The 72,089-nt window shown below is 47.5% G+C and overlaps 1 protein-coding gene across 6 annotated transcripts; it reads left to right on the forward strand.

Annotated features, from left to right (window-relative positions):
- The first annotated feature begins 11,738 nt into the window (after positions 1–11,738).
- On the forward strand, positions 11,739–57,666 carry LOC132390290 (NACHT, LRR and PYD domains-containing protein 3-like). 6 transcript variants are annotated; one of them, XM_059962904.1, is made up of 13 exons: positions 11,739–11,828; positions 22,229–22,456; positions 26,621–26,785; positions 28,163–28,259; positions 31,186–31,352; positions 35,386–35,557; positions 35,665–35,730; positions 47,591–49,328; positions 55,752–55,838; positions 55,994–56,164; positions 56,320–56,490; positions 56,646–56,813; positions 56,976–57,666. In XM_059962904.1, the coding sequence occupies exons 4-13, from the start codon at positions 28,250–28,252 to the stop codon at positions 57,061–57,063; spliced, it is 2,838 nt and encodes a 945-aa protein (XP_059818887.1). In that variant the 5' UTR covers positions 11,739–11,828; positions 22,229–22,456; positions 26,621–26,785; positions 28,163–28,249; the 3' UTR covers positions 57,064–57,666. The 6 variants fall into 6 exon arrangements, with proteins under 6 accessions (XP_059818887.1, XP_059818886.1, XP_059818892.1 ...); XM_059962905.1 differs by having other exon boundaries at positions 11,768–11,828; positions 22,232–22,456; XM_059962902.1 differs by lacking the exon at positions 11,739–11,828 and adding an exon at positions 20,696–20,779.
- The last annotated feature ends 14,423 nt before the right edge of the window (positions 57,667–72,089 follow it).

The raw sequence follows: 72,089 nt of genomic DNA on the forward strand, positions 1-72,089 counted from the left end.
TCCCAACACAACATGGAGGATGCATGACCACCAATCTGGAGATTGTGAACATGCACAAAGAGATCGTTACATCTGCGGTTAAATGGGAGGGACAAATGGGATCACGTGACCGGTGGGGTCTAAAACCCCAGGCAGAGTCTCCAGCTTCCCAGCACTCTGTGGAAATAAACAAACTTGCCCATCACATCTCCTCTCACCTTAAATGTGTCAGACATTTCAAACCCCAGGTAAAACATAACGTCTGTCCACTCTACCTATTCCTCTCATAATCGTATAAACGTCCATCCAGTCTCACCCCAGCCTGCGCCGCTCTGGAGAAAACAACACAAGTTTGTCCAGCCTCTCGTTATAGCTCATGCCCTCTAATCCAGGCAGTGTCCTGGTAAACCTCTTCTGCGCCCTCCAAAGCCCTGACATCCTTCCGAGAATGGGGGAGACCAGAACTGTATGAAACACTCCAGATGAGGGCTAACAAGTTTTACAAAGCTGCAACACAACTTCATGACTTTTGAACTCAGTGCTTCAACTAATAAAGACAACCACGCCATTTGCCTTCTTAACCACCCGATCAATCTGTGCTGTCTCTTTCAGGGAGCGATGAACTTGGAGTCTAAGATCCCTCGGATCATCGACACTGTTCAGGGTTTTGCATTTAACACTGTACTGTCTCATACATTCAGGGGTGCAGTGTTACCAGAGCTCACCGGAGAGCCGCTCCGACACCTCTGAGAAACAGTCAAAATAAACAAGCACGGAATTTAACAGCCGCCGCATATTAAATAGAGGGAATGTTACCAAAGGGGGGGTGTTGGCTGGTGGGGAAAAATGCCACTAATAACATTAGGATATTTGATCGTTTTTTGTGAAATCCTGGAGCTGTGACTCTTTTTTATTTAGGTATTGGTCAAATTCCTTCTCGCTCGACCCGTTGTCCTAGGAAGCTGGGAAATACCTGCACATAAGTGCGAGCATTTTTCCGCTCTTTCCAAAGGGTACCACTGGATTCCAGGAAGGAGCTATATTAAGCAAGGAATGAACATAGAAACCCAAGTTTAAAAGTCGAAAACAATGAAAGAAAAATTCACTGCTTCCTGATTTTGATCAAATACACAAGCTAATCATCCAAAATCCTCTTCTACACCAGGATAAATTTAGTTTTGTTTTACAAGCTAAATGGAAAAAAAGCATTTCTGGGCTATAAGCTAATTTTACGTCATTTCAACTATCATTAATAGCAGATCAACCCCTTTGCCTCGCTCCACCAACTGTAGCTGATGGGAAAAATACTCTTTTTCTCTTCGTGTTGATAGGAAAAAGAGTAATTTAGTGAGGCAATGAACGAGATGAAATGCATTTCCAAAACTCCCAAATGGTTGCTGTGCTCCCCTGTTAACATTTGTCACTTGCAAACTACGATATTTTCTATTTGTATAAATGCGATAATATTTCATGTAAAGATTCAAGCTTCTTTAACTTTTTATATATTTAAAGACTAAACAGAATCTGTAAAGGTCGAACCATGTAACACCCGACGTGTGAGAATATTGTGAGCATCGACACTCACAGGTACACTTCCCGACCAACCATTTCTGCGAGAGAAACGGTATGAGGCAGAATCGCCAACCTACCACTTTTGAGACGAATATTCAGCAATATTCCTGGCCTTAGAAACAGTTCATCAGACATTCTTTTTTCATACTTGATTACTTGGTTCCAATTTAGGTGGCTAAAAGTGTAAAAAAAAATGAATTGCTTTATTTCTGTTATTTTTATACCTCTGAGGAACACTGCTAAGCGCTGCGGGCCCTGCCGTCTGCTCTGACTCAGTCGTATTAGTGAGGCTACATCTGTGGTGGTCTGTGGATTACTCGCTAATCCTAAAGTAAATTTTTCTCACTAACAACCCTTTGGCTTCTAAGCAAACAAAGTTATTTTACTTGCTTGATAATTATATTTTATGATAATCAGTTAAGTGCAACTGCATAATACTTTATCATATTATTAAATTAAGTATTATGTTTAATTGTACCACTTATACACTGAAATGTAGTGACAGGCTGTAATCTTGTTAATGTGTTAGCTATCACTATATTTCTGTGGAGCTCTGGAATTCACATATTTCTTTCATCTTGGTTTACTGCTTGACATTACAAGACATTACTGCTTGACATGTCACACCCAATTTGGGTACCTGCTCATTACACGAATGGGGCAAGGAAGTTGCCCAGTACATGAAATGAACAGGTAGACAAATTGGGTGTCTCACACGAGTGGTGATTGATAACTTCGTGTCCTAAGGTGGAACGAGTCAATTTTACAAAACCGAGCAATTTTCAATTATCTGAAACAGAAATACCGCAAAAGTTATTAATTTCAAACTTTATGCATAATCGCTCAAAGAGTTGAACCACGTGCAGGTACCGAGAGTAGTATAACTTTCAGCCTTCTAACTTAGGCCACGAACTTATCAACCACACCACGCCCCCCCCCCCCCGTACAGCTCCGGCACCTAAAAAATTGCCACTGCACCGCTGCTCCAGCCGTACGGCAGAGCTCGGGCCCGGCCCTTTCCCTATGCAACCGGCCCACATTTGCACAATTTCGGGATCAATCCGGACTCACCCCCGCTCGTATCGGAGATCTGCAAACAGCTGCAGAGAGCACTGCGCGTGCGTATAGCAGGCGTTTCTCCGCAGCGCCACCCGTGGCCGGAGGGCCGCACAGCGCCACCTGGGGCCAGAGGTCCAAACAGCGCCGCCAATCTCTGGAGGTCCACGCAGCGCCACTAGTGGCTGGAGGCGAGAGTGACAACGGAGAGGTAAATCACAAACACCACAAAGTCTGCAGATGCTGGACATTCAGAGCAACACAAACAAAATGCTGGCGGAACTCAGCAGGCCGGGCAGCCTCTATCGAAAAGAGTTTCAGTTGAACCCTCCTTCAGGACTGAGATGGGATGGGAGAAATATCTGAATAAAATCAGGGCGGGTGAGGAAATGTCTCGCTGGAAGGTGATAAGTGAAGCCAGTTTGGTGGGAAAGCTCAAGAGCAGAAGAAAATAGAGTCTAATAGGAGAGGGGAGTGGAGAACAGGAGAAAGATATGGAGCAGTGGACCCAGAGAGAAGTGACACGCAGGTGAGAGGACGTGAAAAGTCAGAGAGGAAGAGAGGGAGTGGGAGGGAGGGGTGTGAGGGAAATTTGTTCACCGGAAGGAGAAATCGATTTTCATGCCATCAGGTTGTGGGGGTGGGGGTGGGGTACATAGACGGAATATGAGGTGCTGATCCTGGACCCTGAAGGTAGCCTCATCTTGGCACAAGATGGGTTGACACGTCGGAACGAGTATGGGAATCGGAATGAAAATGTTTGGACACCGGGAACTCCCGCTCGGAGCGGATAGTTCAAAGCTTAATTTATTATAAAGCAGGTATCCATAAACAACTCTTAGTTTTTTTGTTCTTCTCCGGAGAACCACGAAACAAAGAAAGAGCATGAAAGTCGCTCAGGGAGAAAAATCAAACTCCCACCCCACCCCCCGCATAAAACAGAACGTCACCCTGATCATCAACTCCCAAACCCACCCCTCCAGACAAAACGGAACTATAATATTGATGCCCCCCCCCCAAAAAATAAAAAAAACAACCCTACCCCGCACAACTGCGGAGGAGCCGGTGTCACGAGTGCAGAGGCGGCCGCATCGGGAGCAGCGGACACAACGGGCGACCCCGGAAGATTCACAGGTGAAGTGTCGCCTCACCTGGAAGGATGTTTGGACATCGGAGAGAGTTCGGCCGTCCGGCCCTTTCACTGTGACACCCCGAACTCCACATCAAATCCGTCCAAACGAATCCGGGTGAACTTTAATGACCAATAAATATAATTCCTCTCAGCGATCAGCTGTCTGAGTGATCCCCAGACTCTGAGAGGAAGGGGTATCTATGGTCCACACTGTCAGGGTGTTGAGTTTACCAGGAGACAAAGACTGCAGGGACGAGAGGTTTTCTGTTGATTAATACACTGTGTGTGGACCCGCTGGCAATTCTGGTGTTGTGACCCGAATCGAGACAAACACCACGCTGCCCACTCCACCAACAACACGGCACAGCCGAACACATAACAGGGGACTTTACATCTCACAACACTGGATCCAGTGATGAAACCCGTCATTAATGTTGTTGTCCCACTGAAAAGTCCATTAAGGTGCTTTTAAATGCCAGCGCTCTCCCACAGATGACGTCACACAGCTCCTCCCCCCATGCGCCTGACGTCACACATGGGCTCCCCACGCCGGGATCTGCCCTCACGTGCGCGGTGTCTTACGTCACCCACGCGCTGCTGTGCTCGAGCTTTATCGGTGGAACGGCTGGGCTAATAATCACGTGACCAGCCCCTCCCGCACCGCTGTCAACAGAGGATTCAGGAGCTGCGCTATTCCCATTGGTGCGAAGCGATGTCAGTCACCGGTTACAACCAGTCGCGGAGGCGGACAGGCCGAGTGGGCGTTACCCCGCTGAGTCTCCCGCTCATCAGGGCGGAGAAAACCTCAAAGTAAATGTCCTCTTTCTGATTTATTTCCATTTCCCTCCGAGGGAAGTCGGGGCGTTTGTGAAGCGTCTCCCGCGGCCCGAGTCTGATGTATGGCTGAGAGGTAGGGGGAGACCGCTCGGCCCGTCGGTTCGATGCCGGTTCCCCGGGGAGGGAGGGAGAGGGGGATTTTATCGACAGGATGAAGATGGTGAGATGGGGCGGACAGGATGTTTGTCCCGGTGGGGACAGGAGGGGCTCATCTGTGGAAATGTCTGAGCCCACGGTGGTGTCGAGCAGAGGGATTCACCACATTGGGGGGCAAACACCGGCAGACTGTTGCCCTGCAAGCGGGGCCAGTGATCTGGGCAAAATGACAATTATATGGGCTTTGCTGAGATTGTACCTGGAATACGGTGTAAAATCCCGCTCCCCATACTAACACGGGTTACACAGACCAAAGAACAAACTGCCGGAGGAACTCAGTGGGTCGGGCAGCATCTGCGGAGGGAAATGGACCGTCAACATTTCGGGCCGAGACCCTCCCTCTGGACTGAGGGTGGACGGGAAATAGTCAGAGAAAAGAGGTGAGGGGTGGGGATGGGGCAAGAGCTGGGGAGTGAGAGATGGATCCAGGTGAGGGGGGAGGTGGGAAGGGGCAAATAGTGACAGGGGTGGGAGGGGAGTGGTTGGGCAACACGGGGCTTCAGAAGGTTAACAAAGAGGTGAGAGAGTATTTGTTGTAGAGAGTGCGATGAAGATTCACCAGACTGATCCCTGGGGTGGTGGGGTCATCAGATGAAGAAAGATCAAATGTGATAACCCTTTCATTTAGAGAATCGGGGACTGAGAGGTGAACACATTGAAATTCACAAAATCATTACCGGCTGAACCAGGGATCCCAGACTCTGGAAAAAGGAGTGGATTGTCCGGGACTGAGATGAGGGGAATTGCCTCCACTCCGAGGGTGTTGAATGTCTGTAAATCCCCACCACAGAGGGCGGTGAAGACTCAGTGATCGTCCCCACGTAAAACAGAGGCCGGCAGATGGGTGGAGACCGAAGCGATCGAGGAAATGAGGATTGGGCAGAAACACGTGGCTGAGAGGGGAGAGCAGCTGCCATCTTGTTGATAGTTAGAGGGTCCGAATGGCCACCTCCTGCTGTTTCTCACTTGATGTTTCAGTGTTCCTGTCCAGTGAGGCAGGAGGAATGTGAGTAGGAATTAGTGTTTATAAACATAGACTGATTTACATGAAACCTGCACAATTCTGTTTTGGATCTAAAATGTTCGTCGGACCGGCATGGGATTCGAACCCGTAACAGTGACCCAGGGAGGTGGGGGGATGGGACGGGAATATACGGAGGGGAAATGTTAAACATGTACCCGGTGTAAATATGGGATAATGTGGGAGATGCGGTGGGGAGGTCGGGCAGCGTGTGAGGGGCGAGGAGTGGAGTCACCGGGTCACGTGGGAGACCCTCCACCCGTCACGTGATCCCGTTTTACCGCGGATCCGCAGCGTCTGCAGCACACACAAAATGCCGGCGGAACACAGCAGGCCAGGCAGCATCTACAGGGAGAAGCTCTGTCGACGTTTCGGGCCGAGACCCTTCGTCAGGACGTCCACCAGCATTTTGTGTGTGTTGTTCTCCAGCTTTTTACCTCTTTCCCCAATCAGACCTTCCCTTCTCCAGACAAAACACACACACAACACTGGTGGGATGCAGCAGGCCAGGCAGCATCCACAGGGAGAAGCTCTGTCGATGTTTCGGGCCGAGACCCTTCGTCAGGTCTGACTGAAAGGAAATATAGTAAGAGATTTGAAAGTAGATTGGGGAGGGGAAAATGCGAAATGATAGGAGAAGACCGGAGGGGGTGGGATGAAGCTGAGAGCTGAAAAGGTGATTGGCAAAAGGGATACAGAGCTGGAGAAGGGAAAGGATCATAGGACGGGAGGCCTAGGGAGAAAGAAAGAGGGAGGGGGCACCAGAGGGAGATGGAGAACAGGTAGAGTGACTGGCAGAAAGAGAGAAAAAAAGGAGGGTGGAAAAAAACTAAATATATCAGGGATGGGGTAAGAAGGGGAGGAGGGTCATTAACTGAAGTTAGAGAATTCAATGTTCATGCCATCAGGTTGGAGGCTACCCAGCCGGTATATGTTATTGTTCCTGCAACCTGAGTGTGGCTTCATCTTGACAGTAGAGGAGGCCATGGGTAGACATATCAGAATGGGAATGGGACGTGGAATTAAAATGTGTGGCTTCTGGGAGATCCTGCTTTCCTTGGCAGATCGAGCGCAGGTGTTCAGCGAAACGGTCTCCCAGTCTGCGTCGGGTCTCACCAAAGGCCACACCGGGAGCACCAGACGCAGTATACCACACCAGCCGACGCACAGGTGAAGTGTCGCCTCACCTGGAAGGACTTTCTGGGGCCCTGAATGGTGGTGAGGAAGGAAGTGTAAGGGCAGGTGTACCACTTGTTCTGCTTACAAGGATAAGTGCCAGGAGGGAGATCGGTGGGGAGGGATGGGGGGGGCAAGGGAGTCGCATAGGGAGCGATCCCTGCGGAATGCAGAAAGGGAATGTGGAGGGAAAGTTGTGCTTCGTAGTGGGATCCCGTCGGAGGTGGCGGAAGTTACGGAGAATTATACGTTGGACCCGGAGTCTGGTGGGGTGGTAGGTGAGGACAAGGGGAACCCTATCCCGAGTCGGGTGGTGGGCAGATGTGCGGGAAATGGGAGAGATGCGTTTCAGAGCAGAGGTGATGACAGACAGACAGACATACTTTATTGACCCCGAGGGAAACTGGGTTTCGTTACAGAAGCACCACCAAGAATAGTGAAGAAATATTGCAATATAAAACCATAAATAATTAAATAATAATAAGTTAATCATGCCAAGTGGAAATAAGTCCAGGGCCCGCCTATTGGCTCAGGGGTCTGACACTCCGAGGGAGGAGTTGTAAAGTTTGATGGCCACGGGCAGGAATGACTTCCTATGATGCTCAGTGTTACATCTCGGTGGAATGAGTCCCTGGCTGAATGTACTCCTGTGCCTAACCAGTACACTATGGAGTGGATGGGAGTCATTGTCCAAGATGGCATGCAACTTGGACAGCATCCTCTTTTCCAACACCACCGTCAGAGCCCCTTTGTTTTAAAAAGGAAGACATCTCCTTCGTCCTGGAATGAAAAGCCTCATCCTGAGAGCAGATGTGGCAGAGACGGAGGAATTGCGAGAAGGGGATAGCATTGTTGCAAGAGACAGGGTGGAAAGAATAATAGTCCAGGTAGCTGTGAGAGTCTGTAGGCTTATAGTCGATATCAGTAGATAGGCCATCTCCAGAGATGGAAACAGACAGATCAAGAAAGGGCAGGGAGGTGTCGGAAATGAACCAGGTAAATTTAAGGGCAGGGTGAAAGTTGGAGGCAAAGTTAATGAAGTCGACGAGCTCAGCATGCGTGCAGGAGGCAGACCCAATGCAGTCGCCGATGTAGCGAAGGAAAAGAGGGGGATGGATACACGTATAGACTTGGAACATGGACTGTTCCACATAGCCAACAAAAAGGCAGGCATAACTGGGACCCATGTGGGTGCCCATGGCTACACCCTTGGTTTGGAGGAAGTGGGAGGAGACAAAGGAGTAATGATTGAGAGTAAGAACTAATTCCGCTAGACGGAGGAGAGTGGTTGTAGAGGGGAATTGGTTAGGTCTGGAATCCAAAAAGAAGCGGAGCTTTGAGGCCTTCCTGGTCGGGGGTTGAGGTATAGAGGGTCTGGATGTCCATGGAGAAAATAAGGCGGTGGGGGCGAGGGAACTTTAAATCATTGAAGAAGTTCAAAGCGTGAGAAGTGTGACGAACATTAGGGATTGAACAAGACAGTGTCAAGGTTTGCAGAAACGAGTTCGGTGGGGCAGGAGCAATCTGAGACACTGGGTCTACCTGTCCGAGGCCCCGCCCACTCACCTGGTGACGAACATTAGGGATTGAACAAGACAGTGTCAAGGTTTGCAGAAACGAGTTCGGTGGGGCAGGAGCGATCTGAGACACTGGGCCTACCTGTCCGAGGCCCCGCCCACTCACCTGGTGACGGACATTAGGGATTGAACAAGACAGTGTCAAGGTTTGCAGAAACGAGTTCGGTGGGGCAGGAGCGATCTGAGACAATGGGTCTACCTGTCCGAGGCCCCGCCCACTCACCTGGTGACGAACATTAGGGATTGAACAAGACAGTGTCAAGGTTTGCAGAAACGAGTTCGGTGGGGCAGGAGCGATCTGAGACAATGGGTCTACCTGTCCGAGGCCCCGCCCACTCACCTGGTGACGGACATTAGGGATTGAACAAGACAGTGTCAAGGTTTGCAGAAACGAGTTCGGTGGGGCAGGAGCGATCTGAGACACTGGGCCTACCTGTCCGAAGCCCCGCCCACTCACCTGGTGACGAACATTAGGGATTGAACAAGACAGTGTCGAGTTTTGCAGAAACGAGTTCGGTGGGGCAGGAGCGATCTGAGACACTGGGTCCACCTGTCCGAGGCCCCGCCCACTCACCTGGTGACGGACATTAGGGATTGAACAAGACAGTGTCGAGGTTTGCAGAAACGAGTTCGGTGGGGCAGGAGCGATCTGAGACAATGGGTCCACCTGTCCGAGGCCCCGCCCACTCACCTGGTGACGAACATTAGGGATTGAACAAGACAGTGTCAAGGTTTGCAGAAACGAGCTCGGTGGGGCAGGAGCGATCTAAGACACTGGGTCTACCTGTCCGAGGCCCCGCCCACTCACCTGGTGACGAACATTAGGGATTGAACAAGACAGTGTCAAGGTTTGCAGAAACGAGTTCGGTGGGGCAGGAGCGATCTGAGACAATGGGTCCACCTGTCCGAGGCCCCGCCCACTCACCTGGTGACGGACATTAGGGATTGAACAAGACAGTGTCGAGGTTTGCAGAAACGAGTTCGGTGGGGCAGGAGCGATCTGAGACAATGGGTCCACCTGTCCAAGGCCCCGCCCACTCACCTGGTGACGGACATTCGGGATTGAACAAGACAGTGACGAGGTTTGCAGAACCGAGTTCGGTGGGGCAGGAGCGATCTGAGACAATGGGTCTACCTGTCCGAGGCCCCGCCTACTCACCTGGTGACGGACATTCGGGATTGAACAAGACAGTGTCGAGGTTTGCAGAAACGAGTTCGGTGGGGCAGGAGCGATCTGAGACAGTGGGTCTACCTGTCCGAGGCCCCGCCCACTCACCTGGTGACGGACATTAGGGATTGAACAAGACAGTGTCGAGGTTTGCAGAAACGAGTTCGGTGGGGCAGGAGCGATCTGAGACAATGGGTCCACCTGTCCGAGGCCCCGCCCACTCACCTGGTGACGGACATTCGGGATTGAACAAGACAGTGTCGAGGTTTGCAGAAACGAGTTCGGTGGGGCAGGAGCGATCTGAGACACTGGGTCTACCTGTCCGAGGCCCCGCCCACTCACCTGGTGACGAACATTTGGGATTGAATAAGACAGTGTCAAGGTTTGCAGAAACGAGCTCGGTGGGGCAGGAGCGAACTGAGACAATGGGTCCACCTGTCCGAGGCCACGCCCACTCACCTGGTGACGGACATTCGGGATTGAACAAGACAGTGTCAAGGTTTGCAGAAACGAGTTCGGTGGGGCAGGAGCGATCTGAGACACTGGGTCTACCTGTCCGAGGCCCCGCCCACTCACCTGGTGACGAACATTAGGGATTGAACAAGACAGTGTCGAGGTTTGCAGAAACGAGTTCGGTGGGGCAGGAGCGATCTGAGACACTGGGTCTACCTGTCCGAGGCCCCGCCCACTCACCTGGTGACGAACATTAGGGATTGAACAAGACAGTGTCGAGGTTTGCAGAACCGAGTTCGGTGGGGCAGGAGCGATCTGAGACAATGGGTCTACCTGTCCGAGGCCCCGCCTACTCACCTGGTGACGGACATTCGGGATTGAACAAGACAGTGTCGAGGTTTGCAGAAACGAGTTCGGTGGGGCAGGAGAGATCTGAGACACTGGGTCTACCTGTCCGAGGCCCCGCCCACTCACCTGGTGACGGACATTAGGGATTGAACAAGACAGTGTCAAGGTTTGCAGAAACGAGTTCGGTGGGGCAGGAGAGATCTGAGACACTGGGTCTACCTGTCCGAGGCCCCGCCCACTCACCTGGTGACGAACATTAGGGATTGAACAAGACAGTGTCGAGGTTTGCAGAAACGAGTTCGGTGGGGCAGGAGCGATCTGAGACACTGGGTCTACCTGTCCGAGGCCCCGCCCACTCACCTGGTGACGGACATTAGGGATTGAACAAGACAGTGTCGAGGTTTGCAGAAACGAGTTCGGTGGGGCAGGAGCGATCTGAGACAATGGGTCCACCTGTCCGAGGCCCCGCCCACTCACCTGGTGACGGACATTCGGGATTGAACAAGACAGTGTCGAGGTTTGCAGAAACGAGTTCGGTGGGGCAGGAGCGATCTGAGACACTGGGTCTACCTGTCCGAGGCCCCGCCCACTCACCTGGTGACGAACATTTGGGATTGAATAAGACAGTGTCAAGGTTTGCAGAAACGAGCTCGGTGGGGCAGGAGCGATCTGAGACAATGGGTCCACCTGTCCGAGGCCACGCCCACTCACCTGGTGACGGACATTCGGGATTGAACAAGACAGTGTCAAGGTTTGCAGAAACGAGTTCGGTGGGGCAGGAGCGATCTGAGACACTGGGTCTACCTGTCCGAGGCCCCGCCCACTCACCTGGTGACGAACATTAGGGATTGAACAAGACAGTGTCGAGGTTTGCAGAAACGAGTTCGGTGGGGCAGGAGCGATCTGAGACACTGGGTCTACCTGTCCGAGGCCCCGCCCACTCACCTGGTGACGAACATTAGGGATTGAACAAGACAGTGTCGAGGTTTGCAGAAACGAGTTCGGTGGGGCAGGAGCGATCTGAGACACTGGGTCTACCTGTCCGAGGCCCCGCCCACTCACCTGGTGTCGGACATTAGGGATTGAACAAGTCAGTGTCGAGGTTTGCAGAAACGAGTTCGGTGGGGCAGGAGCGATCTGAGACACTGGGTCTACCTGTCCGAGGCCCCGCCCACTCACCTGGTGACGTGCTGACGACATCGCGCATGCTCAGTACGGAAGGGTGGTGTTGTTTTTCGTTCTTTGTTGAAGCGGGCAGGCGGTGGATCGGGAGGGGTCCTCACCCTCGCCCCTTGGGGCAGGGAGCCGGGGACGGATTATTCTCTGCGGGGCGACACCAAGAATTTCCTTTCGGTGAGTATTGAAGCAGGTCCGGAGCGGGGACGTCTGACGTTAGGCCGAGAAACCCATTAACTTTCCCGGATTCAAACAGGAGAACTGGAGAGCAAAAGGTGGGGGTGGGGAGGGAGAGAGAAACACAAGGTGATCGGTGAAGCCTGAAGGGGCAGGGGATGAACTTGCCCAAACTGGCGGGCTCGCCTCGCTTCCTTCACAGAATCTGCCGGGGTCGGACCTTCTCACCGAACCGTCTGAGATGAGCCGCCGCTCAGCCCGTTGTCCTGGTCCTGTTAGCCGGATGAAGTAAAACATGTTTCTATCTTGTTACTGACAGAGAATTGTACAATTTGTGTTCCGTGTGTTATCTGAATGTACTTGCCTGTGATGCTGCCACAAGTCAGTGTTTCTCTGTCCCTGTACCTTCCCGTACTTGTGACTTGGCAATAAATTCAACAGGACCTGAGAAATCTCAGTGAGATTTGATTAGTGATGATCATCTTGGCAGCTCGGTAGGTCGAATGTATGAGACGGTACACTGTTAAATGCAAAACCCTGAACAGTGTCGATGATCAGAGGGATCTTAGACTCCAAGTTCATCGCTCCCTGAAAGAGACTGCACAGATTGATCGGGTGGTTAAGAAGGCAAATGGCGTGGTTGTCTTTATTAGTTGAAGCACTGAGTTCAAAAGTCGGGAAGTTGTGTTGCAGCTTTGTAAAACTAGTTAATCCATATCGGGAGTGTTTCATACAGTTCTGGTCGCACCCATTCTCGGAAGGATGTCAGGGCTTTGGAGAAGACGCAGAACAGGTTTACCAGGACACTGCCTGGATTAGAGGGCATGAGCTATAACGAGAGGCTGGACAAACTTGTGTTGTTTTCTCCAGAGCGGCGCAGGCCGGGGTGAGACTGGACGGACGTTTATAAGATTACGAGAGGGACAGTGGATAGACGATATATTTTTGAAATTTCTAAGATAAGAGGCCATGCATTTGAGGTGAGAGGAGGTAGGTTAATGGAGATATTGTGGCGACCCACTTCCTGGTGCACTCGAACCGGCTCACAAAGAGCCAGCTACAATATGAGGGGCGTGTATGTTGTTCCTCACCGAGTCTGCTGGGTCGGTCACTGGAATTTGCTCCCTGGGGAGACCCTCCGCTCTGACGTAGTAATCACCCTGCGCATGCTCACAGCCGCCGCCCCTCCCCCCCCCCCCCCCCCCCGGCTGGATGGTGGTTTTCCTACCCGTTCGTTGTTGAAACCGATCGGGTCTGTCGGGTCTGCGCCCCCTCACCCCGGGGGAAATATCAGATTCCCGTCGGTGAGTACTGAGGCCAGTGTCGAGTCGGCAGCTCTGATGTTGGGCAGTGAATCCCGGTAACTTCCCGAACTGTCGGCCATTTACTCATTTTCCAACTCTCTGGGCCCCTCTAAGACGGACACACTTCACTGATCTCTCCCTGCGAACCAACAACACCAAATTAAAATGGCGAATCAGCCTCAGGGCAAAGGGGCGCCTATTTAAAACAGAGATTCGGAGACATTTCTGTGGCCAGAGTGTGGAATTAGCAGAGGGAGCTGTGGGGGTATTTACTAGGTTCTTGAGTGGTTCCGATGAGAAGGCCGTGGAGTGGGGCTGAGGAGGGGTAAAAAGGTCAGCTAGACTCGATGGGCCAAACGGCCTAATTATTCTCCTCTGTCCTATGGAGCCGGTTTGTTGTCGGGGAGACGCGCCCACCGGTCACGGTATCCTGTTTTCCGCTCTTATTCTGCCGCAGATCTGCAGGCTGCGGCTTTTTCCCGAGGCCCCCCCCCCCCCCCCCCCCCCGGCTGTCGATGTGAGAATCGCATCGCGCATGCTCACAGTCTGCCGCTCGAATGCAGTGATTTTTGGCTGGCGGAGTCCAGTGACCGTTTTGTGCTGACGTGGATTTGTTGGAGAAATCTAATATTGGCCAATGAGTCCCGTTAACTTCCCGAACTGTCGACTTCGCCTCGCTTCCTGGAACTTCTCAAAAACGTTTTCACTTCAGGTGAGCCGCTTTTAAGCCTGGTGATATGTATCTTCTCCCTAATGGGGGTGGGTGAGAAAAGGGAATGCCCAGGCTGTGCGGATCTTTGATTTTACCGAGCGAGGGAGCGGGAAGTCCAGAAGGAATTCACGTAGGGAAGACTGGTTTCTGAGATGAGCTGATCTGTGTCCGTAACTCTGCAGTTCCTTGCAGCCATGGGCGAAGCAGTCGCCGTACCAATGCGTGGAGTGTCCGGATGGGAAACTTTTATGATGCATTGATAAAATTTGCTGATGGGCAAAGCGTAAACTCCAAAGTTTTTATGGTTTGTTCTAGCTTTGTTATTTTCAGATCTTTTATACAGTAGTATTGTGGTGAGCATTCGGTCCATAACGACAGATGAGGCAGCTCGTTAAACTCAATAACAGTTTTATCGTGATAAACACAAAATAGACCGGCCAGCACGACCCAACCAGTCTCATACAGACGGGAGGTGACCATCACACACCCCGGTTACAGTTAGTGTGACCCAGAAATACACAAGCAAGTAACTGTATAATCCAAGCTAAAAGGTAACAATAAATGAACTGGAACATCATAATCCCATAAAGGCATTTTAACACAAGAACAATAAACAGTGCTGCTCATTAGAAATGTAGGGGGCGGGCTGTTGACCAACCTCTCCTCCTGAGGACCATCAGTGATCGTCCTTGATCCATTCTCCCAGCTGATTCCATCTGCTCATTCCCCGCCCATCTTGTTCAACCTCGGTCCAGCCTGTATCCCACCACCTCAATGATATATATCAACCATCTTGTTCAACCTCTGTCCAGTCTGTATCCCACCACCTCAATGATATATATTAACCATCTTGTTCAACCTCTGTCCAGTCTGTTTCCCACCACCTCAATGATATACAACAACCATCTTATTCAACCTCTGTCCAGTCTGTATCCTACCACCTCAATGATGTATCTCAACATCTTGTTCAATGGAGAATGGAAGGATATGGACATTGTTCTGGCAGATGGGATTAGTTTAGTTGGCCATTTCATTCATTGAATAGACTGAGCACTGTGCTGTACTGTTCTATGTTCTGTGTCTCTTGTCGAGAGGTTTTGGGGTAATGGAGGCAAAAGGAGTGAGTGGGAACAACAGGTCACTGGAGTCCAGTTTGGGAAATGTGAGATCACCCACTTCTGTAGGAGAAACTGAAATCCTGAGTGTGTTAAAATGGAGAGTTTAAGTGCAGTGGGTAGAGAGGAAGGTGAAAGGTACATTGTATTTATTGTAAGAGTTATTGGGTGTAAGAGTGAAATGACATTAACAATTACTTGCGTTTGCTTGAGATTGTACCTGGAATATGGTGTAAAATCCCGCTCCCCACACTGACATGGGTTATATAGACCTGCTGTTGAAGAAAGGCTTAAAAAAATAAACCAGCAAACTATAGACCAGTGCTTCTGACATCAGTATCAGAAGCACTGCATATATAAGTATTTGTAAAGACAAGACTTACTTGGAACAGTCAGCATGACTTTGTTTAACCATATAACATATAACCATATAACAATCACAGCACAGAAACAGGCCATCTCGGCCCTCCTAGTCCGTGCCGAGCTCTTAATCTCACCTAGTCCCACCTACCCGCACTCAGCCCATAACCCTCCACTCCTTTCCTGTCCATATACCTATCCAATTTTACCTTAAATGACACAACTGAACTGGCCTCTACTTCTACAGGAAGCTCATTCCACACAGCTATCACTCTCTGAGTAAATAAATACCCCCTCGTGTTTCCCTTAAACTTCTGCCCCCTAACTCTCAAATCATGTCCTCTCGTTTGAATCTCCCCTACTCTCAATGGAAACAGCCTATTCACGTAAACTCTATCTATCCCTCTCAAAATTTTAAATACCTCGATCAAATCCCCCCCTCAACCTTCTATGCTCCAATGAATAGAGACCTAACTTGTTCAACCTTTCTCTGTAACTTAAGTGCTGAAACCCAGGTAACATCCTAGTAAATCGTCTCTGCACTCTCTCTAATTTATTGATATCTTTCCTATAATTCCGTGACCAGAACTGTACACAATATTCCAAATTTGGCCTTACCAATGCCTTGTACAATTTTAACATTACTCCTGGCAACACACACACAATTTTTTTTTTGATGAGGTTATGGGGTATGTTACCAGGAAAGTAGATAAAGGCAATGAAGCGAATGTTGTTTACATGGTCTTTTGCAAGCATTTAACAATCCCGCGTGGGAGGTTGGTCAAGAAAATTCATTTGCATCACGTTCAACATAAGGAAGTAAATTGGAGTAGACAATGGCATTTTGGGAGAAGGTGGACTGCGATGGTAGATGATTGTCTCCATTAGAAGGTGGACTGCGATGGTAGATGATTGTCTCCATTAATCGTAGGGTCCGTTGCTGTTTGTCATCTATATCAATGATTGGGATGGTAATGTTTTTAACTTGATAAGCACATTTACATGTGACACCAAGATTAGGGGTGTAGTTGACAGAGAGGCAAATTATCTATCATAGGTTACAGGGATCTGGAACAGCTGGAAATACTGACCTGAAAATGGCAGATGGAATTTAATGCAGGCAAGTGCGAAGTGTTGTGCTATGGTAGGTCTTACACAGTAAACAGTAGAGCACAAACGTTGCGGTGGAACAAAAGGATCTGGGAATAGAGGTCCATAATTCATTGAAAGTAGTGCCACAGGTAGATAGGGTGGGTAATAAATGCTTTTGACATAGTGATCTTCATCAATTAAATTATTGACGACAGGGGATGGGATGTTATTTTGAAGTTGTATATGACATCGGTGAGTCCGAATTTAGAGTATTGTGTGTAGTTTTGGTCACCTACCTACAGGATAGGTTTGGACTTTAATCCTTGAAATGCTAAAAATTGAGAGGAGATTTGATAGAGCAGTGCAACATGAAGATGGGTATAGATAGGGAAATGCAAGCAGGTCTTTTCCACTGAAGTTGGGTGGAACGACAACCAGAGATCATGCATCATGGGTGAAAGATGAGAAGTTTTAGTGGGACATGAGTGGATAAGTCTTCAATCAGAGGGTCAAGATCATGTGGAACGAGCTGCCAACAGAAGTGGTACATGCGAGCACGATTTCAGAACCGATGGGAAATCCGCCAGGACCCTGGTGAAGTCGTTGTCGGACAGTGTGATGGAGTCGAGGTGAGGGGCTGGCAACTGGGCTGCACCCAGGGAGAACGTCTGAAAGGTCTCGGAGTGGACCAGTCTCTGACTCGGCAGGTCAACCAGCAGGCTGTGAGCCCGCAAAAAATCCGCTCCCAGAAGTGGTTGGACTACGGCGGCCAGTGTGAAGTCCCACGTGAACCGCTGGAGCCGAACTGCAGCTGCATCGTAAGGGTGCCGTAGGTCCTAACTGTGCTGCCGTTCATGGCCCTCGGGGGGGACCTGGTGCCCTGCTGCGGGTGTCGTAACTTGTCGGAGGTAAGACGCTGATCTCGGCACCGGTGTCGACCAAAAAACGGCGTCCCGACCTCCTGTCCCACACATACTGAAGACTATCCTGATGGCCAGCTGCCGTAGGCATCAGCAGCGGCTGGCCCTGGCGTTTCCTGGGAACTTGCAGGGCGGGCTACAGTGGCGGGCTTCTGCGTCCCACCGCTGGTGGTAGAAACACCATTTGTTGGGCTCCTCACCCCTGCCTGTGGGGTTAGTGGGCTCTGTGGCCGGGCCTGGTCTGGTTTGCTGCTGGGAGCGCGGCCTGGTGATCTGTGCGACGGACACCCCACTCGCCTTCTTGGCATTCCACAGTAAGTCCACCCGGGCTGCCACATTCCGGGGGTCGCTGAAATCCGCGTCGGACAGCAGCAGGCGTATGTCCTCGGGCAGCTGCTCCAGGAATGCCTGCTCAAACATGAGGCAGGGCTTGTGGCTGCCGGCCAGAGACAACATCTCATTCATTCAAGCCGATGGAGGTCTGTCCCCCAAACCATCGAGGTGCTGTAAACGGGCAGCCCGCTTGCGCCGTGAGAGTCCGAAAGTCCTTATGAGTAGGGCTTTGAAGTCCATGTATTTGCCGTCCTCCAGGGGCGACTGTATGAACTCCTCAACCTGGGCGGCTGTCTCCTGGTCGAGGGAGCTCACCACGTAGTAGTAACGTGTGTCCTCTGAGGTTATCTGCTGAACGTGGAATTGGGCTTCAGCTTGCTGGAACCATAGGTGAGGTCGCAGCGTCCAGAAGCTTGGCAGTTTCAACAAAACCGCATGAACAGAGGCGGCGTCGTCCATCTCCGATCCAAATATCATTTGGACCATCGGGGTCACCAGTTGTAGCGGTGTGCTACACGCAGCGCTAAAATAACGACACGGAGTCGGTAAACTGCAGTTAAAGAAGAAGATTTTATTCGAACTTCACAGCCTCGCTTTAAAGCCTCCCTGATCCCGCCCTCCCCGGGTGCGGATGCTGTAGGGGGCACGTACTCACTGTCCCGCGCGGGCTTTTCCCTTTGTTGGTGAAGCAGACCTGGCGCCCTTTTGGGACTGTCCTTTGTGCCAGCGCGCTGGCTATTTGTGAGCCAGTTCGAGTGCGCTAGGAAGTGGGTCGCCACAGATAGGGGAATATGGCTACTGTGCAGGTGGGTGGGAACAGGTGGTTTAAATGGCTCAGACAATGCACCTGTACTGTGTTCTGTTTCGACATGACTCTCTAACCATGACTCCTTGATCACAGACAAAAGTTTGATTGAGTAAAGATCCGAAATTAATATCAAACTTGAATAATTCACACCTGAATTCCCCAAGAATACTCAACAGCCTGGATGTGTTTTGACATGGTTTTAAACTGCCCATGCCCTCCCTGTCACGGATATTTCGTAACCAGGGAAAGACAAAATGCTGGAGTAACTCAGCAGGTCCGAGCAGTATGTATGGAACTGAGTACAACGGGAACGTTTCGGGCCGAGACCCTTCAGTGGAACTGGAAAGGAAGAGGGAAGAGGCAATATCATTGATTGATTTGGAAGGTGCAGGTTGCTTTTGTGTGAGACTCGGAGCTCAGGGTTTGTGTTTAAACAGCTGCCTGCACATTCCTCAGAGCAGGGAGCAGCCTTTCTGCTGAAACCAATTCAAACTGGTTTGACATTTCACTCTCGATCACATAAACAAAGTCACTTCAGTGTTCTGTTTACCTATTTCTGCATATGCAAATGTGCTAAACTGTTAATAGTTTGCAAGGAACCTGTAACATGTCATAAACGGGCTTGAAGCAGCTACATTACCAGTTACAGTTGCTGTCCTGTTTGCTGTGAGTTTGCAGAGTTTAATTTTTTTTACTTCAAACTCTCATTATCTGCAGTTGTCTTTAAACTTTTTTTCACGATACTTTAAAAAAAAGATCCACGCCATTCCCAACTGTGACATTCCTTAATACAAAGACACGACACAGTGTGTGAAGGGTGCATCTTTCCCAAAATTGCCAATAACCCTTAAAATATTGTTGATGTAAGTGTAAAGGTGAGGGGCAGAATGAGGTGGAGAGGGAGAGAGGTTGAGCAGGGAGAGGGGAAAAAGTCAGGGCGAGGGTCTGTTACATACCCCGTAACTGGGTGTCTAACCAGCAGAGAAAGAAGAATTTGTTGGAGTCTGGTGGTACTGTACTAAAGGTGTTTATTAATAAAAATAAGCAAAACCATATCAATAATGCAAATATACATATAAAACCAGTTAGCAGTAATAACCTAAAAGTGTAGGAATAATAATAATATTCAATAATAAACAAGCTCTGTTGATGTCTAGGGGTAAATAAATTGCCATAGAAAAGTATAAAGTTCAGTTCAGTTCATGAGTGCTGATGAGGTTAGGGTTGTTGTAATGGTTGGAGAGAGAGAGAGAGCGAGATGTAACAGCTACAGTCAGGCAAACCCTTTGCTTTCTTAATCCGTCGTTTCGGTGTGGTCATTCAGTTATGACCTCTCCGTCCTTCTGCCAGACTGTTATGTGGTGGACTCGTCACTCTGGCATGAGTGGACACACGCACAAGTCCCCACCGGCCCTGTGTTAACACTGATTGCCTTAATGACCGACCGACCTGGTTCGGTCTTCGAAGCCCCCACCTTTCTTGTGGGTTCCAACACTCAGTCAGTGTCCACTGGTGTGTCTGGAGGGTGTCTCTCCAGACCTGTCTTTTATCCCTGCTAACGGGGACTCAGCTATCCATCATTCCAGAATGACCGTGTCCATCAAATAAGGCCACTCCTTCAATCCACTGAGGAATGTTTATGAGCAAACTATTGTCCTTGCAGTGAAACAGTAAATAATTCAAAAAGGAGTCACAATATGGTAAATCAGCAATTTCCCCCTCTCTCTTATCTGTTGCAGATGTTCTTGCTCGTTTTTCCGTCTCTCTTACTCATGGTCAGCATAGCAACAGTAATAGTTTGTGTTTCTCAGGAGGGGAATGGTTAACTCTGTACCCCATTGTCCATCAGGTCTATTCATCACTCACAACAGGTCTATGAGGTGGAGCAGCTAAGATGAAGGTGAGTCAGTGGAGTAGGTAGACGGGGGGGGGGTAGATGATGGGACACAATGGGGAGACAGCGGGAGGGAATATGATTAGAGTGAAAGGGACAGAGAGGGAGTTTGGTAAAGAAAATTTATTTGCTCCATGTTCAACGTAAGGAAGAAAATTGGCGTAGACAGTGGAGCTTTGGGCGAAGGCTGACAATGATAGTAGATGATTGTCTCCCTGATTGGGGGTTTATGACCGGCGGAGAGCCACAGAAATGGTAGTTGGGCCGTTGCTGTTTGTCATCTGTGATAATGTGTTTAACTTGATAAGCACATTTGCATAAGACAGCAGGATCAGGGGTGTGGTCGGCAGAGAGACAGGTTACAGTGGGATCTGGCGCAGCTGCAAATACTGAGCTGCAAATTGCAGATGCAGGTAAGTGCAAAGTGTTGCACTGTGTAGGTCTTACACAGTAAACGATAGCGCACTAAAGAGTGCGGTGGAATAAAAGACATTGCTGAGTTCGAATTTGGAGTATTGACTGCAGTTTTGGTCATCTATCTATAGAAGAGAAATAAGTAAGGTTGAAAGGGTACTGGGAAAAGGTGAGGGTTGTTTTTCTGGGAGATTCCAAGCTCAGGGTCTGGTGTAAGCAGCTGTTTGGCCCTGCACATTCCACAGAACCATAGGCAGTTCTTCCGAAGCAGAACTTTAGGCCATTCTGCTAAAACCATATCCAACTGGTTTGAAGTTTCCCTCTCATTTGGGTTTGAAAACATTCACATTATTAGTCTGCTTCACTATTTCTGCTGCAGGGTGGGTCAATGAATGTGAAAGCTGATATAAAGAACACTAGCAATGATTTCGAAACCACAACGTTACCAATTACAGTTGATGCTCTGCTTGTTGTGACTTTCTGGAATTTTATCATTTCTTCCTTCAGACTCACATTGTCTATATTTGTTTCTAAAATATTCTTTTCATGATGGAGAGAGCTCGGGGTAGGTGGGGAAGGAGAGGGTGGGAGGAAAAGTGGACGGGGGGTGGGAGAAGAGCGCAGCGGGAAGGGGACAAGTGGGAGGATAGCGCGGGAAGGAAAGCGAGTGTTTTGTAATGAGCGACAGACACTATATAACCGAATAACCTCGGGTTTAGCGGCTCAGACTGACATCTCTGTGTATGGTGAGCACACTGCTCACCCGGCACCTCACTGAACTCCGTCCGGTTTCAACATCACAGTAAGTGTTGTCTCCGATTCTTCAGAACCAGGGAGCGTTTACAATGGGGTTTGGCTTTTGTCGGGCTCGGGAGGGAAGTCAGTGGGAGAAGGGAACTCCGGAATCCTCAAATTAACAATTAGTTATTGACCAAGTGGATTAAAAGAAACAATTACCTTCAACTACAAACATTCTCCAGTTGGTTTCTCCTGAGACACTGTAGAAAAACCTTTCTGCAGTGATATGCAAGATGTCCCCACAGGGCAGCGAAAGAGTCTCTCTCCCTCTTCGCCCTCCCTGACACACACTCACTCACATACACAGGAAAACATTGAGAATACAGAACTACTGTAAGATATTGGCATTCGGAACATCGCCGTGGACTATGCCACACATCGATTCATTTAATTAAGTCGCAAATATACATATATTAAAACTACAGATATTGGGTGTTTGAAGTAAAATAAACTACTGGAAACTCTCAACGTCTAATAGCAATTGTAATAAGTAGACATTCAGTTTGCAGGAACTGGTGAACTTTCTTTTCTATATCGTCGGTGTTTTAATGTTTTTTCCTGTTCCAGAAATATTTAAATTCAGTGTTAAATTAGCTTTGTTCACAGTTGAAGGTGAGCATGAAATGTTGAAGTAGTTTGTTTGTTTTCAGCAGAGAAGCCGCTCCCTGCTCCGAGGAATGCCTGCGTGTCAGAATTTGCCCTGCAGACAGGCAGCAGCTTGCACACAGAAAATTGCACTATGAGTCTCACAGAGCAGCAACATCGGCCCCTCCCCCATAGTTACTAAATGGCCCTCGTCTGATGGTCTGGTGTAAAACTAGAAGAAAACGACTTGAAAATATACCCACAGGGAGACTAAACGTTCTTAGTGAATTAAGGTGAATTCAGCTTCTGTTCTTTATTTCTGATCTTTACTTCCAGTTGACACGTTACCCGTGTTTTGGATCAATGATCAAGAGGTTACTTGCAAACAAGAGAACATTTGCAGATGCTGGAGCAACACACACAGAATGTTGGAGAAACTCAGCAGGCCAGACAGCATCTAGGAAGAGAGTGAACAGATGACGTTTTGGGCCGAAACCCTTCGGCAAGACTCCTTTCCCAGATGCTGCCTGGCCTGCTGAGCTCTTCCGGCATTTTGTGTGTGTTGGAAGAAGTTATTCGCTTTATTTTGTCTCTTCTGGCGGTTGTGGTATTTGTGTTCTTGCATTATCCTGTCTGCACGGTTGAGATTCTCCACAATTCATGTCAAGGTTAAAAACAGTTCCTGAATCAAGGGTTACGATTCCAAAGCAAGTGTGCAAAAAGATGTTTAGTCAACACAGCTTCTGTTTCCAAAACTTGTGACTTCAGATGAATGCATGTCGTTTTTCTCGTGACTGTGTTTATTGTTGGTGTTTCGAGCTGATTTCCTCGACGTCCTTTAAAAGAAAAGACGTTGATTCTGTTCAAGGTCTTGATACATAACAAACATTGTGGGTGGGGTGGTGACCAGTTACAGAAAGCGACAGGTGGCATTGCAGAGCGAACACCATGATTTCACTGTGTGGGGCAGCAGGCTCGATGGGCTGAGTGGCCAATTTCTGCCTGGTCTGTGCACAAGAAAATCTCTGACTACAGTGTTACTGTAAACTAAGTTATTAAGTACGGACCTCGGCAAATAACCTACTGTTGAACAAAAAACAACTATTGCAGTAATTAAATCATCCAGAACATTGACCGAGATGATAAGCAACATTGAACCTAGCACCGACCCCCACTGCACCCCACGAGTCACTGGTCTCCAGTCAGAGAGTCAAACCATCTTCCACCACTTACTGGCTTCTCCCGCAAAACCAATGTCCAAACCAATTTACCACCTCATTCTGAATGCCAAACCTTCTTGACTAATCTCCCAGGTGGGACTCTGCCAAATGTCTTGCTACATTGTACTGAACTATATATTTTTAATTCAGTAAATTAACTGTTCTCTCTCCCAGAGCAGTAAGTGTCACATTGTTCCAGTCTGATAACTGACCAACAACATTCTTGCACATCATACTTTCACTGCTCTGGGGAGAAACGAACCATAAAAGTTAGGAAATGGGGGGGGGGGTGTGTAGAGACTTTGTGTATCTGTGTTGTTCCCATTGTCTGAGTCTAGGATCTGATGACCCCAGGGCTGCTGCAGGACCATCCACACTGCAAGTGTCCTCTCAGGGCAGTGGGAATGAGTCTGTTTCAAAAAGCCTGGGATATCCCTGTGAACACAGCCTCAAATCGTCAATGCCCAGAGTCCGGCTCTCTGGAAAGTGAAACGATAAAGATGGTTTCCCATCACTGATGAGTGGAGCAGCGGTATTACTGGCTCACGATGGCTGTTATTGTCCCAGGGATGAGGATGTGATCTTTGGCCGTCAAGCTGCACCGTTTGCTAATGGGGAACAGAGAAGAACACGGGAAATGGATCTTCAGCCCAATGGACTCAATCGGAATTAATCCCCGAAGAGTCATCAGGAGGATGTGTCATATCACAGGCATACGTAGTGAATGTTGTTGGCTTTGTGGCAGCAGTACAATGCAATATATAATAGTAGAGAAAAAACTGCATTACAGTAAATATCTGTTACTAAAAGTTAAATAATTATTGCAAAAATGAATTCAGTGAAGTAGGTTCATGGGTTCCATGTCAATTCAGACAGAGGGAAGGAAGTGGTTCCGAACTAGTTGAGTGTGTGCCTTCAATCTCCTGTACCACCTTCCTAGTGATACCAATGAGAAGAGGGCATCTCCTTGGTGAAGCAGATCCCTTATGACTGATGCCGCCAATTTGAGGCATCGCTCCATGACGATGTCCTGGATGCTACGAAGGCTACTGCCCATGATGGAGCTGACTGTATTGACAACTTTCCTCAGAGTATTTCGATCCTGTGCATTAGCTTCATCACTTCCCCCACCCTACCATATGAAGCAACGTGCAGATAGTTAGAACAATTTTTACGGTACAACTGTAGAAATCCACTAGTCTTTGGTCACATCCCAAATCCCATCAAACTCCTAATGAACTATAACGGCTGCCGTGCATTCTTTGTAACTGCATCGATATGCTGGGCCCTGGATAGATCCTCAGAGATGCTGACACACAGGGACATGAAGTTGCTCACTTTTCCACTGCTGACCAAACAATGATGATTGTTGTGTGAGTGTGACCTCATTTTACCCATTCAGAAGTCCACAATTAGAACATTGGTCTTACCGACATTGAGGGCAAGTTTGTTGCTGCAACACCACTCATCCAGGTGATATATCTCGCTCCTGTTTGCCTTCCCCTCACCATCTGAAAATCTGCCAACAATAGTGGTGTCATGAGCAAATTTGTCACTGGCACTTGAGCAGTGCCAAGCCGCACAGCCATGGGTGCAGAGAGAGTAGGGCAGTGGGCAAAGCACATATCCTTGAGGCGCACCAGTATCAATGGTGATGTGCAGGCGTTACATCCAAACCGCACAGATTGTGGTTTTCCGTTAAGGAAATTGAGGATCCGGTTGCAGAGGGAGGTAGAAAGGCCCAGCGGTTCGAGCCTTTTGATCAGAACTGTTGGAATAATTGCATTACATGCTGAGCTCTGGTTGAGAAACAGCATTCTGATGTAAGTATTCATATTGTCAAGGTAATCCAAAGCCGCGTGAGGAGCCGATGAGATTGCATTGTGACCTACTGTGGATACAGGGAAATTACAGTGGGCCCAGGTCCTTGCTGAGAGAAGAGCTAATTCTAGCCATCACAAACCTCTCAAAGCATTTCCTCACAGTAACTGTTATTGCTATGGATGATAGTCATTAATGCAACTCACACTGCTCTTCTTGGGCACTGGTGTAATTGTTAGCCTTTCGTCTGCGTAACCAAAATGCTTCCACAAACGGAGCCTTTGTTGCAGCGCAGATGGAAGTAAACACTGCAGGATAAACGTTTATGAAACCTGAACGTTTTTCTTTGTTGTACTGCATTTTTATCCTGTCCTTTAATTAGTAATTAAAATCAATAGAATTTTTTTTCTCTTGTCTGTCTTCATCCTAAAATATTCATAGATGCATTTTACAAAAGAGGACACATCTATGATGTTGTGGTTTTCTCAATCTGTGTGAAAATTTCCAGCTCAGAGCAATGGTTGATCCATGTAGCTGCAAAAATAGTCATTAGATGGAACATTGGAGACCGAACCACGTTCCACATTCTATGCATATTAATCACGATTGAATATGGTACATTATCGTGCTTCCTGTTATAGAGGAGATGTTAAAAGTCAATAGAGTGGACAAAACAGTTTCACCGGGAGCCTCTCTGGTATCCAGGAAATAGTAATGAATAATGCAAGAAAAATTAATAATAATTTTGCCTTGTCCGTGGGAGCGTACTGTAAGGCAATGATGCTCAGGTGCTTAACAATGTAGAACTAATTTTGAGCAGCGAATAACTAGACGGTCCATTTACTATAAATTCAAGAGCTTATCGTTTTCGTTTCTCGAAAGATCCCCATTAATGCCCCGATAATCACTTTTACTATCTTTTCTTAACACTGTGTGTAGTACCTCCCCCATTATAGGTATGAGCAAGGATGCGATCTGGGCCAAATTGTGCAATTAAGCTTACAGAATATCACGCATCATCCTGGATAATCCCAGTTCTGATACTGGGTCTTCCACAGTGTCTTGTTCCACAGATGCAATCTGATGTACCGAGTTTCCAGCACTTTATAAGAGGACGCAGGAATATGGCATTGGGACGAGAAAAAAAAAATCAACCATGATTGAATGATGGAGGAGACTCGATGGACTGAATCACTTCATTCTGCTCTGATTTCTTATCATGACTGAATGATGAGTCCTTCGTATCCCGCATCAGGATTTGTGACGTGTGAGGGAAAATTAATGATTTGTTCCATGAGATCCTTTTATTTGTCTTCAGCGTTTAAATTTCAGTGAGATTCGCTTTTGAAAAAATTGAGCAGAAATATTTTTTCTCCTTTGTATTGTTAATGTGCTTCATTATCTCTCTGGTTAAAGTTAGACCTGCGGTGAGAGATTTATTGGAATAAAAGCCGACAGCTGGAAAGCCACGAATGAGAACGAGGGAACAGCGACAAGCGAACCAGCCCAAGGACTGAGAGTACCAACTGAAGAGAACCCTCTGACTCAGAGTTTCCATTGATTCAGTCAGGAGAACGTTTGGTGAGTCTCATTCACTCGAACACTGGTCCTGCAAACATTACATATCTTTACAAAGGAAGGTACGAAATAGGTGGAATGCCTCGGTCAGAGCAAGTTGCAATCACCCCAAGTCTGCTTTCAGAAGCCCAGCTCTTTAAAGTCACTCACATTCTCTGAGTGTTTGCTCATTTGAAGGTGCTGCATCATCTGAAGAAGCTTTTGGTTAGTTCTGATGTTTCCTTGTTACGTTATAATCAGCTTAAAATGCATTGACAATTTCATCCCTTTATAAGAAGCCCCAAGTGTGTCGTGTTGTAGTGATTGTAGAAATGTGGAATTACCATGAACTGCAGCAAGATGCCCTTGATCCCATTGGCTATTGCTATCTGCAGTGATATACTTACCCTCGAATATATCGTCGCGTAGGCTTCTGCAGAGAACAGACCATTTATAAAGGAAAATATCCCAACACTGCATTTTATTCAGTCCTAACTAACACATGGCAACCCATAATTTACATCGACATACCTTGGCCTCATCAAGTACTTTTCTGCTAATTACATTGTCAGAACCTGTGAAGGTGACATTAAGCAGAGGTGGAAATTCAAAGTTATGTTCCCATGGATGTTGTGCATGGGACTTCAGTAAAGCCCTTGACAAAGTGTCACATGGCAGCTTGGTCTCGATGATCAGGTCCCATGCTGTCCGGAGAGAGCAAATTGGATGTATTCAAAATTAGCTTCAAGGTAGCAAGCAAAGAGTGGTGGTTGAAGATTTCTCCTCACAATGGAGGCGAGTAATTAGCGGTGTGCCGTGGGACTACAAGTTGGGACCTTTGATATTCGTTATTTTATAGCAATGATTTGGATGCGGTTGCACAAGAATTACTTGACTGGTAAGTTCGCAGAATGCACAACATTAGTAGTCGTTGTTCACAGAGAAGATTATCGTAGCACCTAAATGGACAGGGGCTGGTAAAGAGATTGCAAACCCAATCTGATCAGCAGTGGATTCATGCAGATGCTGGGGATCATGTGGAGGAAACAGCCAGAGGAAGTGGATGAGGCAGGTACAGTTGCATAATTCAAAATGAGTTTGGGGTGTGCAGATGGAGTGAAGAGGCCAGAAGGGAGATGGCCCCATCACAGGAAATTGTGACCATCTCAGTGGGCACTGTGGTCGTTGTCTCGTTGGGTTGAACGCTCTGAATTTGGATTTTATTGCTCTGCAACTCTGTCAGTAGATGTGCCAGGTATTGGTGGACAAATATAGTGCTGCAGTGGTTACTAACAGTGAATGTTTGGTCCCCATGCCAAATGCTACAGCGGATGGAAATACTGTCATATTTGTAAAGTAGTCGTACTCTCTGACTCACTGTCTGCTTGTTGTGAAATTTAGAGCCTCACCAGCAGGTGGAGCTGTCCTGCAGAGCGACCAAAGTGTAAACAAGACGTCGACAATCAACAATCGTCAGTCAGAATCAGAATGGACAAAGGTATGATCACAGGGATCTTCGAATTAAACTTTTGTTGCGTTTGTACAGAATAGTTCAGATGAAAAAAAAACCTGACAGGGGTGTTAAGAGCGCATAGAAAAGTTTCATCCAGCAGTGTCATTTATCCCACTGGTAAAGCGGCCTTGAGTAATTGATCAACCCAACAGTTCCAGCGCAGGGACCTGACACCAGTAATGGTCGAATCACTCCGCTCATCATACAAACCTTCAGCTGAGTGAAAGGAGCAGGGACTCCTGAATCAGGTGGTCGTGAGTGAAACACAGACAGGAATGTGACAGCGATCTCGTGGTTTATGTAAATATTCAGGGTCAGGGTCCATTTCACCTCCAGACAGGCCCTGATATGCAAGACATCTTCAACTTTCATTTATAAAATTCAGAACGAGATGAAAGGAGCATTTCCAGTATTTCAGAGATTCTATGATAACACAGTATTTCAGGTTTTGGAAGGAAATATACCAACTCCCCCTGGTTTTTCTTGCCTGCTACGCAAAGGAGGAGGGGTGTCACCGAAATCTGTTTTCTGTAGCGGAGCGGAGATCATTGCCGGTGCTGGGAATGGCTGAGGATCAGGAGGCAGCTCATTGTAGATACATTTGTGGTCTGCTTCGGAGTTTTAACACCCCAGTGAATGTCTGGGCTGTGGAGAAATGGTGAACCTGAGTTTCTGAATATTTCCCTCTTGATATGATCTTCTACCTGAATTTAAATTCCCAGGATCTTGGCTGGGAAACCCGGCATAACCAATGACCAAATGTCTGTGTCACCTGTAGACATTGTGATTGTGCTCAAATCTGAGATTCCAGCTGGAATAGAAACGATGCTCCAGCCTGGAAACGGGTCCTCTGGCCCATATAATTCATGCTGATCTAAATGTCCCATTTTCCTGCCATTTTCCCAAATTTCCCTAGTATCTCCCATTTTTCCTGCCCACATGCTCTCAATTTTGTAATTTTATTTGTGTTTGCGGCCTCCTCCGCATGCATGTAATTTATACCCATTAGCCACCACGTGAAAAAATGCCCCTTTGGTCCCTTTTAAATCTCTGCCCTTGAGTCTCAGACTCCTTTACCCGGGCAAAAGGACTGTGACTATCTAGCCTATCTGCACCCCTGATGTGTGTGTGTGTGTGTGTGTGTGTGTGTGTGTGTGCGTGTGTGTGTGTGTGTGTGTGTGTGTGTGTGTGTGTGTGTGTGTGTGTGTGTGTGTGTCTGTCTGTGTGTGTGTGTGTGTGTGTGTAAGTGTGTAAGATCACCCTTCAAGCTCCTGAGCTCCAGGCCAAGCTGTCCCAGCCCAACCATATAACACAAAAAACAACACCCTAGCCCAGTACCGTAGAGTTCATTCTTCACTTCACACTTTCCAGCTTCATCACCTCCATCCTATAGATTAGCAACTGCAACTACACACAAAGCTCTCTAACCAAGACTTTGCCAATGACATGCATAGTTGTTACATGATGATCAGCAGGTGGGGGAGAAGATGGCAACCAGGGGAGCATGTCAGCATAGATTGCAAGGGAATGGTCAGCCTGCGACCCAGGGGACCGGACGACGTGCGTCTCAAGGGAATGGTCAGTCTGTGACCAAGGGGACTGGAGAAAGCAACTCCAGTTCCCTTGTCCAGTCTCCAGCCCCTCGTGTGACAAAGCAACTGGAGAATGTGTGATCCAGCAGACTGGACCATGTGTATTCCCGTTGCTGGTCTTTGTGTGACACAGACTACTGGACAGTTAGTGACCGAGGGAGATTTTATTTTGTGGAAGATAATCACAGTGATATTTCCCAGTATCACCGGACACCGGTGCATTACGATCCCGTGGTCATCCGTGCGTTCAACTGCTGTGATTAGTATTACTGTGCCGATCCTGCTATTTTACTGGGTGTAAATGTGTCCGGTCACCGGCTTATCGGGATGATCACCTGACAGGATGTACGGTTCACATTAACCAGCACAGTTCCACTCCAAATCTGGTCACAACACAGAGGAAAAGAAAAAAAAAATCACGCAACAGCTACACTAAACGAGACACAAATCTAGGACTGCATAAAGTGCACAAAACAGTGCAGGCATTACAATAAATAATAAACAGGACAATAGGGCAACACGGTGTCATGCCAGGCTCTGAGTATTGTGGATTCTGATAGCTTGGGTGAAGAAACTGTTACATAGTCTGTCGGTGAGATCCCGAATGCTTCGGTGCCTTTTCCCAGATGGCAGGAGCGAGAAGAGATTGTTTGAGGGGTGCATGGATCCTTTATAATGCTGCTGGCCTTACGGATGCAGCGTGTGGTGTAAATGTCCGTGATGGTGGGAAGAGAGACCCCGATGGTCTTCTCAGCTGACCTCACTATACGCTGCAGAGTCTTGCGATCGGAGACGGTGCAATTTCCGAACCAGGCAGTGGTGCAGCTGCTCAGGATGCTCTCAATACAACCCCTGTAGAATGTGATGAGGATGGGGAGTGGGAGATGGACTTTCCTCAGCCTTCACAGAAAGTGGAGACACTGCTGGGCTTTCTTTGCTATGGAGCTGGTGTTGAGGGACCAGGTGAGATTCTCTGCTGGATGAACACGAAGAAATTTTTTTTGTTCACATTCAGAGCCAGGCTGCTGGCTCTGCACCAGTCCGTTAGCTGCTGCACCTCCTCTCTGTAAGCTGACTCGTCGTTCTTGCTGTGTGTTGCAGCACAGTCGTGGGTCAGCAGAGTGAACAGAAGTGGTCTGTGCACACAGCCGTAGGGGGACTCCGTGCTCAGTGTGATGGTGTTGGAGATGGAGGATTAATCCAATTCTGTAACTGGAGGCAGGTTCAAGACACGGTTTTTTTTTTGTTGAGTTGGGTGAGAGTGGTGGAGACGAGGGATATCTGAGTTCAAGCCTACATTTTCCTTTTTATATTCACAGAGCCAGAGTTTACAATCTCCGACCTCCTGGCACAGGGGGAGGAATATCGACTGTACCAACTGACAAAGTTCTACAGGGACAGACTCAAACAAGCAATTGAAGAAAAGGTTGAGAGACTGGGTTGGATGTTGACAAAGGAGGGACACTTCAGTAGAGAAGAAAATGAGGTGAGTGCAGTTCGTGTATTGTCACTGATCTGCTGGTATCAGAGGGAATAGTGATCAACATTAATCTCCTGCAAGTTTTAGGAGATCAACTTGGGAATGGAGACTTTGATCTCTGACTTGTCTCTCGCAGATCTGGTTTCAGTTTTTAAGGTGGGGAGCACTGGGAACTGCAGGTTTAGCATCACCTTTTCCTGTATCACCTGCTGTATTTATCAGTGTGAAGTAAGAGCAGTGGCTGCATATCTGGACTTCCAAAAGGCATCCGGTCTGAAACTAATTTCAAATCTTGGCTGAACCGTCGGGTAGCTTCACCTCATCTCATTAATCCAGGATGAGTATTAAACTGTCAATTGGGCCAACCGGCTTCACTGCGGTACCTGAGGGAGGGAAACCAGCTAACCACAGCTTGTCTTGGCTCCGTGAGTTCCCAAACAATGTGTGGCTGACTTGTCATAGTCACAGCAAAGCACAGTACAGAAACAGGCCTGGTGACTAGCTGACATCTCATGATCCCAAAAAATCAACAGGTTGTCCTGAAAGGGAAGAAGATCAATAGGATTTCCTGAAAGGGAAGGGGCAAACAAAAAAAAATCTGCTAACTTGCTGAATATCTGTCTAATGAGAGACAGGGACACACCATTTCAGGTCACTCTACTTGGAGCTCAAAAACAATGATTGTCTTCTCCTAGATCTGACCTATTCAGTCATGAGTGATATTAGAAAATCAAGTGTGTTATACCCGTGAGTAACTCTGTTCTCGTTGGGATTCATGGCTCTGTCTGTAATGAATCACACAGGCATTATCCAAAGGCAAGAATCTGTAAATATGATGCTGATCTATAAATTCATCATCTGGAGACGTCTGCTTTACTGGTTAAATTTCTTTCACAACTGTACCTCCTCAGACCTGGTAGCAGTGAAACTGAGAGATTACTTTATAGTGCAGTGGGCCATCAGGGAATTATGCTGATTTGTTCCATAATTTCATAATTCCATTATTCCCTACTGATATCTGTTCTCGGAGATCAATCATACAAATCCGGGACACAGAACATAGAACATAGAACACAGTACAGTACAGGCCCTTTGGCCCACAATGTTGTGCTTCCCCTTAAACGCTGCCTCTCTTATTTCTCAGAACAATGTCCTAAGCCCATCCATATTCAGTTGTTTATATAATTCCATCATAGGTGTATGTTGCTTGAAGACTATTCAATATTTAATTCATAATTCCTCAGTTAATCAGGAAACCCATGCCTGCATTCAGGAAGTCATTACCATTTTACGGTATGAGTGCCAGGCAGTAACCATCTCCATTATAAGATAGCCGCACTGACATTTCTTGATCTTCTTTTGCCTTTACACATCATGAGACCATAAGGCATCAGAGCACAATTGGCCATTAGGCCCATCTATTCTGCTCCGCCATTACATCATGGGTGATGTACTATCCCTCTCAACCCCATTCTCCTGCCTTCTCCCAGTGAACTTTGCTGACCAGACTAGTCAAGGAGGTACCAGCCTCTGATTTAAATATACTCAATGACCTGGTCTCCACAGCTGTCAGTTCCAATGGATTCTGCAGTTTCACTACTCCTCGGCTAAATAAATATCCTCATTTCTGTTCTAAATGGACGTCCCTCTAATCTGCGGCTGTTCCGTCTGGTTCTAGACTCCCCCACTTAGAAACATCATCTCCACGTCCTCTCAATGCCTTTCGATATTCCACAGGTTGCAATTAGATTCCCACTCATCCTTCCACACTCCGGCCAGTACAGGTTCATCGGGATCCACTCCCATCAATATCTGGCTTAATATCACTGGTTCTGTTAGTTTAGATTCCTCCCTGGATTTTTCACAATGCCATCACATATTTTCTCTGATCAGGAGATCAAAATATGCGAGTGTGGTCTGGCCAGTGCTTGTTCTTATATTCTGATCCTCTCGAAGTGAATGCCGGCTTTGTGTTTGCCTTTCCTAACACCGACTCAAACTGCACGGAATCCTGCACCAGGTCTCCAGAGACTCTTTACAAATCCAATTTCTGAATTTTCTCCCAGATTCAAAAATAGTCTACGTCTTCATTATTTCTGTTAAAGTATTTGGCCATGTACCTCACTATACTACATGCCAGATGCCACTGATGTGTCCATTTTTTCATCGGTCTATGTGGGACACCTGGTCAAAGGTCTTCGGGAAGTCCAAGTAAACAACTTGCACTGACTCTCTGTTGTCGACCCAGCATGCTGTTCTCTGAAAAAATTCCAACAGTTCTGTCAGGCAGGATTCCCTTCCATGGATGTTGGCCTTTTTCTTATCATGTGCGTCCAAATACCCCGAAACCTTTTCCTCAATTATCGACTGCTGACATCTTCCCAAACGCTGATCAGACTAACTGGCCTATAGTTTAAAATGATCAGTCCTCCGGAACCATTCCAAAATCTAGTGATTCTTGAGCTATCGTTACTAATGTCTCCATAATCTCTTCATCCTCCTCTTTCAGAAGCAATCGGGTGAGTTCATCTGGACTCATCTATCTTCAGAACTTTCAGCTTTCTGAGCGCCTTCTCAATAATTGCAAACAAACTCGCTTCTGCCACCGGACATTCTCAAATATCTGGCACGTTCTAGTGTTTTTACAGTGAGGACTGACGCAAAATGCTGACCAATACCTTCCGGCATTTCCTTGTCCCCTGACAGTACCTCTCCACTGTCATTTTCCAGTGGTCCAATATCCACACTCCTCTCTTTCAATCCTCATACATCAGACGGACGTTTTGGTAAGCTATTTTACATTATTCTCTAGCCTGCCTTCCTATTTCATATTTTCTCTATTTACGGTTTTTGAATTGCCTTCTGTTGATTTGAAAAAATATCCCAGTCCTCCAGCTTTCTGCTATATTTTGTAATACTCTGTGCCCTCTCCTTTGGTTTTGTGCTGTTTTGACTACCTCGTCAGCCACGGTTGATCATCCTCCCTTTAGAATAATTCTTCATCATTGTGATTGTTTGTCCTCCGAGAAACTTCAGCCATTCCTGCTCTGCCATTGTCCCAGTTAGTGTCATTTTCGAATTTATTATTGCCCAGCTCCTCTCTCATGACGAGGTAATTCATTTATTCTACTATAGCACTGATACCTCTAACTTTACTTTTTCCCTTTCAACCTGCTGGCTGAGTTCTGCTATTTTATGATCACTGCCTCTTAAGGGTTTATTTAGCTGAAGCTCCCTAATCAAATCTGGTGCAATACACAACACAGACTCCAGATCCGTCTTTCCTATATTGGGCTCAACCATAGGCTTCTTTCAAAAGCCATCTCATAGGCATTCTATAAATTCCCTCACTTGAGCTTCATCACCGTCCTGATTTTCCAATGCTATCTGGATATTGAATCTCCCTGTGACAATTTTAGCATTGACCTTCTTGCATGCCTCTTCTCTCCCCCTTTGTAATTTGTGGCCCACATCCTGGCTCCTGTCAACATGCCTGTATATAATTTCCATCAGGGTCATTTTACCTACGCAGTTTCTTAACATCCACGTCGTCTAATCCGATATCACCTCTTTCTCAGGACTTTTCATTTTTAATGACAGCAGCTTCGACCCAACACTTACACCTACCTGTGTATCCTATCGATTCAATATTTATCCTTGGACAAGCACCCAATGATAAACTTTTGTCAGCCACGATTCAGTGATGCCCGCCATCCATTTGATTTTGCTCTCTCTCTCTCCTCTCTTCCGTTCTTGTTGTCACATCTTGTTGATGTAATGCTGCACATTGACAGATCAAGGAAAGTAATCACATTGCATCTACTGCAGGGTGTCAGTAAATCCTTATGCTTAGACAATATTGATTTAGAATTTCCTTCAGTTACTGTTTCTCTGTTTATGACTGAACCCAGAGAGGATGAGGAGCAGACCAGTGACTGCATCTGTTCTGAAGCTACTGGTGCCATGAACAGATACTTTCCTGCACATTCTCCATGTCTGTCTGTCTGCTCCACAATAAGTCCATTGTTCCCTTTTCTAGAAAGTCACTGAGCTGACAGAGAAGGGAAACCGGGCAGAGAGTTCCAGACTCTTCCTCAGTTTGGTGAATGGCAAAGGCTCCCGGGCCCGGAGGGCGATGTGGGAATCCTTTCTGATGTGGAGGACTGAGTTACCGAAGTTGGACAGAATACTGAGGGAAATACAGGAACTCGGTATGTTAAAACCACGCTCTGAACACAAAGGCACATTGAGATAAACATTTTAGTTATTTTAATTATTTTAGCTATGTTTCCATGGATTTATTTTCATGTTTAAACAGGTCCTGATCCACAGGAATACATGAACATTGGCCAAGGTTTATCTGAATTACCCACTCAGCTGATAGGTGAGTGATCAAATGCACAGTTCAAACAACATCTCAAATGTTGGTCTGTGACTTGGCAAAACCTGGGAATCAAAATTCGCCATTAATTATTCTCTGATCTCTGGATTCAAGTAACAATTCAAAGAATCTCTCTTTGCAGCCTGAATATTCTACAATATATTTTTCTATTAATCCAGCTGTTGGTTCTGATGAAGCCTTCACTGCAGGTCCTCACGCTCTGGGAATCCCAACACACCCCAGGCAGGCTCCTGATACACTGTATGACCCAGTCCAGGTGACTTTTCTATCTTCAGACCTTTCATCTTCCAAGCCCATTTTCCTTTGTAATAGCTCTACATGCAATTCTGTTCGCTGATTTTCTTTACCTTTTGGAATTCTGCCAGTGACGCGCACAGCGTTTGTCTGGCATTTCCTTTTCACCCGTTACTGCAACTACAAGAGCAGTTTCCAGTGGTCCGATATCGACCCTCTCCCTTTTTTTCACTCTTTATATTTCCGGGAAAGAAAAAAAAAGAACTTTGGTATCCTTTCTTATATTATTGACCCACAGTATCACGTGACCCTCTATTTTTCTTTCATCCATGTGCCTGTCCAAGAGGTTCTTAAATACACTTAATATTTTAGCCTCCACCACCATCCCTGGCAAGTTGTTCCAGGCACCCACAGCCCTCTGTAAAAAATTTACCCCTGATGTCTCCGCTAAACTTCCCTCCCTTAACTTTGTACATATGCCCTCTAGTGTTTGCTATTGGTGCCCTGGGAAACAGGTTCCAGCAATCCACCCTATCTATGCCTCTCATAATTTTTTAGACCTCGATCAAGTGCCCTCTCATCCTTCTACGCTCCAAAGAGAAAAGTCCCAGCTCTGCTAACCTTGCTTCACATGACTTGTTCTCCAAACCAGGCAACATCCTGGTAAAACTCCTCTGCACCCTCTCCATAGCTTCCACATCCTTCCTATAATGAGGTGACCGGAATTGAACACAATACTCTAAGTGCGGTCTCACCAGAGATTTGTAGATTTGCAAATTGGCCTCTCTACTCTTGAACTCAATCCCCCTATTAATGAACCCTAGCATCCCATGGGAGTTCTTAACCATCCTATCAACCTGTGCAGCGACCTTAAGGGATGTAAGGATTTGAACTCCAAGGTCCCTCTGTTCATCCACACTCTTAAATAAACAACGGTTAAACTTGTAGTCAACATTCTGGTTTGTCCTTACAAAATGCATCACCTCACACTTATCCGGATTGAATCCCATCTGCCACTTTTCTGCCCAAATCTGCACCCTGTCTATATCCTCTTGTAACCTTCGACAACCTACAGCTCCATCCACAACTCCTCCAACCTTCATGTCATCCACAAATTCACTCACCCATTCTTCCACCTCTACATCCAGGTCATTTATAAAAATCACAAATAGCAGGGGTCCCAGGACAGATCACTGCGGCACTCCACTAGTCACCGACCTCCAGGCAGAATACTTTCCTTCCACAACTACCCTCTGCTTTCTTCCTGTAAGCCAATTATTTATCCAAACAGCCAAGTTTCCACTTATCCCGTGCCTCAGGATTTTCTGGATGAGTCTGTCATGAGGGACCTTGTCAAATGCCTTGCTAAAATCCATGTAGACCACATCTACAACCGTACCTCTGTCAATTGCTTTTTGTTACCGCTTTAAAAAACCCAATTAGCCTCGTGAGGCACGACCTACCCTTCACAAAGCCATGTTGACACAGACAGTAAATTCCAGGCACACACAAGTCTGCTAAAAAACTACCCACAATTGCTGTAAATTTACCCCATCTCACCTTAACCAAATGCCCTCTGGTATTAGACACCAGTCTTACGTAAAAATAAACAAACAAAATACAGGCTGATGACCCGAACTCTTACCCCTCAAAGTTGTACACCTCTGTCAGATCTCTATTCTACCACCAGAATAAACAAACCAAGTTTATCAAACTTCTACTTGTAGCACATGTCACCGAATCCAGGCGACATCCTGATGAACCTGTTCTGCACCCTCTCCAATCCTTCCAAGAGCTGGACAATCAGAAGTGAACACACTACTCCAGATGCTCCCTAAAACCATAACACCTCGCAGCAGAATTTTGCCATTCAGCTCAGTGAATTTGCTCTTCAATTACTCTCTACCCCATTATCCCAGTAAACGTTGACACTCTTCCTAATCAGGAACAGGTCGACCTGCATTTTAAATATATCCAATCAAGTGACTTCCTCAGCCGTCTATGACAATAATTGCACAAATTCACCACCCACCAGCCAAGACATTTCTCCAATTTTGTGTCCCCGGCAGCCAGGACAATTCCCCACAGTTCTCAAGCATGTTAATATTCTGTATGAGCCTCCCATATGGGACTTTGTCAAACACTATACCAATATACAAGTAGACAATATCCACATGTAACTTCATCAATCTCCTTTGTCACCTCCTGGAGGAACTCAATCAAGCTGGCAAGACACAAACCCGAACCAAAGCCTTGCTACTGAACCCAAAACCACCTCATTCATCCTCTCGGTCATACTCCCATGGGGGAGAACATATAAAAGGCTGAAGGGATGTACCACCAGTCTCAACGACAGCTTTATTCTGCATTTATAAGACTACTAAATGGTCACCTACTATTATTATTGGCTCTTAATAATAATAAGACAATTTTATATCTAAAATTATAGCATCTTACGTCTTGTAACTAATAACAACTCAGATAACAACTTAGGTAACCACAATATACTCACAGGAGAGCAGACAGAATGCTGTTCGGGTTTGAACAACAGATAACAGATTATCTATTCTATTTCAAACCCTGTGGAAAGCAGAAAACTTTCACTGTTATATTATCAATCAAAAAAAAATCAGATTCTGTTCCTCGTGTGTTTTGAGAAGTTCCAAATATATATAAAATTCATACAATGCTTGTGAAATTTCTACAACTGATGAAGCATTCGCATAAAATAATCGTCCTATTAACAACCACAGAGGAACAACGACCACTATCCAAATAAATGGAGGGATTTTCCACGGCGACTCACTAAGCCCACTATGGTTTTGTCCAGCTTTAAGCCCACTCATAATTTACTGAAACAGACAAAAATCAGAAAAAAATACGAATTATACCTTGACACAGCTATACATTGATGATTTGAAATTATTTGCTCTTGCATCAGTAAAGCTGAAACAAACAATTCAAATAATGGAACTAATTTCCAAATATAAAAACATGAACTTTAGACAAGGAAAGTACAGAACATGATTAAACATAAAGAAAGGTGCAATAGAGCCGGTAGAATATCAAACAGAGCATCGGGATGCAATGCAACAGAATATGAAACGTATATTTAGGATATCAATAAGCAAAGAAAATAGATCATCGTGTGATAAAGGAAAACCTTCCAACAAAATTTACTTCAAGGCTGAAGAAAATCTGAATTTACTGCAAGGCTGAACAAACTTTGAATTTACATCAAGGATCAAGAAAATCTGCCAAACAGAGCTGAACAGTAAAAATATAACGAAGGTAGTAAACGCTCACTGTGCCCATATTGACGTATAATTTTGGTAAAATACCCTGGTCTGAAACAGATCTGGAAAACATACAAAACAATAAGAACTTAAATAGCAATTTCTGGAAAACACCATGTGCACTGGAGTGCACTCAGATTGATATGAACGAGGACAGTCTGAGGATGATGAATAACAGATCTGAAAAAATGAGACAACAGCCAGATAAAAATTTTCAGGATCAGGGTTAATATCATGGACACATGTAGTGAAAATTGTTTTTCTGTTCCAGCAGCACGATTACGGTAAAGTGTGTGCAGTGAGTCTGTATTTATGTATACAATTGTGGAAATGGAATTGTATCAGCGTGAATTAGTCAGCCTGACTGCCTGGTGGAAGAAGCTGTCGCGGAGTCTGTTGGTCCTGGCTTTTACGCTGCGGTACCGTTTCCCAGATGGTAGCAGCTGGAACAATTTGTGCTTGGTGACACTTAGGTCCAGAATGATCCTTCGGGCGCTTTTTACCCCGTCACTGAAATGACCTTAGTAGTAGCAAGATCACACCTACAGATGCACTGGGCTGTCCGCACCACTCTCTGCAGAGACCTGCGATTGAGAGAAGTACAGTTCCCATACAATGCAGTGATGCAGCCAGTCAGGATGCACAAAATTGTGCCCTTATAGAAAATCGTTAGCATTTAGGGGCCCATCCCAAACGTCCTCAACAACCTTAACGATTTATGGTTGTGACAGAGACTCCCGGATGGTTTGTTGCCTCCAGGGTGCCATGGTCAGGGATATCTCTGATCGCCTGCACAGCATTCTGAGGTGGGAGGCTGATCAGCCAGATGTCGTGGTACACATCGGTACCAACGACATAGGTAGAAATAGTCAGGATGTCCTGAAGAGTGAGGACAGAGAGCTTGGTAGGAAGTTGAAAAACAGGACGTAGAGGGTAGTAATCTCCGGATTGCTGCCTGTGCCACGTGCCAGTGAGGGTAAGAGTGCGATGCTCTGGCAGATGAACACGTGGCTGAGAAACTGGTGTAGGGGGCAGGGTTTCAGATTTCTAGATCATCGGGACCTCTTCAGGGGCAGGTGGGACCTGTACAAGAGAGACGGGTTACACATGAACTACAAGGACACCAATATACTTGCAGGGAGGTTTGCTAGTTTTATTGGGGAGGGTTTAAACTAGATGGGAACCAGCGTGCCAGAGTAGATAGTGGAACGGGGGTAAAAATAAATGATGTTGTTAGTTCATGCAAAGTCACAAATAGCAAGGTTGTGTGTTCTGGTAATAATCTTCTGAGGTGTGTATATTTCAAAGCGTGGAGTATTGTGGGAAAGGCAGACGAGCTGAGGGCCTGGATTGACACATGGAGTTATGACATCATAGCCATTACTGAAACTTGGCTACAGGAGGGGCAGGACTGGCAGCTCAGTGTTCCAGGGTTCCTATGTTTCAGACGTGATAGAGACAGAAGGATGAAGGGTGGGTGGTGGCTTTGCTTGTCAGGGAAAATATTACAGCAGTGCTTCAGCAGGACAGATTAGATGGCTTGTCCACTGAGGCCATATGGGTGGAGCTGAGAAACAGGAAGGCATGACCACATTAATAGGGTTGTATTATGGGCTACCCAATAGTCAGAGAGAATTGGAGGAGCAAAGAGATAGCTGAGAGATAACAGACAACAGCAGGAGACAGAAATTTATGATTGTAGAGGATTTTAATTTTCCACACATTGATTGGGACTCCCATACTGTTAAATGTCTAGATGGGTTTGAGTTTATAAAATGTGTTCAGGAAAGTTTGCTAAATCAATATATAGATGTACCAACTAGGGAGGATACAATATTAGATCTCCTATCAGGAATGAGTTAGGGCAGGTGACGGAAGTCTGTGTAGGGGAACACTTTCGTTCCAGTGATCATAACGTCATTAGTTTCAACTTGATCGTGGATAAAGATAGATCTGGTCCTCGGGTTGATGTTCTAAACCTGAAAAGGGCCAAATTTGAAGAAATGAGAAGGGATCTAAAATTCGTAGATTGGGACAGGTTGTTCTCTGGCAAGGATGTGATTGGTAAGTGGGAGACCTTCAAAGGAGAAATTTTGAGAGTGCAGAGTTTGTATGTTCCTGTCAGAGTTAAAGGCAAAATGAATAAAAATAAGGAGCCTTGGCTATCAAAGGATATTGGAACTCTGATAAAGAAGAAGAGAGAGATGTATAACATGTATAGGCAACAGCGAGGAAATAAGAAGCTTGAAGAGTATAAAAAGAGTAAGAAAATACTTAAGAAAGAAATCAGGAGGGCTAAAAGAAGACATGAGGTTGCTTTGGCAGTCAGGGTGAAGGATAATCCGAAGAGCTTCTGCAGGTATGTTTAAAGCAAAAGGATAGTAAGGGATAAAATTGATCCTCTTGAAGATCAGAGTTGTCGGCTATGTATGGAACCAGAAGAAATGGGAGAGATATTAAATGGTTATTTTGCATCTGTATTTATGAGAGAAACTGGAATGGAGTCTATGGAAACAAGACAAACAAGTAGGGAGATCATGGAACTTATACAGATTAAAGAGGAGGAGGTGCTTGCTATCTTGAGGCAAATCAGAGTAGATAAATCCCCGGGACCTGACAGGGTATTCCCTCGGACCTTGAAGGAGATTAATGTTGAAATGGCAGTGGCCCTGGCACAAATATTATGTCGATATCCATGGATCTGGTGCCAGAGGATTGGAGAATATCTCATGTAGTTCCGTTGTTTAAAAAAGGCTCAAAAAGTAAGTCGTGAAATTATAGGTTGGTAAGTTTGACATCGGTAGTAGGTAAATTATTAGATGGAGATAGGACCTCCAGGTATTTGGATAGACAGGGACTTATTAGAAAATGTCAATAGGGCTTTGTGCATGGTAGGTCATGTTTAACCAATCTATTAGAGTTTATCGAGGAGGTTACCCGGAAAGTGGATGAAGGAAAGGTAGTAGATGTTGTCTACATGGACTTCAGTAAAGCCTTTGATAAGGTCCCGCATTGGAGGTTAGTTAGGAAGATTCAGTCGCTAGGTATACATGGAGAGGTAGTAAATTGGATTAGACATTGGCTCTGTGGAAGAAGCCAGAGTGGTAGTGGAGGATTGCTACTCTGAGTGGAGGCCTGTGACTAGTGATGTGCCACGGGGATCAGTGCTGGGTCCATTGTTATTTGTCATCTATCTCAATGATCTGGATGAGAATGTGGCAAATTGGATCAGCAAATTCACTGATGATGCAAAGATTGGAGGTGTAGTGGACAGTGAGGAAAGTTTTCAAAGCTTGCAGAGGGATTTGGACCAGTTGGAGGAATGGGCTGAAAAACGGCAGATGGAGTTTAATGCGGACAAGTGTGAGGTATTGCACTTTGGAAGGTCAAACCAAGTTAGAACATACAAGGTAAATGTTAGGACACGAGGAGGGCAGTAGAACAGAGGGATCTGGGAGTATAGATACATAATTCCCTAAAAGTGCCGTCATTAGTAGATAGGGTTGTAAAGAGAGCTTTTGGTAAATTGGCCTTTATAAATCAAAGTACTGAGTATAAGAGTTGGAATGTAATGGTGAGATTGTATAAGACATTGGTGAGACCGAATTTGGAGTATTGTATGCAGTTTTGGTCACCTAATTACAGGAAGGATATTAATAAGGTTGAAAGAGTGCAGAGCAGGTTTACAAAGATGTTGCCGGGACTTGAGAAACAGAGTTACAGGGAAAGTTTGAATAGATTAGGACTTTATTCCCTGGCATGTAGGAGAATGAGAGGTGATTTGATAGAGGTGTATAAAATTATGATGGGTATAGATAGAGGGAATACAAGCAGGCTTTTTCAACTGAGGCTAGGGGAGAAAAAAAACCGAGAGGTCATGGGTTAAGGGTGAAGGGGGAAAACATTGGGGAAGGTCCTTCTTCACGCAGAAAGTGGTGGGAGTGTGGAACGAGCTGCCAGAGGAAGTTGTGGATGCGGGCTGACTTCTGACATTTAAGAAAAACTCGGACAGGTATATGGATGAGAGGTGTATTGAGGCATATGGGCCAGGTGCAGGTCAGTGGGACTAAGCAGGAAAATGGTTTGGCACAGCCAAGAAGGGCCGAAAGGCCTGTTTCTGTGCTGTAATGTTCTATGGTTCTATGGTTCTATCTGAGGTGAAAGAGGTGCTATTGTGCCTTTTTTCACAACACAATTGATGTGGACAGTCTACGTGAGATCCTCAGTGATGTGAACGCCGAGGAACTTGAAGCTGTTCACTCTCTCAACCCCAGATCCATTGATGTCAATAGGGGTTAGCCCGTCTCCATTCCTCTTGTCTTTGCGACATTGCATCCAGCTCCTTTGTTTTTGCGACATTGAGGGAGAAGTTGTTTTCTTGTCAACACTGTGTCAGGGTGGTGAATTGTTCTGTGTAGGCTGCCTCGTTATTATTTGAGATTTGGCCAATAAATATAGTATCCTCAGCAAATTTAATTAGCAGATTGGAGCTGTGGGTAGCGACACAGTCATGCGCATACAGAGAGTAAAGGAGGGAGCTTAGGACACAGCCCTGAGGGGCTCCTGTGTTGAGGGTCAGAGGGGCAGAGGTGAGGGAGCCCACTCTTACCACTTGCTGGTGATCTGACAGGAAGTCCAGGACCCAGCTGCACAAGGCAGGGTGAAGGCCAAAGTCTCTGAGCTTCTTGTCAAGCCTGGAGGGAATGGTGGTATTGAATGCTGAACTGTAGTCTAATAACATCATTCTCACAAAAGCATCCCTCTTCTCCAGATGTTTAAGGAGGTGTGCAGAGCAGTGGCTATTGTGTTGATTGGTTGTGTCGCTAGGTGAATTGTAGGGGGTCCAGTGTGGGTGGTAACAAGCTGCAGATGCAGTCCTTGACCAGTCTCTCAAAGCAGTTGCTTATTACTGAGGTGAGTGCGACAGGACGCCAGACGTTCAGACATGTTGCCTTAGTTGTTTTAGGTACAGGAACAATGGTGGATGATTTGAAGCAGGAGGGAACTCTACACTAGGAGAGGGTGAGATTTAAAATATCCGTAAATACACCTGCCAGTTGTGCCGCGCACATCCTGAGTACCCGCCCTGGGACGCCGTCCGGTCCCGCAGGCTTGCGACTGTCCACTCGTTGGAAACACCTGCAAACTTCAGCCTCAGAGATGACCAATGTGCAAGTCACTTTGTCTGCTCTCCTCGGGGTCTCAGTGTTGGCGATATCGAACCGAGCGTAAAGAGACTTAGATCCTCTGGGAGACAGGCAGCGATGTTGGCAGCACCACTGCACTTAGCTCTGAAGTCTGCATTGGGGTGCAGAGCTTGCCATAAGCTGTGTCTGTTGTTGGTGGAGAGCTGTGCCTGAATACGATCTCTGTATTGTCTTTTCGCTGCCTGGATGACTTTGCACAGATCGGAGCTGAATTTCTTGAGATCCTGCTGATCACCAGCAATGTAAGCAGTCAATCACACGGCAAGTGCTGTTCACACGGAACTGTTGATACAAATATTGTGGTTTGGGAAGTCCTGACCGATTCCTGAAGGAAATCATCTCCCCTCTGTGACAATAACACACAACTGGGGGATGTTGTTATTACACAGCTGTGATAATAACAGCCGGGAACTCCCTTGGCAGCCGGAAAGGTTTACACAGCAGCACCAGGTACTCCAGATCCGGGGAACAAAAGGGTTTGAGGGCATGGACATTCCGGGGTTCCACCAAGCATTAATGATCATGAAACATACCTTAAATCCTGTTCTCTTCCCAAATAGGTGTGTGTGTGTGTGTCTGTGTCTGTGAGGGGAGATGGTGGTACTGGATGACGACACGATTGTTGGTGATGGTAGGGGCCAATTCTGGATCTGTGGACTCGGGAGCAGTTGGGACAGAGGGACAGCTGGGATGCAGGCGCTTGGGTAGTTGGATCCTTCTTGCATCCCCTCTTCTTTTCAGCAGTCACTCTTCCATGTTCCTCAAAATTCCTGGCTTTTCCGTGGATCAGCGGCTGCTACTCATTGACCTCCATATTTACCTGAGGGAGCTTCTGCTTAATTTGGTCCTTGTACCTCCTGCGCGGGGCACCATGATCTCTCTTGCCCTGAGAGAGTTCTCCGTAGAGTACTGCTTTCGGTAACCTGGAGTTATCCATGCGAGACATGTGGCCTGTCAGAGGGTGGATTGGTGAAACACTATCGATGGGTTAAATGTCCATTCAGAAACTGGATGGCAGAGGAGAAGTTGCTCCTGAATCGTTAGGTGTGCACCTTACTCCGTTCCTCGTGAACCAGATGGTGATGCAGCCAGTTACAATGCTCTGCAAGTTACATCTGTAGAAATATTCAAGTGATGTTGGAAACTCCTGATGAAATGTAGCCACTGTTGTGCCTTCTCTGTGGTTGCATCGATATATTGGGTCCAGGTTAGATACTCGGAGATATTGACAGCCAGGAATTTGGAATTGCTCACTCTTTCCACATCAGATCCCTCTGTGAGGACTGGTGTGTCGTGTTCCCTCATCTTGCCTTTTCTGAAATCCACAGTTAGCTCTATTGACACACTGTCATAACGCAAGCAGGATTCAGCACTCCATACACGCATATGCATCTCCGATAAGCGGTACAAATCACTGACCGTGAATGAAAGCGTAAGCCATAAAAATGAAGAAACTGTCATAATAGTAGAAAACGTTAACCGATGGAAGAGTCTGACTCCTCACGGAGGACATCCACACGATCTGAGCCGATTAGATGTCGACAAGGAAGCGTCGAGCCCCTGGCTCAGAGTTGGAGACTTCTTCCCAGAAACAGAAGGGATCATTGTAACAATACAGGACAAGGTTGTTGACACATGTAGTTATCAATAATACAGAATAAATGACCAATAGGTCCAAGACGATATATGCTGAAAATTATAAGAGAAACTACAAACAATCCGACTTCACATGATCCTGCAGTAGTTCAACTGAATCTCATCACTTGCACAAGCACAATAAAATGGCGGACAACATTCACAAAAACATACCTTAAACTACAACTGATGAAAAACACTATAATTTACTAAACGTCCAAGCCTCTTCCACTTTTGGAGTTAGTGTCCTTCATATCATACTGCGTCCGATCATTATTTCAGATAGGATAATACATGATCTGCGTCCGGATGTAATTTTACAGGATAAACAAGCAAAAGCAACTTTTTAAATATATGTAGACATTCTAAACACACATAAATTACAGAAATGAATTAGTAAAATGGGTTATCGATCCACAACTTCACTGTGATTCCCCCCCCCCAGACGCTGCCCGACTTGAATATTTCCCGCGTATACTGCTCCTGTTCTGTTGCAAGAGCAGTGGACACCTCTGACTCCCCAGTGTGCAGATTGGCCAAAATGCAGTGTCCTGCTCTCCATAGTTCCACACCAGATCAACATTAACATTGTCAGTTAATGATGCAAACAATGCCTTAAATATAGTGAAATGTTGTTGTAAATGGAGGTGCAGTCAGGATTGCAATAGGATATTCAAGATTTATAAACTTTATTGTCATTCCAACCGCAGTGCAATTATAACATAACAAACGCAACACTAAATAATAAACCCGACAATAAATAATAAAACACAACAGCCACATGTCGCTTTAAATCAAGTTATAAGTGTCCGGTGCAAGTTATAAGTGTCCAAAGCAGAGTCAGATAGAGCAGCTATTTAGCAGTCTGACTGCCTGTGGGAGGAAGCTGTTTAGTAGCCTTGTGGTTTTAGTTTTGATGCTCCTGCAACGTTTACCTGATGGCAGAAGAACAAAGAGTTCATGGAGAGGGTGTGAGGGGTCTTTGATGATGTACCATGTCTTCTGGAGGCATCGACGTTGAAAGAGGTCTTGGAAGAAGGTAGGGATACCCCAATAACCTTCTCCGATCCCCTAGCCACCCCCTGCAAGGCTTTCTGTCGGCAGCACTGCAGCTGGAGTACCAGGTTGTGATGCAAAAGGTCAGCACACTCTCAACCACGCCTCTGTAGAATGTAGTTAAGATGTTAGTGGGAAGTGATGCTTGTTTAAGCATCCTCAGAAAGTGCAATCAGGGGAATGTTCACCTTCACAAATAACCAGAACCAGAACATAAGGATTGGACATTTTCAGGGACATCCATTGCTGTCAGTTCCGTGTCTGTGAACAGAATTTTACTTTCTGTCCTAATATCCATGGAAGCATTGAATTTATTCATGTAATCTCAAACACTGAATGCTGAAATACCGTTATAAAGTTCTTTGTCAGATGAGCCGTTTAACGTTTTGAATATGTTCTCTGTTCCCCTGGAAGATGTTCAACAGAAACACAAGGAGACTCTGCGGACACGAACTGAAACACTGAGAGTGAACACGATCCTGATGACGGAGAAGGTGAAGGTTTTCCAGCTGGCTGACCGATACGCTGAGCTCACGGTCATTTCTACTGTTCGAGATCGGACACTGGTGGAACATGAGCTGCTGGCAAGAGGCAGAGACCATGAGCATTATAGAGAGAAACAACTCCGCAGTCAGCTGGAAAAAATCCATACTGATCAGTTATTCCACAGCAGCTTTTTCCGGAGTAAATCCAAATCTGGGAGTTCAGCAGCAGTGGCCGGAGTCCCGGGGATCGGGAAAACAACGATGGTACAAAAGATTGTTTATGACTGGGCCATGGGGAAAATATACCAACAGTTCCAGTTTGTCTTCAGTTTCAAATTCAGAGATTTAAACACCATTAATTGTAGAATAAACCTGAGGGAACTGATTCTGGATCAGTATCCTTACTTTGGGAATATCCTGAGAGAAGTCTGGAAGAACCCAAAGGGATTACTGTTTATATTCGATGGTTTAGATGAATTCAAACACAAAATCGATTTTGCGGACAGTCGGAGAGATACAGATCCCAAGCACCAGTGCCCAGATCCCGAGTGGTGGTGTGAAGTGTCGGACATTGTGTACAGTTTAATCCAGGGCAAGCTGCTCCCAGGGTGTTCAGTGCTGGTGACCACCCGCCCCACTGCGTTACATTTATTGGAAAAGGCGGAAATAGCTGTCTGGGCTGAAATCTTGGGATTTGTTGATGAGGAACGGAGGGAATATTTCATGAGGTATTTTGAAGATCAGACGGTGGCGGAAGCTGTTTTCAAACACGTGAAGGAGAACGAGATCCTGTACACCATGAGCTACAACCCCTCCTACTGCTGGATCCTCGCTCTGGCACTGGGCCCCTTCTTCACAGGAAGAGTCAGGGACCCACAGCGAGTTCCCAAGACCATCACCCAACTGTACTCCTACTATATTTATAACATCCTGAAAAACCACGGCCGTGAGATTGAGAGACCCCGTGATGTGTTACTCAGGGTTGGTCAGATGGCCTTCAGTGGAGTGTCCGAGAAGAAGATTGTGTTTACAGATGGAGATTTGGTCAGCTACAGTCTGCAGCCTTCCCAGTTCCTGTCCGGGTTCCTGATGGAGCTTTTGGAGAGAGAGGATTCTGCCCAGAGAGTGGTGTACACATTCCCACACCTCACCATCCAAGAGTTTGTAGCTGCAGTCGCACAATTCCTGAATCCAGATCCCAGGGATTTCCTGAAATTCCTCACTGATTCCCAGAACACGACAGATGGGCGATTTGAGGTATTTCTCCGTTTTGTTGCTGGTCTCTCCTCCCCAATGACAGCTCGGAGCCTGGAGGAGTTTCTGGGTCCGTTTCCTAATGAAACAACCTGCCGGGTGATTGACTGGGTGAAGAAGGAGGTTAAACGCCAGAGTGGAAACATGGAGAGTAAAGCAGGTAAAAGGAGCCTCCTGAACACATTGCACTACCTGTTTGAGTCTCAGAATCGTGGACTGGCTCAGGAAACACTGGGATCTGTGGAAACACTTTCATTCAGTGGAATGACACTGACCCCGATTGACTGCGCGGTCCTGTCTCATGTCATCGGACTCTGTGATACAATAAAAGACCTCAACCTGGGGAACTGCCACATTCAGTGTGAGGGAATCCAGCGGCTGGGACCCGGGCTGCGCAAGTGCCAGGAGTTGAGGTAACTTGATTTATCTCTCACTCGGAACTGTGAAACTGTTCTATTGCGTCATTTCAATGTAAAGAGATTTGTGTTAAACTGTGATAAATCAGATTGTGAAGAGTTGTGACAAATGCCCAGGGGATCGGTCAGTAATTCCCCAAGGACGAGAGGGTTCTGTGGTTCCTTGCGAAGGGATGTTGGAGACTTCATCAGATCAGTGAACAACGGCCATTGGTCTAATGGTAGTAAATCACAGGAATGGCCGTGTTTCCTGCTGCCTGTGACACGTCCATTGACAATGTTCCTTCTCACTGTTACTGACACCCAGGCCGACACTGACTGCAGGAGGTGGGTCAGAGATTCACATCCCCTTCCCGGTGAGGGACAAGAGACCGTCTGCAGACTGTCCCAGTGAGAAGGAAAGAAATACCATTGCGAGATTGTCCTCCACTTGCCCTTGATAGAGTGTGACTTTGCTCACTACCAGATACAGAGAGAGAGAGAGACCTTATCTCCTCTGGGTCTCTGTTCAGACCCAACACACACGTACAAACATTTTCTGCATCCTCTCGTCTTGTAGGATTATCGTTTACCCTTGGAATCTTCCTGTGGGACCTCTCATCCCAATCCCCCTTCGATTCTTAGGGATCTCGTCCCCATCCCCATTCCTCCTGTGGGCTCTCTATTACCCTTTCCTCATCCTCCAGTGAAATGTCTTTTCCCCAACCCCCTTCTTGCGGGACCGTTCTTCCCTATTCCCTTTCCTCCTGTGGGTTCTGTCTTCCCCATTCCCTTCCCTCCAGTGGTATCCCTTCCCATCTCCACTTCCTCCTGTCAGATCTCTTTTCCCCATCCCCCATCCTCCTATGGGATCTCTCTTCGCAAACCCCCTTCCTCCTGTGGGATCTCACTTCCCCATCCCCCTCCCTCCTGTTGGATCTCTCCTCCCCATTCCCCTTCCTCTTTTGGATCTCTCTTCCCCATCCCCCTTCATGTGGGATCTCTCTTCCCCATTCCCTTCCATTCAGTGGTATCCCTTCCCATTCCCTTTTCATCCTATGGGATCTCTCTACCACATCCCCCTTCCTCATGTGGGATCTCACTTCACCATCCCCCTCCCTCCTGTTGGATCTCTCCACCCCATTCCCCTTCCTCCAGTCGGATCTCTCTACCCCATCCCCCTTCCTCCTGTGGGATCTCTCTTCCCTATCCCCCTTCTTCCTGTGGGAACTGACCTCCCCATATTCTTTCATAGAATCGCAAAATCATAGAACACTACAGCATCGAAAACAAGCCATTCGGCCCTTCTGCTCTGTGCCAAAACTTTATTCCGCTAGTCCCATTGATCTGCACCCAGTCCACAACCCTCCAGACCTTTCCTATCCATGCATCTATCAGATTTATTCTTAAAACTTAAGAGTGTGTCCGCATTTTCCACATCAGATTGCAGCTCGTTCCACACACTCACAAATCTCTGAGTGAGGACGTTCCCCTTAAACCTTTCCCCTTTCACCCTGAAGCAAAGTCCTTTTGTAATTTATCTCTCCTAATCTGTGTGGAAAGAGCCCATTCATATCTACCCTGTCTATACCCCTCGTAATTCTGTAAACTTCTATCGAATCTCCCCTCATTCTTCTGCGCTCCAAGGAATAAAGTCCTAACATGTTCAATCCTTCCTTGTAACTCAACTCCTGAAGAGCCGGCAACATCCTCGCAGATCTTTTCTGCACACTTTCAGTCTTACCGATATCCGTCCTATAGTTAGGTGATCAGAACCACACACTATATTCCAAATTTGGCCTCACCAATGTTTTATACAACCTCACGATAATATTCCACCTCCTAAACTCAACTTTGATTTATAAATGCCAGGATACCAAAAGCCTTCTTTACAACCCTGTCTCCCAGTGACGCCACTTTCAGGGAATTATGTATCTGAACTCCCAGATCCCTTTCTTCCTGCGCACTCCTCAGTGCCCTACCCTTTACTGTCTATGTCCTACCTTGATTTGTCCTTACAAAATGGAACACCTCACACTTGTCTGCATTCATTTCCATCTGCCATTTTCTAGCCCATTTTGCCAGTTGGTCCAGATCCCTCTGCATGCTTTGAAAGCCTTCCTCGCTGTCCACAACACCTAAAAACTTAATGTCATCAGCAAACATGCTGATCCAATCTATCACACTATTATCTAGATCATTGATATAGACAACAAACAACAATGGTCCCAGCACAGATCCCTGAGACACACCACTAGTCACAGGCCTCCAGTCTCAGAAGCAATCATCCACTACCACTCTCTGTCTTCTCACACACAGCCAATTTCGAATCCAATCTACGAACTCTCCATGGATACCTACTGTCTGAACCTTCTGAACTAACCTCTCATGTGGGACCTTGTCAAAAGCGTTACTAAAGTTCATGAAGACAACATCCACAGCCTTTCCTTCATGTGCATTCTTGGTAACCTCCTCGAAAAACTCTACAGGATTCATTAAACACGATCTGCCATGAACAAAGCCACGCTGACTATCTTTAGTCAGCCCTTGGTTGTCCAAATCCTTGTATATCCGATCTCTCAGAACACCTTCCAATAATTTACCTAATACCGATGTCAGGCTCACTGGCCTGTAATTACCTGGTGTACTTTTGGAGCCATTTTCAAACAACGGAACAACATGAGCTACCTTCCAATCCTCCGGCACCGGACTTGTGGCAAAATACATTTTAAATATTTCTGCCAGGACCCCTGCAACTTCTACACTAGTCTCTCTCAAGGTCAAAGAAAATATCATGTCAGGCCTGGGGGATTTATTAACCTTTATTTGCTGTAAGGCAGTAAGCACCTACTCCTCTTTAATCTCTACATGTTCCATAAAACAATGAATAGTACAGCACATTCCAGGCGCTTCGGCCCACAATGTTGTGCCGACCCTCAAACTCTGCCTGCGATATAAACCCCCACTTTAAATTACTCCATATGCCTGTCTAGTTGTCTCTTAATCTTCACTAGTGTATCTGCCTCCACAATTGAATCAGGCAGTGCATTCCACGCACCAACCACTCTCTGAGTGAAAAACCTTCCTCTAATATTCCCCTTGAACTTACCTCCCCTTACCTTAAAGCCATGTCCTCTTGTACTGAGCAGTGGTGCCCTGGGGAAGAGGCACTGGCTGTCTACTCTGTCTATTCCTCTTATCTTGTACACCTCTATCATGTCTCCTCTCATCCTCCTTCTCTCCAAAGAGTAAAGCTCTAGCTCCCTTAATCTCTGATCATAATCCATACTCTCTAAACCAGGCAGCATCCTGGGAAATTTCCTCTGTACCCTTTCCATTGCTTCCACATCCTTCCTATAGCGAGGTGACCAGAACTGGACACAGTACTCCAAGTGTGGCCTAACTAGAGTTTTATAGAGCTGCATCATTACATCGCGTCTCTTAAACTCTATCCCTTGACTTATGAAAGCTAACACCCCATAAGCTTTCTTAACTACCCTATCTACCTGTGAGGGAACTTTCAGGGCTCTGTGGAAATGTATCCCCTGATCCCTCTGCTCCTCCACACTACCAACTAAATTGCCATTTACTTTGTACTCTGCTTTGGAGTTTGTCCTTCCAAAGTGTACCACCTCACACTTCTCCGGTTTGAACTCCATCTGCCACTTATCAGCCCACTTGTGCACCGTATCAATTTCTCTCTGCAATCTTCGACAATCCTCTACACTATCTACAACACCACCAACCTTTGTGTCATCTGCAAACTTGCCAACCCACCCTTCTACCCCCACATCCAGGTCGTTAATAAAAATCACAAAAAGTAGAGCTCGCAGAACAAATCCTTACGGGATACCACTAGCCACAACCCTCCAATCTGAATGTTCTAACTCCACCATGACCATCTGCCTTCTGCAGGCAAGCCAATTCTTAATCCAACTTGCCAATCTTCCCTGGATCCAATGCCTTCTGACTTTCTGAATAAGCCTACCGTGTGGAACCTTGTCAAATCCTTACTAAAATCCTTGAAGATCACATCCACTGCACGAACCTCATCTATATGCCTGGTCACCTCCTCAAAGAACTCTATCTGGCTTGTTAGGCACGATCTGCCCTTCACAAAGCCATGCTGACTGTCCCTGATCAGACCATGATTCTCTAAATGCCCATAGATCCTATCTCTAAGAATCTTTTCCAACAGCTTTCACACCACAGATGTATGGCTCACTGATCTATAATTAACTGGACCATCCCTACTATCTTTTTTGAACCAGGGAACAGCATTCTCCTCCCTCCTATCCTCCCGTACTATTCCCGTGGACAACAAGAACATAAAGATCCTAGCCAGAGGTTCAGCAATCTCTTCCCTTGCTTCGTGGAGCAGCCTGGGGAATATTCCGAAAGGTCCCGGGGACTTATTCGTCCTAACAACTCCAACACCTCCTCTCCCTTAATATCAACATGCTCCAGAACATCAACCTCACTCATATTGTCCTCACCGTCATCAAGTTCCCTCTCAGTGGTGAATACCGAAGAGAAGTATTCATTGAGGTCCTCGCTCACTTCCACAGCCTCCAGGCACATCTTCCCACTTTTATCTCTAATCGGTCCTACCATCACTCCTGTCATCCTTTTGTTCTTCACATAATTGAAGAAAGCCTCGGGGTTTTCCTTTACCCTACTCACTGAGGCCTTCTCATGCCCCATTCTTGCTCTTCTCAGCCCCTTCTAAAGCTCCTTTCTTTGACTATTGGATCGTATATAATAATACCTATTACTGTGGTCACATCTTTCCCGTTCCTCAGCTCCACCCATACGGCCTCTGTAGACGAGCCCTCCGGGCTGTCCCGTCTACGCACAGCTGTGAGATTCCCCTGACTAGTAATGCCACTCCTCCCCCTTTCATCCCTCCCCCTCTATCACGTCTGAAACAACGTAACCTCGGAACATGAAGCTGCCAGTCCTGCCCCTCCAGCAAACAAAGTCTTACTAATAGCAATAATGTCGAAATCATCATGTGCCAATCCACGCCCTAAACTCATCTGCCTTACACACAATACTTCTTCCATTGAAATAGATGCACCTGAGAACATTTCTATCACGTACAAGCCATTGATATCTGTCTATACAGGCAGTCCTCGCATGACCATTATCCCCCTCCACATCACTATCTGCTGTAATACTCTGCGCCCTCCCCCTGCAACCTTGTTTAAAACCCACGGAGGAGAAGTTGCTAACATAACGGCAAGAAAGTTAGTCCCCCCCCCCAGTTCAGGTGCAAACTGCCCAATTCGAACTGGTCCCACCTCCCCTGGAAGAAAGCCCAATTGTCCAGAAACATGAACCCGTCCCTCATGCACCATCCCCTCAGCCACGTATTGAGCTGCATTATTTCTAGCCTCACTAGCACGTGGCACGGGTAGCAATCCACCTGTGGGATCTCACTTTCCCATACCCCATTCATTCTCTGGGCTCTCTGTTCCCACTCCCCCTTCCTCCTATGGGATCTCTATTCCCAATCCCCCTTCCTCCTGTGGGATCGCCATCCCCCTTCCTCCTGTGGGATCTCTCTCCCCCATCCCCCTTCCTCCTGTGGGATCTCTCTCCCCCATCCCCCTTCCTCCTGTGGGATCTCTCTTCCCCATCCCCCTTCCTCCTATGGGATCTCTATTCCCAATTCCCCTTCCTCCTGTGGGATCTCTCGCCACCATCCCCCTTCCTCCTGTGGGATCTCTCTCCACCATCCCCTTCCTCCTGTGGGATCTCTCTTCCCAATCCCTCTTCCTCCTGTGTGATCTCTCTCCCCTATCCCCCTTCTTCCTGTGGGATCTCTCTTCCCATTCCTCCTGTGGGATCTCTCTCCCACATCCCGCTTCCTCCTGTGGGATCTCTCTGACCCATCCCCCTTCCTCCTGTGGGATCTCTCTCCCCATTCCTGCTGTGGGATCTCTCTCCCCCATCCCGCTTCCTCCTGTGGGTTCTCTCTGACCCATCCCCCTTCCTCCTGTGGGATCTCTCCACCCCATCCCCCTTCCTCCTGTGGGATCTCTCTCCCCATCCCCCTCCTCTACTGGGATCTTTCTTCCACATCCGCTTCCTTCTGTGTCTTTCCATCCTTTACCTTAGGTGATGTCTCTTCCTCCATCTCCCATCGACATTTCCTGATTCTCAAATCTTCCTCACTGTTTGACTTTCTCCCCTTCACACACTTTTCTAACCATTAGGGAATGAGAGAGAATATGTGGAATTTACAGGGTCAGACGAAATTACTGACATTCGGTGAATTCATTGGAGCTGGGCAGTGAGGGACATTGACAGTGATGGGAACTACGATCAGTGAATTAATAAAGGGTTTAATGTTTCCTGAAATATCCGGGTGAGAGAAATGCCCTCAGACGCACGGTGTTAATCACTATGTTCATCAATTTGTCCGTTTGTGTTTAGACTGAACAATAATAAACTGGGAGATTCAGGAGTGAAACTGGTGTCTGCGGCTCTGAGGAACCCGGAGTGTAAAATACAGAGACTGGGGTAAGTACCAGACTGTGGGAGATTGTGTTTACAGTCACTGGGTGTCTGACACTGAACATTAATGTGATCAGTAATTGTGTTACTGGTAAACACTGGGGATTTGTACTGTCTCCTGTCTCTCTGTTTCCTTCACCCTTATTCTCTTTGATCTCCAGGCTGAGGGATGTCGGTCTCACAGATTCTGGTGCCGAGGATCTCGTCTCCGCTCTCAGTACAAACCCATCCCTGACGGATCTGGACCTGAGTTTTAATAAACTGGGTGATTCACGAGTGAACCTGGTGTCTGCGGTTCTGAGGGACCCGGAGTGTAAAATACAGAAACTGGGGTAAGTACCAGACTGTGGGAGATTGTGTTTACAGTCACTGGGTGTCTGACACTGAACATTAATGTGATCAGTAATTGTGTTACTGATAAACACTGGGGATTTGTACCGTCTCCTGTTTCTCTGTGTCCTTCACCCTCACTCTCTCTCATCTCCAGGCTGAGGGATGTCGGTCTCACAGATTCTGGTGCCGAGGATCTTGTCTCTGCTCTCAGTACAAACCCATCACTGACCGAGCTGAACCTGAGTGATAATAAACTGGGGGATTCAGGAGTGAAACTGGTGTCTGCGGCTCTGAGGAACCCGGAGTGTAAAATACAGAGACTGGGGTAAGTACCAGACTGTGGGAGATTGTGTTTACAGTCACTGGGTGTCTGACACTGAACATTAATGTGATCAGTAATTGTGTTAATGATAAACACTGGGGATTTGTACCGTCTCCTGTCTCTCTGTGTCCTTCACCCTCACTCTCTCTCATCTCCAGGCTGCTCCGTGTCGGTCTCACAGATTCTGGTGCCGAGGATCTCTCCTCCGCTCTCAGTACAAAACCATCACTAATGGAGCTGAGCCTGACATCAAACTCCCTGACAGACCGATCTATCCCCGCTCTCCGCCGCCTCATACTGACCCTCCCGAGACTGGAGTGGATCGAGTGAGTGTTTGTGTTAATGTTCAATGTGATAAAATATCAGCGGATCCGCTGGTTCTCTGGTGATATTTGTCTGTGAGTATTGTTGAAACATTAACCCCGGTCCACTGTTACTGACACTTGTGTGATCTGTTTATTTCATCTTTATTCTCCCATCTGTTTCAGGCTGCGGGAGAATCGGTTCAGCGAGACGGGGGGTAAGGAACTGAGATCTCTACAGGAACCCAGACCGGGACTGAGAGTGACCGTGTGAACATCTCCCCCACCATCCCCCCCCCCGCGGCTTGGGGACATTTGGCCGACTCCCCGCCCTCCCCTTTAACTACCCGCCTTAACTTTAACGGCCGCGCGCCGGGGCTGATTCCCAACGGTTTTAACGGAACCGGCGGGGCAGCTTCCGCCGGAAGTGCGTGTACGAGACTCCCCACGTGGCACCCCGGGGAATTACCCAGACAGGAAGAGCCCGGGGTCCGGGGCTCAGTCTGGGACACCGGTGTCCCGGGGTGGGGGGGGGGGGTATGATCCCGGGAGAGAATCCTTTTGCCCCCTTTGCTGAGGACGGTGCATTCGGCAGCCTGGCCGATATAATGATGTTAAATGGACAAATCCCTCGGCAGTGACCCTGGATCTGCAGCGATCCCGGACACGGCCCTGAAGTGTGATTTTATAATCATCGGTTCCCCGATGCAGAGTGACGGTGAGAAACAGGACTGATTATTCAACCGGTCACTCCTTATCGCCGGTCAGTTAATTGTGTGTGACTGTGAGCAGATCATTTATTCCCGCACGTTAGCAGCTCACACATTGTTTCATTGATATATCTCATAAAAAATCAATAAACCACTGAATCTTCCTGTCTTGTGTCGGACTCGAGTTTTATTTGAGGTTTCTGTTGCCCTCCAGACCCTGTGCACTGCCACAGTGGGTCGGAGCTCCTCACACTGACACAGTAGCGTCTCAGCTCCAGGCTGAGGGAGGTCGGACAAGCAGAGTCTACGAGCCCAGGATCTCATCTCCACCAAAGCCCATTCCCTGGGCTCCGCTATCTTTAAGAGCTCCATCTAACTCTTTCCTGAAAGCATTCAGAGAATTGTCCTCCACTGCCTTCTGAGGCAGAGTATTCCACATATCCATCACTCCCTGAGTGAAAAAGTTTTCCCTCAACTCCGTTCTAAATGGCCAACCCCTTATTCTTAAACTGTGGCCTTTGGTTCTGGACTCCCCCAACATCGGGAACATTTTTCCTGCCTCGAGCGTGTCCAATCCCTTAATTATATTATATGCTTCAATCGGATCCCCTCTCATCCTTCTAAATTCCAGTGTATACAAGCCCAGTCGCTCCAATCTTTCAACATATGACAGTCCCGCCATTCCGGGAATTAACCTCGTGAACCTACGCTGCACTTCCTCAATAGCAAGAATGTCCTTCCTCAAATTTGGAGACCAAAACCGCACACAATACTCCAGGTGGGGTATCACCAGGGCCCTGAACAACTGGAGAAGGACCTCTTTGCCTCTGTACTCAACTCCCCTTGTTATGAAGGCCAACATGCCATAAGCTTTCTTCACTGCCTGCTGTACCTGCATGTTTACTTTCAGTGACTGATAAACAAGTACACATAGATTTCGTTGTACTTCCCCTTTTCCTAACTTGACACCATTTAGATAGTAATCTGCCTTTCTGATCTTGCCAACAAAGTGGATAACCTCACATTTATCCACACTAAACTGCAGCTGCCCACCCACCCAAACTGCCCAAGTCACCCTGCATTCTCCTAACATCCTCACACTGCCACCCAGCTTTGTGTCATCGGCAAATTTGCTAATGTTACTTTTAACCCCTTCATCTAAATCATTAATGTATATCGCAAATAGCTGCGGTCCCAGCACCGAGCCTTGCGGTACCCCACTGGTCATTTTAAAGGGAATAGAATATAAAAGCGGACAGATAATACTGAACCTATATAAGACACTAGTCAGCCGCACTTGCAGTATTGTCAACAGTTCTGGGCCCTGAATCTCAGAAAGGATGTGTTGTCATTGGAGAGAGACCAGAGGAGGTTTGCGAGGATGATTCCGGGAACGAAGGGGTTAACATGCGAGGAGCGTTTGGCAGCTTTGGGCCTGGACTCACCGGAATTTAGAAGAACGTTGAAAGGACTGGTTCAAGGTGGGCATTGAAGAGGGGTATCCAGAACTAGAGGGCACAGCCTCACAATTGAGGGGCTCCCCTTTAGGACAGAGGTTAAGGAGGAACTTGGCTTTATTAAACCAGGCCCCAAGTTCCTCGCTCTCTGAAAGCGGCTCCGCAGGTCGACGGGACAGTTAAGAGGGACCACGGAACGCTTGGCTTTATTAATCCAGGCCCCAAGTTCCTCGCTCTCTGAAAGCGGCTCCGCAGGTTGACAGGACAGTTAAGAAGGCCCACAGAACGCTTGGCTTTATTAATCCAGGCATCAAGTTCATACATTACGTTTTGACTTTATCAAACTCTAGTCTGGCCGCATCTCCTTTCCTCTGCATACCCATGACCGCGTCGCCACCCACAGCTCCGATCTGCCAATTAAATTTGCCGACGACACTACACTGACTGGCCGAATCTCAGATAATAACGAGGCAGCCTACAGAGAAGAAGTCATCACCCCGACACAGTGGTGTCGAGAAAACAGCCTCTCCCTCAACGTCGCAAAAACACAAAGGAACTGGTTGTGGACGACAGGAGGAATGTAGACGGGCTAACCCCTATTGACATCAATGGATCTGGGGTTGAGAGGGTGAACAGCTTTAAGTTCCTCGGCATAAACATCACCGAGGATCTCACGTGGTCTGTACACACCGGCTGTGCGGTGAAAAAGACACTACAGTGCCTCTTTCACCTCAGACGGTTGAAGAAGTTTGGTGTGGGCCCCCAAAACCGTTTTACTGTGGCACAATTGAGAGCATCCTGACTGGCTGCATCACTGCCTGCTCCGGGAACAGTACCTCCCTCAATCACAGGACTCTGCAGAGAGTGGTGTGGACAGCCCAGCGCATCTGTAGATGTGAATCCCACTGTTCCGGACGTCTACAAGCACAGGTTTGCAAAAAGGGCCCGAAGGATCACTGGGGGCCCGAGTCGCCCCAACCACAAACTGTTCCAGCCGCTACCATCCGGGAAACGACACCGCAGCATAAAAGCCAGGACCAACAGGCTCCGGGACAGCTTCTCCCACCAGGCCTTCAGACTGATGAAATCATGCTGATACAATTGTATTTCTGTGTTATATTGACTGTCCCGTTGCGCCATGTTCTATGTTCCAACGCTGACCTAATCACAGGGCAACTTGCAATGATCAATTAACCTTCCCGGACTTTGGGTGGTCAGATGAATCCGAACGCCGCTATGCTAACCACGTCTGAGTTGAATAGGATTAAAATATTGTTGCCACTTACGAATCCTGCTGGAAGTGACTTTCTTGCATGGATACTCCAGATGATATAATTCCATTCGATACTCCCTAGTTTTTCCTGGAAACTGTTCAGGGTATCAAATGCCCGATTCCAGTCCTACTCGATCTCAACAATAATGGACATAACGGGTTACTCAGATATAACAGTTTGTCCTTTCGGATCTCAGTTTTCCAGGAGAAAGTGACACGTGTAACTGAAAGGAAGCCTCTTTCAGAGAAAAATATTCATATTTGAGGAAAACAACGTCCACGAGAAAGCTTAATGCTGATTCTGTCCACCGACTGTCCCTGATCTGTGGAATGATTCCAGAATTGCTGATCAATTTTAGCAGATTTTGGGAAATGAGGTGTAAAGATGGAAACAGGTGGAGCCCGAGCTGTCCCTGGTGATTATAAAATCACCAGAAGAGAGGCAAGGTTTTACCAACTGCTCCATTATACCCGAAATTGATTGTTCTCGACAGGGTTGTCGATTGTTGCATCCAGTCACAAATGGCAAAGTTATTTTCCCTGATAGGAGATTATAGGACAAGAAGGCACGACTTCAGGATTGAAGGGCGTCCATTTAGAACAGAGGTGCGGAGAAATTACCTTAGACAGACTCTGGTAAATCTGTGGAATTCGTTGCCACGGGAGGCTGCGGAGGCCTAGTCATTAGATGTATTCAAAGCACAGATAGATAGTTTATTGATTGTACAGGGCATCAAGGGGTCTGGGGAGAAGGCAGGTGAGTGGAGATGACTGGAAGAATTGGGTCAACCAATGATTGAATGGCAGAGCAGACTCGATGGATTAAACGGCCTACTTCTGCTGCTATATATTGTGGCCTTATGGTCTGATATGCGTTACCGCCCACCGAAAGGACATCAGTGTCTGGTGGACATCTCCACCCATGCACCGCTCGTGTTCCATTCCTGAGTCTTTCACATGTCCCGTCACCAGATATTTATCTATTTCCCTCTCCAACTTGTGTAATTTGCTTCATTCACCTGTCGCATCACAAATTTGTGTTAAAACTTCCAATATCCCACTTCTGCAAAAAAAAAAAAATCTACCGCACCAATTAAAGGTAGAGGCGATATTCGGAGAAAACAAGCATTTACCCGCCCGTTTTCCGTATATATATATATATCTTACATTCTGAGAATAGGTCTTTATCAGTGGCAAATTCATTTTCACAGCAATCTGACTGGATCAGTGTAGAGTTCTATATTGTGTCACGAGGATTATTCGCGGAATGAAAGGGTTAACATACGAGGAATGTTTAATTGGTCTGGGTGTGCACTCGTTTGAATATAGAAGGGTGGATGGGGCTGGGGGGTGGTATCCCATTGAAACTTTCTGAATGTTGAAATGTCTAGACAGAGTAGATGTGGGAAGTCTGTATCATACGGTGGGGGAGTCCAGAATGTGCAGGCATAACCTCAGGATAGAGGGACGTCAATTTACAATAGAGATGCGCAGAAATTTCGTCAGGCAGAAGTTGGTGAATTTGTGAGATTAGTCACTACAGGAAGTTGTGGAGGCCAGCTCGTCGGGTGTATTTAAGACAAAGTTTGATCGGTTCTTGAATCAACACGGCAACAGAGGCTATGGGGAGATGGACATGAAGTGGGTTTGAAGAGCGTGGAAAAGGATCAGCCATGATGGAATGGCGAAGCAGACTCGATGGGCGGAATGGCCGAACTCGCGCTCTTATGACGTATGCTCTGATTGTCTGGAATAGACGTCATCTATTACCACGGGCTTCCTCTGTCACAACTCAATTCTGAATCTACGTAGCCACGTTTCTGTCCACTCCTTGACTCCTGCCTTTCCGCATGATCGCATCGCGGGGAACCTTGCCAAACACCTCACTGAAATCCATATACACCTCTGGACGTGCTTTATTGATAAGTCTTACCACCTCTGATATTGTCCTGTCACAAACACTTTTCTCAAAACAGGAATATACCTTTCCCGTTCCGGACGGAAATGGTGAATATAAAATAGTTGATGGCTTGTGATTGGGGAGGTTATTTCAGATTCTCTAGTCAGCATTCAACGCTCCTGGCATCGTTAAAGAAATTGTATAATAATGATTATGCTTTTATTTTGAGCAGCAATGTATAAACAGGAGTGAAGGTACGGAGTGAGGAGTGAGGAGTTTGGGAAATGGATATGTTTGGCTCTTTGTCCACCATGTTTTTGTATACACTAGTAAGAGACAATTTCACTCACTCTCTGCGGTGACATGGACAGTAAGATTAAAGCTCCTTTTGGTTACGCCGCTGGAAACCTGACGTTTATAATAACCAACGTTAACCGCGCTCACCGACACAAGGGTGAGTTCCTGCACTGTCTGCAGGAGATTGTTCCCATTGTCACCGACACAAGGGTGAGTTCATGCCCTGTCTGCAGGAGATTGTTCCCATTGTCACCGACACAAGGGTGAGTTCCTGCCCTGTCTGCAGGAGATTGTTCCCATTTTCACTGATACAAGGGTGAGTTCCTGCCCTGTCTGCAGGAGATTGTTCCCATTGTCACTGACACAAGGGTGAGTTCCTGCCCTGTCTGCAGGAGATTGTTCCCATTGTCACTGACACAAGGGTGAGTTCCTGCCCTGTCTGCGGGAGATTGTTCCCATTGTCACTGACACAAGGGTGAGTTCCTGCCCAGTCTGCAGGAGATTGTTCCCGTTGTCACTGAGACAAGGGGGAGCTCCTGCCCTGTCTGCAGGAGATTGTTCCCGTTGTCACTGACACAAGGGTGAGTTCCTGCCCTGTCAGCCGGAGATTGTTCCCGTTGTCACTGACACAAGGGTGAGTTCCTGCCCTGTCTGCAGGAGATTGTTCCCGTTGTCACTGAGACAAGGGTGAGTTCCCGCCCTGTCTGCAGGAGATTGTTCCCGTTGTCACCGACACAAGGGTGAGTTCCTGCCCTGTCTGCAGGAGATTGTTCCCATTGTCACCGACACAAGGGTGAGTTCCAGCCATGTCTGCAGGAGATTGTTCCCATTGTCACCGAGACAAGGGGGAGTTCCTGCCCTGATTGCAGGAGATTGTTCCCATTGTCAACGACACAAGGGTGAGTTCCTGCCCTGACTGCAGGAGATTGTTCCCATTGTCACCGACACAAGGGTGAGTTCCTGCCCTGTCTGCAGGAGATTGTTCCAATTGTCACTGATATAAGTGTGAGTTCCTGTCCTGTCTGCAGGAGATTGTTCCCGTTGTCACTGAGACAAGGGGGAGTTCCTGCCCTGTTTGCAGGAGATTGTTCGCGTTGTCACTGACACAAGGGTGAGTTCCTGCCCTGTCTGCCGTAAATTGTTCCCATGTGTCACTGAGACAAGGGTGAGTTCCTGCCCTGTCTGCAGGAGATTGTTCCAATTGTCACTGATATAAGTGTGAGTTCCTGTCCTGTCTGCAGGAGATTGTTCCCGTTGTCACTGAGACAAGGGGGAGTTCCTGCCCTGTCTGCAGGAGATTGTTCCCGTTGTCACTGACACAAGGGTGAGTTCCTGCCCTGTCTGCCGGAGATTGTTCCCGTTGTCACTGACACAACGGTGAGTTCCTGCCCTGTCTGCAGGAGATTGTTCCCATTGTCACTGACACAAGGGGGAGTTCCTGCCCTGTCTGCAGGAGATTGTTCCCGTTGTCACTGAGACAAGGGTGAGTTCCTGCCCTGTCTGCAGGAGATTGTTCCAATTGTCACTGATATAAGTGTGAGTTCCTGTCCTGTCTGCAGGAGATTGTTCCCATTGTCACTGACACAAGGGGGAGTTCCTGCCCTGTCTGCAGGAGATTGTTCCCGTTGTCACTGAGACAAGGGTGAGTTCCTGCCCTGTCTGCAGGAGATTGTTCCAATTGTCACTGATATAAGTGTGAGTTCCTGTCCTGTCTGCAGGAGATTGTTCCCATTGTCACTGTGACAAGGGTGAGTTCCCGCCCTGTCTGCAGGAGATTGTTCCCGTTGTCACTGACACAAGGGTGAGTTCCTGCCCTGTCTGCAGGAGATTGTTCCCGTTGTCACTGAGACAAGGGTGAGTTCCCGCCCTGTCTGCAGGAGATTGTTCTCGTTGTCACTGACACAAGGGTGAGTTGCTGCCCTGTCTGCAGGAGATTGTTCCAATTATCACTGATGCTAGGGTGAGTTCCTGCCCTGTCTGCAGGAGATTGTTCCCGTTGTCACTGACACAAGGGTGAGTTCCTGCCCTGTCTGCAGCAGATTGTTCCCTTTGTCACTGACACAAGGGTGAGTTCCTGCCCTGTTTGCAGGAGATTGTTCCCATTGTCACTGACACAAGGGGGAGTTCCTGCCCTGACTGCAGGAGATTGTTCCCATTGTCACTGACACAAGGGGGAGTTCCTGCCCTGTCCGCAGGAGATTGTTCCCATTGTCACTGACACAAGGGGGAGTTCCTGCCCTGACTGCAGGAGATTGTTCCCATTGTCACTGAGACAGGGGGGAGTTCCTGCCCTGTCTGCAGGAAATTGTTCCCATTGTCACTGACACAAGGGTGAGTTCCTGCCCTGTCTGCAGGAGATTGTTCCCATTGTCACTGATACAAGGGTGAGTTCCTGCCCTGTCTGCAGGAGATTGTTCCCGTTGTCACTGAGACAAGGGTGAGTTCCCGCCCTGTCTGCAGGAGATGGTTCCCGTTGTCACCGACACATGGGAGAGTTCCTGCCCTGTCTGGAGGAGATTGTTCCCATTGTCACCGACACAACGGTGAGTTCCAGCCATGTCTGCAGGAGATTGTTCACATTGTCACTGAGACAAGGGGGAGTTCCTGCCCTGATTGCAGGAGATTGTTCCCATTGTCACTGACACAAGGGTGAGTTCCTGCCCTGTCTGCAGGAAATTGTTCCCATTGTCACTGACACATGGGTGAGTTCCTACCCTGTCTGCAGGAGATTGTTCGCATTGTCACTGATACAAGGGTGAGTTCCTGCCCTGTCTGCAGGAGATTGTTCCCGTTGCCACTGATAGAAGGGTGAGTTCCTGCCCTGTCTGCAGGAGATTGTTCCCTTTGTCACTGAGACAAGGGTGAGTTCCTGCCCTGTCTGCAGGAGATTGTTCCCATTGTCACTGATACAAGGATGAGTTCCTGCCCTGTCTGCAGGAGATTGTTCCCGTTGTCACTGACACAAGGGTGAGTTCCTGCCCTGTCTGCAGGAGATTGTTCCCTTTGTCACTGAGACAAGGGTGAGTTCCTGCCCTGTCTGCAGGAGATTGTTCCCATTGTCACTGACACAAGGGTGAGTTCCTGCCCTGTCTGCAGGAGATTGTTCCCATTGTCACTGACACAATGGTGAGTTCCTGCCCTGTCTGCAGGAGATTGTTCCCATTGTCACTGACACAAGGGTGAGTTCCTGCCCTGTCTGCAGGAGATTGTTCCCATTGTCACTGACACAATGGTGAGTTCCTGCCCTGTCTGCAGGAGATTGTTCCCATTGTCACTGACACAAGGGGGAGTTCCTGCCCTGTCTGCAGGAGATTGTTCCCATTGTCACCGACACAAGGGAGAGTTCCTGCCCTGTCTGCAGGAGATTGTTCCCATTGTCACCGACACAACGGTGAGTTCCAGCCATGTCTGCAGGAGATTGTTCCCATTGTCACTGAGACAAGGGGGAGTTCCTGCCCTGATTGCAGGAGATTGTTCCCATTGTCACTGAGACAAGGGTGAGTTCCTGCCCTGTCTGCAGGAGATTGTTCCCATTGTCACCGACACAAGGGTGAGTTCCTGCCCTGACTGCAGGAGATTGTTCCCATTGTCACTGAGACAGGGGGCAGTTCCTGCCCTGTCTACAGGAAATTGTTCCCATTGTCACTGACACATGGGTGAGTTCCTACCCTGTCTGCAGGAGATTGTTCCCATTGTCACTGATACAAGGGTGAGTTCCTGCCCTGTCTGCAGGAGATTGTTCCCGTTGTCACTGATAGAAGGGTGAGTTCCTGCCCTGTCTGCAGGAGATTGTTCCCATTGTCACTGAGACAAGGGTGAGTTCCTGCCCTGTCTGCAGGAGATTGTTCCCATTGTCACTGATACAAGGGTGAGTTCCTGCCCTGTCTGCAGGAGATTGTTCCCTTTGTCATTGAGACAAGGGTGAGTTCCTGCCCTGTCTGCAGGAGATTGTTCCCATTGTCACTGACACAAGGGTGAGTTCCTGCCCTGTCTGCAGGAGATTGTTTCCATTATCACTGACACAAGGGTGAGTTCCTGCCCTGTCTGCAGGAGATTGTTCCCTTTGTCATTGAGACAAGGGTGAGTTCCTGCCCTGTCTGCAGGAGATTGTTCCCATTGTCACTGACACAAGGGTGAGTTCCTGCCCTGTCTGCAGGAGATTGTTCCCATTGTCACTGACACAATGGTGAGTTCCTGCCCTGTCTGCAGGAGATTGTTCCCATTGTCACTGACACAAGGGTGAGTTCCTGCCCTGTCTGCAGGAGATTGTTCCCATTGTCACTGACACAAGGGGGAGTTCCTGCTCTGTCTGCAGGAGATTGTTCCAATTGTCACTGACACAAGGGTGAGTTCCTGCCCTGACTGCAGGAGATTGTTCCCATTGTCACTGAGACAGCGGGAAGTTCCTGCCCTGTCTGCAGGAAATTGTTCCCATTGTCACTGACACAAGGGTGCGTTCCTGCCCTGTCTGCAGGAGATTGTTCCCATTGTCACTGATACAAGGGTGAGTTCCTGCCCTGTCTGCAGGAGATTGTTCCCGTTGTCACTGATAGAAGGGTGAGTTCCTGCCCTGTCTGCAGGAGATTGTTCCCATTGTCACTGAGACAAGGGTCAGTTCCTGCCCTGTTTGCCGGAGATTGTTCGCGTTGTCACCGACACAAGGGTGAGTTCCTACCCTGACTGCAGGAGATTGTTCCCATTGTCACTGAGACAGGGGGGAGTTCCTGCCCTGTCTGCAGGAAATTGTTCCCATTGTCACTGACACAAGTGTGAGTTCCTGCCCTGTCTGCAGGAGATTGTTCCCATTGTCACTGATACAAGGGTGATTTCCTGCCTTGTCTGCAGGAGATTGTTCCCGTTGTCACTGATAGAAGGGTGAGTTCCTGCCCTGTCTGCAGGAGATTGTTCCCATTGTCACTGAGACAAGGGTGAGTTCCTGCCCTGTCTGCAGGAGATTGTTCCCATTGTCACTGAGACAAGGGTGAGTTCCTGCCCTGTCTGCAGGAGATTGTTCACATTGTCACTGATACAAGGGTGAGTTCCTGCCCTGTCTGCAGGAGATTGTTCCCATTGTCACTGACATAAGGGTGAGTTCCTGCCCTGGCTGCAGGAGATTGTTCCCATTGTCACTGAGACAAGGGTAAGTTCTTGCCCTGTCTGCAGGAGATTGTTCCCGTTGTCACTGAGACAAGGGTGAGTTCCTGCCCTGTCTGCAGGAAATTGTTCCCATTGTCACTGAGACAAGGGGTAGTTCCTGCCTTGATTGCAGGAGATTGTTCCCATTGTCACTGAGACAAGGGTCAGTTCCTGCCCTGTCTGCCGGAGATTGTTCGCGTTGTCACCGACACAAGGGTGAGTTCCTGCCGTGTCTGCAGGATATTGTTCCCATTGTCACTGAGGCATGGGTGAGTTCCTGCCCTGTCTGCCGTAAATTGTTCCCGGTGTCACTGAGACAAGGGTGAGTTCCTGCCCTGTCTGCAGGAGATTGTTCCCATTGTCACTGATACAAGGGTCAGTTCCTGCCCTGTCTGCAGGAGATTGTTCCCATTATCACTGACACAAGAGTGAGTTCCTGCCCTGTCTGCAGGAGATTGTTCCCGGTGTCACTGATACAAGGGTGAGTTCCTGCCCTGTCTGCCGGAGATTGTTCCCATTGTCACTGACACAAGGGTGAGTTCCTGTCCTGTCTGCAGGAGATTGTTCCCGTTGTCACTGAGACAAGGGGGAGTTCCTGCCCTGTCTGCAGGAGATTGTTCGCGTAGTCACCGACACAAGGGTGAGTTCCTACCCTGACTGCAGGAGATTGTTCCCATTGTCACTGAGACAGGGGGGAGTTCCTGCCCTGTCTGCAGGAGATTGTTCCCATTGTCACTGATACAAGGGTGATTTCCTGCCTTGTCTGCAGGAGATTGTTCCCGTTGTCACTGATAGACGGGTGAGTTCCTGCCCTGTCTGCAGGAGATTGTTCCCATTGTCACTGAGACATGGGTGAGTTCCTGCCCTGTCTGCAGGAGATTGTTCCCATTGTCACTGAGACAAGGGTAAGTTCTTGCCCTGTCTGCAGGAGATTGTTCCCGTTGTCACTGAGACAAGGGTCAGTTCCTGCCCTGTCTGCCGGAGATTCTTCGCGTTGTCACCGACACAAAGGTGAGTTCCTGCCGTGTCTGCAGGAGATTGTTCCCATTGTCACTGACACAAGGGTGAGTTCCTGCCCTGTCTGCAGGAGATTGTTCCCGTTGTCACTGAGACAAGGGTGAGTTCCCGCCCTGTCTGCAGGAGATTGTTCCCGTTGTCACTGAGTCAAGTGGGAGTTCCTGCCCTGACTGCAGGAGATTGTTCCCATTGTCACTGACACAAGGGGGAGTTCCTGCCCTGTCTGCAGGAGATTGTTCCCATTGTCACTGACACAAGGGGGAGTTCCTGCCCTGACTGCAGGAGATTGTTCCCATTGTCACTGAGACGGGGGGGGGAGTTCCTGCCCTGTCTGCAGGAAATTGTTCCCATTGTCACTGACACAAGGGTGAGTTCCTGCCCTGTCTGCAGGAGATTGTTCCCTTTGTCACTGATACAAGAGTGAGTTCCTGCCCTGTCTGCAGGAGATTGTTCCCGTTGTCACTGATAGAAGGGTGAGTTCCTGCCCTGTCTGCAGGAGATTGTTCCCATTGTCAATGAGACAAGGGTAAGTTCCTGCCCTGTCTGCAGGAGATTGTTCCCGTTGTCACTGAGACAAGGGTGAGTTCCCGCCCTGTCTGCAGGAGATTGTTCCCGTTGTCACTGAGTCAAGTGGGAGTTCCTGCCCTGACTGCAGGAGATTGTTCCCATTGTCACTGACACAATGGGGAGTTCCTGCCCTGTCTGCAGGAGATTGTTCCCATTGTCACTGACACAAGGGGGAGTTCCTGCCCTGACTGCAGGAGATTGTTCCCATTGTCACTGAGACGGGGGGGGAGTTCCTGCCCTGTCTGCAGGAAATTGTTCCCATTGTCACTGACACAAGGGTGAGTTCCTGCCCTGTCTGCAGGAGATTGTTCCCTTTGTCACTGATACAAGAGTGAGTTCCTGCCCTGTCTGCAGGAGATTGTTCCCGTTGTCACTGATAGAAGGGTGAGTTCCTGCCCTGTCTGCAGGAGATTGTTCCCATTGTCAATGAGACAAGGGTAAGTTCCTGCCCTGTCTGCAGGAGATTGTTCCCGTTGTCACTGTGACAAGGGTCAGTTCCTGCCCTGTCTGCCGGAGATTGCTCCCGTTGTATCATGCATATATACCCCAGGGGACTGACAGAGCAAGGATAGGCAGGAGCACAAGCGGTTCGGCGATGCTGTGTTGGTAATGAAATGAAGTTACATTATTAGAATGAGTTGAAAGTACGTGGGAATGTATTAAACCGATGTTCAGAGAGCTGTGGAACAGCGAGGGTAAAAGGTCCCTGATGTGAGTTGCACAGAGACCGCCAAACTGAATAATGATGCGGCCTAAAACTACAACGTGTGATAGAAAATGCATGTCAAGTGTGCAATGTCACAATAAGTGATGGGGGATTTCAATAGGAAAATAGATTGGGAAAATCAGTTTGGTGCTGGAATCCAGCAGGCCAAATTTGTAGAGTCCCTGCGAGCTGCTGTTTCAGGGCAGCTCGGGGTTGAGCCCAGTACAGGATCATTTATTCTGGCTTTGGTGTCGAGCAATGATCCAGAATTGAACACAGACCTTAAGGGAAAAGAACAGAAACAACATCTGGGCAGTGTTTATAATATGGTCGAATCCAGCCTGAAATTTGTGACGGAGAAACTGAAGTCAGATGTATATACATTACAATGGGGTAAATTGACTTACAAACCCACGACCTCCCACGCTCCGAGAATCTGGTCTCAGACTAACCAGCCTCCTAATTCCGAAAGTCCTCCAAACCAGTTGCGTGTTTGTAAATCTTTTCTACACATATCTCAGCTTATTGCAGTTCCTCTCATACCTGGTTGAAGATGAGGATGCAATGGCTGCGCCGTGTGCGTCAGATCGCCTCAGCAAAGATCTCCTTACGTGAAGCTCACAAGTGCTGTAACTGACCCTTATCGTTCGTCGTTGGATTTTATGCAGAAACCGGAGCAACCATCACCAATCCTGCCTGTGCACTCAAATTACCTGCACTCAATGTGCTGAAAATCATACCCCAAGCATCCAATTTGAAATTGCCCCTCTTGCCCAGATGGCTAAGGTGAGACATTTTGACCTGGGAAGAAAGTTACTGGCAGTCCACTCCGTCTGTGACTGTCAGAATTATATTGCCTTTGCTCTCTGATTCAGGCAGCGTCCTTGTCAGCCTCTTCAGCGCCGTCTCTTATGTCTCCGCTACCTTCTTAAACAATGGAACATCCCGTTTAAAATATTGAAATGTTACCCAGTCACCAGCCCTCCTGGACCTCTCCTTTGTCGAGAGGGGACAGGAAGATATCTGCCATAGTTCCCCCGACTCTCTGAATAATCGGGGGTATGCCCCTTTGGATCGTGCTGGATGTACCCACTTTATTGTTCTTCAGGAGAGCCAATACCTCCACTCCTATTTCCATTTTTCAGTTCTCTCCCAGTTGTGCTTGTAAACTAATCAAGGGCCACGTTTGATCTTAACTTCCTCAACCTTGTATATGCATCATTTTACCTTCTTGGTTACCTGATTGCCGTCTCGTCATCTGAAGAGCTCTGACCTTGGAAATGTTTGTCCTTCCTTCAGTCAGGTGAAGAGCGTAAGGTGCACAGAAGCTCAGAGCCTCGTGTGATCACTGAGAGAAGCAAGGTATGAGACGGAATGGCACTTGGAGAATTCTCTTTCCTCTTCCTTTAGCTCAGTTCTCAAAGGATGTCTCTCGATTTTCAAGCTGTGTCATCTTGCCTTTGACTCTCCCACCACATGAACCGTCCTCTCCACATCCATTCTCACTGCGCACGCTGGTCCTAGACTCCCCCACCACAGGAAACATCCTCTCCACATCCACTCTATCTGGGTCCTCTGGTCCTAGACTCCCCCACCGTAGGAAACATCCTCTCCACATCCACTCTATCTGTGTCCTCTGGTCATAGACTCCCCCACTACAGGAAACATCCTCTCCACATCCACTCTATCTGTGTCCTCTGGTCCTAGACTCCACCACTACAGGAAACATCCTCTCCACATCCACTCTATCTGTGTCCTCTGGTCCTAGACTCCCCCACTATAGGAAACATCCTCTCCACATCCACTCTATCTGTGTCCCCAGGTCCTAGTCTCCCCAACTATAGGAAACATGATCTCCACATCCACTCTATCTGTGTCCTCTGGTCCTAGACTCCCCACTATAGGAAACATCCTCTCCACATCCACTCTATCTATGTCCTCTGGTCCTAGACTCCCCCACTACAGGAAACATCCTCTCCACATCCACACTCTCTGTGTCCTCTGATCCCAGACACCCACACTATCGGAAACATCATCTCCACATCCACTCTATCTGTGTCCTCTGGTCCTTGATTCCCCCACTATATGAAACACCCTCTCCACATCCACTCTATCTGTGTCCTCTGGTCCTAGACTCCCCCACTACAGGAAACATCCTCTCCACATCCACTCTATCTGTGTCCTCTGGTCCTAGACTCCCCCGCTATAGGAAACTTCCTGTCCATATCCACTCTATA

The sequence above is a fragment of the Hypanus sabinus genome, unplaced genomic scaffold (genome assembly GCF_030144855.1).
Source record: "Hypanus sabinus isolate sHypSab1 unplaced genomic scaffold, sHypSab1.hap1 scaffold_833, whole genome shotgun sequence".
NCBI lineage: Eukaryota > Metazoa > Chordata > Chondrichthyes > Myliobatiformes > Dasyatidae > Hypanus > Hypanus sabinus.

Excerpts from the sequence above, each read along its gene's own strand:
- LOC132390290 (XM_059962904.1), top strand. Across the intron at positions 31,353-35,385 it reads TCAGTAGAGAAGAAAATGAG|AAAGTCACTGAGCTGACAGA; the intron begins GTGAGTGCAGTT and ends TCCCTTTTCTAG. Across the intron at positions 56,814-56,975 it reads CCGAGACTGGAGTGGATCGA|GCTGCGGGAGAATCGGTTCA; the intron begins GTGAGTGTTTGT and ends CATCTGTTTCAG.